Raw genomic sequence first — 72089 nt, 5'->3', positions numbered from 1 at the left:
CATCTTCTTAGCTTCTTCTAATCTCCCAGATTCAGACAGCGCCGCTATAAAAGCACTGTATGTGTAATTGTCAGGATTAAAGCCAGATTTTGACATTGAATCAAAAAGCTTTTTAGCTTTCTCAACCTTATTCATCCTGCAGAAAATTTGAATCAAAGCATTATAGGAGTAGATGTCAGGGCTTATTCCTTCCTCTTGCATTCTTCTTAAAAGCTTCACTGATCTTGTAGTTTCCCCGATGCTGCATAAAGACCGAATCAAGATATTGTAAATAATAGCATTTGGATTAACCCCCCATTCAACCATCTCATTAAAGCATTCAAAAGCTTCCTCGGTCCTCTTTAATCGACAGAGTCCATCAATTATACAACTAAAAGTGAATATATCAGGTTTAAGTCTATTTTCTAAAAGCATCTCTAGCAGTTCTCGTGCCTTAACTATTGCTCCATCTTTGCAATGTCCATTAATAAGTGTATTGAAAGTAACAAGATTGGGAGTGAAGCCTCTAAGCTGCATCTCACTGAAAACCTCAGATGCTTTGTCCATCAAGCTTACTTTGCAGAAGCAATCAATCAACATGTTATATGAAACGACATTCGAAATCAACCCATCACTAACCATTTGATCAGAAATTTGATCCCCTTCATCTCTTTGTTCATCCTTGTACAAAGCTTCAGCAAGTGTAAGATAAGTACCAATACCCGGCTTCACACCTCGCTTCGTGAAAATTTCAAATATCTCGCAAGCCTCTCTAAGCTCAGCTCTCTTAACCAAACAAGCCATTATAACATTGAAAACAGAACTGTCAGGAACATAACCTCTAGCTAAGGCTTTTCTTATAAACACAACCATCTCTTTCGCCAAAGAATTATTCGCAAGGCAATACAATACTGTATCACAAGCTAACTTACCAGAACAAAAATCCTCCTCCCTATCCAAAAACTCAGACAACAACACAAACGCCTTACTCGGATCAACGCAACGGAAAACCCCATGAACCAAAGTCCTAATAGTAGCCTCATTTGCAGAAACCTTACTCTCCTTCATCATATCCAAAACCCCAAAAGCCTCATCAACCCTCTTAGCATTACAAAACCCATCAATCAATATTGTATAAGTAAACACATTAGGAAAAGGTCCTTTATCCTTCATTTGTCGAATCAAACGAAGCGCCTCATCAACAACACCAATCTTACAAACACCATGAATAAGAACATTATAAGTTATCCTATCAGGAAAACAATGATCACCAACCATCTGTTGAAACTTAGAATAAGCCAAATCAATCGAATTCGATTTAACCAATGCATCAATAAGAGAATTATACAACCTAGTCGTCGGCGAAATCCCTAAAAACGATATTTGACCGAAAACATCAACACAATATCTAGCTAAACCAAGTCTACCCCAACTACTCATCAAAACACATAACAAATCTTCAGTAACCTTAAATCCTGACTTATGAACATCATTAAGAAACTCAGCAGATAAAACAACAGGACCGTTTCGGTATAACGTGTTACCTAAAATGCGGTGAATGGAAGAGTTGTTTACCAATGAAGAGTTGATGGAGGAAACCCATGTGTAGAATTTGATGGAGTGTAATGGGTTATGAATATTTTGGAAAATAGTTGAGAGTGAAGGGGGTGTGAGTAGTAATTTGTTGGTGTGGAGTTGGTGGTTGAGTAAAATGACCCAATCGGAGTTGGGTTTTGAGAGGAGTTGTGAAAGGTGTGAGTGGTCAATGGGTTGTGTGGGAATTGGTGGTTTCTTGTGGAAGGTGATGTTTTTGAATGGAGAAGAAGATGAAGAGGGTTTGAGTGGCATTTGGAAGTGTTAACGAAGAAGAAGAAGCTATGGCTATTGAAGGTTGGAAATGAAGCTATGGCTATGAAAAGTTAGAGATTCAATTGGAAAAGAAACAATGAATGAGTGAAAGAGGCATTTCATCGAACACATTGTAAGCAAGAAAAATTGAGTGGGGAATAAGAGGAAATGTTACCGAAACAAAGTTAAAGCTAGTAATGATAATGTAATAGTAATAAGATTAAGAATACGACCTGAACTTTTACTATTCCATGGTGATGTGAGTGTACATCGAAGTTGTTGATGACGTGGGCTTTAGGTTAAGATTGGACTTCTCAGCACAGATCATGGAGGTTTTAAGGTTAGATTTTTCTGAGAATTTAATGTTTGAAGTATGTTCTAAATTGGTGTGAGTGATTCACATGTATTTACTATTTAACTCGATGTGATCTAAGATACTGTGAGGTAAGAAAATTGCTGTTCACACATTAGAGAAGGCTGGGACACACATGTAAAATACGTTTTTGCCCCCTCGGCAGTTAACTGCCGAGGAATTAAAAATCCGGCTGCAGTTAACTGCCGAGGAATTCCTCGGTAGTTAACTGCCGAAGTTTTCTGAACATAAACAGATCGAAACAGAAGCAGTTCCAGTTTCAATATTTTGCTTCAAACACTAACAAATTCTCTCCAAAATCACATTTTCACGAATTGCAAGCAAATCATCACCACATTATCACAAGTAAGTACCCTTAATCATTGCAATGTTAATGTTAGTTTGTTAGGTTTATTTTTTTAAAAAATTAGAGTAGTTTGCATGTGGTTAGGTTAATGATGAGTTGATGATTAAAATAGACAATTTGATGATTGCATGTGTAGTTTTTGAATTGATAAATGAATGTAGATGTTGCCTATGCTGTTTAAATGGTAATGTGGCTTTGAATGGTGGCAAATGAACACAATTTGAATATGTTTTATACTTTGCACACAAAGTGTTTGATCAAATGCCTCAATGAAAATTATTTTGATTATTTAGTTAGTTTAGGTTATGGAAATGATAGAAGTGATGTTAATTATAGTTTGATTAAGTGTATATTGATTTTTTAGTGTATTTAGGTTATGATGTGAATGATTAAGTGTATAGAAATGATTAAGTTATGATGGAAATGATGGACATAATGATGATTGTATGAATGATTTTATTTTATTGTAAGTGTTTAATGTGTTTGATTATGTTATGGAACTTGATGTTAATTTATTAAAAATTTGTGTAGATATGGCCGATCAGGAGCCCATTGATCCATCTAAGATGATAGGTGGTAGGCGTGCTCAGACACAAAGCTACCGGAAGGAGAAGGAGAGGAGAAACGCACATATCCCAAAGAGGGGAAGAGGTCGGAGGGGGGGGGATGGTTCAGGGAGTTCTCAGCCTTCTGAGGCTTCTCAGGCACCGCCTGAAGAGTCGCAGGTGGTTGACCCGACCCAGGCGGTGGAGTACCTGAATTATCAGGATCACCATGATGTGACCGACGGTGGGTACGACGAGCAGTATATGCCAGAGCAGCCGCATATGCCAGAGGAGCCAGACGAGGATGACATTGCAGCAGCGGCTGCCCCGGAGGTGTTGCCTACGGACGCTCCCTTTCCTGGAGGACCGCAGGACATATCTTTGCTTCACTCTTATGCCAGTCATGTGGCATTGCCGCTTTGGTATAATAAGGATGACGTAAGTATTTTTTTTTTTTAAATGTTCTTTCTTTATGTTTAATTACGTGTTTTTTATATGTGTTTTTTTATATGTGTTTTTTTTATATGGATGACGTAAGTAAAAACAATTATGTGTTCTTTCTTTTAGTTAACTTTTATATATGTTTTTTTTAATTCCTTTCTTTATGTTTAATTATTTTCTTTATTTTTCCTTTCTTGATTTAAATTGTTTTATTTATATGTTTAGATTATATGTTTTATTTATATGTTTTATTGATATGTTTTATTTATATGTTTTATTTATATGTGATTTTCTTTAAATTGTTTTATTTATATGTTTTCTTTATATGTTTTATTTATATGTGACTTTCTTTAAATATGTTTTATTTATATGTTTTATTTATATGTGATTTTCTTTAAATTGTTTTATTTATATGTTTTCTTTATATGTTTTATTTATATGTTTTCTTTATATGTGATTTTCTTTATATGTTTTCTTTATTTTTATTTTAGCATTTATCAAGTTTAATATTTATTAGTTAAATGTTTACATTGTTTAAACTATGTTTATTTTTCTATTTTTGCAGTGCCGCAAGAAGCGTTTTGTAAAACCAATTAATCATGGCCCCAAGATTTTGAGTCTCGGACGTCCAAACCCCAATCAGAGATGGTTTTGGGATCCGCTTATGCAGAGTGGGTTACATGATTTGGTATACTTGGGCTACGCCACTGTGCCTCACGCTTTGCTGATGACTCTATGCGAGAGGTGGCATTCCGAGACCAGCACTTTTCACATGCTTATGGGGGAGATGACTGTGACTTTAGATGATGTCGCATGTCTTATGCATGTCCCGATTGAAGGGCGGATGTTGGGCCACCGGAAGAAGATGCTGAGACATGAGGGAGAGGCACTACTGATGACTCACTTGGGTGCGTCGAGGTCGCAGGCAGAGAAAATCTGCAATACTGAGTATGGTGGATACATTAGTTATCCTAAGCTGAGGGAGTTTTATACGACGCACCTTGGTAGAGCCAACCTTTTGGCGGATACACAGGATCCAGAGGAGCTGGAGGAGTTGGAGAGGGTTAGGACTTATTGTGTGAAGTCCTACCTTCTATACTTGGTTGGATGCCTGTTGTTTGGGGATAGAAGCAACAAGCGCATCCAGTTGATTTATTTGACGACTATGGCGGACGGCTACGCGGGGATGCGTGCTTATTCATGGGGAGGGATGGCACTTGCATACCTGTACGATGAGTTAGCTCAGGCTTGTTTGCCCGGAGACAGGCAGCTTGGGGGAAGCGTGACACTGCTCACTGTAAGTAAAAATTAAATTTAAATTTAATTTTTTTTGTTAACTATTATTATTTTGTTATATTTTGTTATATTTTTTCGTTAACTTTAATTTTTTTTTGTTAACTATTATTATTTTGTTATATTTTGTTATATTTTTTTTTGTTAATTGTAAATTTTATTTTTTTAGTTAACTTTAATTTATTTATATGTGATTTGTATGGTTTATGCAGGCATGGTTTTTGTCGCACTTCCCTAAGTTTTACACTGTTGATCCAAACCCGGACTACATTGAAAATTTACCGGTTGCGGCGAGGTGGACTCTTCAGAAGGGTCATGGAGAGGGGGCCACGTATCGGTCATTGCTTGATCGCATTACGTTTGATGACGTATGCTGGAGGCCGTACGAAGGGCACAGGGAGTTCCAGCCTTTCGAGGAGGTATTTTGGTATTCTGGCTGGATCATGTGCGGCGACCGTAGGGTGTACCGTCACCTGCCGGAGAGGGTATTGAGGCAGTACGGATACGTCCAGTCGGTACCTAGACCTCCGACGGATGTTCCAGCGCTGACACCGACTGAGATTGTGCAGGCCTTCTCGGACTTCCGCACTCACACACTTAAGGAGGCTGATTGGGGTGAGCAGGCAGGAGAGCAGCCATGGCGTATGGCAGAGGGCTATGTACGATGGTACACGCTTATGTCTCACCCTCAGATTTTGCCACTTCTTCCGGGAGATGTTCCGAGGCCTCCAAACGAGGAGCAGATCGTTGCAGAGCAGTGGGAGCGGTACGAGGCGAGAAGCTCCCCTGACACCTATGACATGGTTAGCGGCGCTGTTGCCCATGCTGATGAGTTTTTGGGTCAGGAGGTGATGAGCATGACCCCTCAGCAGTTGTATGCGGCCTTGCAGGATGTTAGGCAGCAGATCGCGCCGATCATTACCAGGAGGAGAGCCCAGAGACCGAGGAGGAGGCACCAGCAGGACCAGGACCAGCAGTAGGATTAGGACTTGTTGTTTACATTTCGGATTTTCATGACATTATGTATGTATTTTGATGACATTATGTTTGTATTTTGATGACATTATGTTCTTTTTTGTTTATGACATTTTGATGATTTGGTTCATTAGTTTGTTCGTTTAATTAGTGTTTGTTAAATTGAGCCAATTTTAGTTTGCCATTTAAACACAGTTGCGCCACTTAAATTGAGCCAAATTTATTTTCTTTGACTAGCTTTGGCATCCAAACAATGTGTTTACAATGTGTAAAAACACATGTAATTTTGCCTTCAACAGGTTCTGCCAATTTCTGGCTTCAGAACGACTCGGCAGTTAACTGCCGAGGAAATTATGAAACCGGCGGTAGTAAACTGCCGAGGTTTTCCTCGGTACTTAAATGCCGAGGTATTCCTCGGCACTTTACTGCCGAGTCTTTTTTTTTAAAATTTTTTTTTGTTTTATTTTGTTTAGAATATTATTAGGAATTCTTTAAAAATTATTTTATGTTATTTAAAATATTGCGATAGAGTGAATTCGAATAAATATTGCGATAGCGTGAATTCGAATAAATATTACAATAGCATGAATTCGTTCGAATAAATATTGCGATACAGGTTTCGTTACATTACATAAATGGGGCATTCCAACTACAACAACTGTCTTACCTCTGAAATGGGGTAAATTCAAACTTGCCAAACGGTGAGGACTCAAGCATTTCGCTCGCTATTCATGCTTTCCTTTGAAAAGAATAAATTTTTGTCAGGCTTGATTTAGATGAAGGTATTCAAGTGCCACCGAAATGAGGTCCATTCCTTGACACCTAATACCTTCATCTAAACCAGCCTAACAAGAATTTAATCTTTTCAAAGGAAAAACATGAATAGCGAGCGAAATGCTTGAGTCCTCGCTGTTTGGCAAGTTTGAATTACCCCATTTCAGAGGTGAGACAAATGTTGTAGTTTGAATGCACCTTACCCTAACTAATGACGATCTTCTGGCGGAATCAAGCTGTTGATGATATCTTTAGTTGATCTCAGCAACGTCACCCGCATATCGATCCACTGGAACTTGGTGTGCTCCCAAAACATGCTCGTCACGTTTTCGTCGTTCTTTAACTCCACCCAAGTGAATGATACGCTCCCCTCGTCGAGCTTTGGACGTTTATACAGAATATTTTGCACCCTCCTTGTGTCTCTGGGGTTGACTCCTTGGTAGAATTCATTCAGTTGATCCTTGAGACCTCTTAACGCTACATCAAGGCACCGAACCTTCAACCTATGAGTTTCTCCGCCGTTGAATGTTGCATGAACGTCGATCCATCCGGCCATTGTTTCAAATCTACACACATAGAAATTTAAAAGAATCAATGAAAAACTCGTTCAAACATTGCAAATTATACATAGACTCTAAAAATCATAAAAATAACCCTAAAATGTAATTGTCTAAAAAAAAAAAATTAACGTAAAATATAGCAAAATTATTCAAATTATATTTACTTTTAAAATAAATCATATAGTCTTACTAAAATAAAATTAAAAATATAAAACACCAAATTCAAAAATAACCCTAAATTTTTTAAATTATAACATAATCATCATGCAAACATTTTAACAAAATTAATCAACTAACATCTAATCTAAAAATTATTTATAACATGTAAATCTAATTAAAAACTAAAATAAAAAATTAATTTAAAACACCAAATTAAAATATAACCAATAAACTTTAAACTATAACATAAACATCATACAAACATTTTACTCTAAAAATGAATTATACTATGTAAATCTACTCAAAAACTAAAATAAAATAAATATACTCAAAAACTAAAAAATAAAAACATTTATAACAACTAAAATTTAAGTTAATAGCATTATAATTACTTACTTGTGATTTTGTTGAATAAATTTGGTTGGATTTGGTTGGGTTTTTTAGAGAGATTTGTGAGAGAGATTTGAGAAAAAAAATTTGAAGATGTGATGAATAATGGAGATGAGAAAGCTTCTGCCAGACTTGTAGCAGAAAACGTCGGCAGTTAACTACCGAGGAATTCCTCGGCAGTTAACTGCAGCCGGATTTTTAATTCCTCGGCAGTTAACTGCCGAGGGGGCAAAAGCGTATTTTACATGTGTGTCCCAGCCTTCTCTAATGTGTGAACAACAATTTTCGTGAGGTAATGGTGTGATTCTATTACGTGTTACCGGTAGTATTTGGGTGTTAATGTCTTGTGACATTGGCCAAAAATAGTGTTACAACTTAGACCATTTACAATGGTCACCAACATTAAACAACCTTCAACACCCACTTTTTTTAATTCTCAACACTCCACATCATTTTCTCTCTCTTAATTCAACACTCATTCAACTTTTACCTCTCCAATGGTTTTTTTCATTCAACACTCTACCCCACCACCTTTTATTTCTTATTCTTATTTAATTTTATATTTTTGTTTTTATAATTACATAAAATTACAATTATCGATTATAATTAAATTAAAATAAAGAAACACTAAAAAAATTGAAATTTTTTTATTTAAATAATTTATTTTTATTTTTCTTAACTTCAAATGCAATACAATATTCATAAAGGAAGAAGATAGTATGGTATAATAAGAAGAAGATAGTGAAAAACTTGATTTTTTTTTCAGTGTCCAAATCAAATGAACCAAGTCTCTATTTATAGAGAAAAAAAAATCATGAATTTTGGTATTTTTTTCTTTTTTTAAAATTAATTTACAATGAAATAATTGAGTTTCAATTATTAAAATTTTAAGATTCCGGGCAGCGAATCAAAAATCTACACGTGTCCCTATCTATTCATAATTCATTCTCTCTCACCTGCCTCTGCCATGCTCACGCTCCTTGTCCCCTCGTGTATCACAAGCGCAGATTTCAGCAAATAATAAAACGACGCGTGGCACACTGTACAACTTTCAATTGTGTTGAATCTTTTCATCATCTCTCTCATCCAACTCACCTTTCAACACACTTTCATCACACCATTGCAGCTTTTATTATTGTTGAAAGTCACATTAAACACACCATTGCATATGGTCTTAAACCATGTACAATGGTAACTTATATTCAACAACCTTCGACATCCACTTTTTCAATTCTCAACACTCCACGTCATTTTCTCTCTCTTAATTCAACATCCATTCAATTTTTACCTCTCCAATGGTTTTCATTCAACACCCTACCCCACCACTTTTTATTTCTTATTCTTATTTAATTTTTGTTTTTATAATTACATAAAATTATAATTATCGATTATAATTAAATTAAAATAATACAATTAATTTTTTTTAAAACAATATTTATTTAAATAATTTATTTTTATTTTCTTAACTTAAAATGCAATACAACAAACTAAGCACGCGACACACAAATAGCTTAAAATGCAAGACAACAAACAAGCACACAACACACACGTAATTTATTTAGTACGATACAAATGATATTCAATTACGAAATATTCCAAACTTTGTCCATATGTGCTTCACTAGATCTGCTTGCAATTCGTGATGAACATTTGGATCACGCAACTCGGATCTAGCACGCACATGATTTGCAAAAGTGGGTAACACCTCGGTCGAGTATGGTTGCGGTGTACTAGATCCACTTCCCTCAAATTGCTCAAAATCGGTCCAACGTTGAGCATATGTATCTCGTTCATCCTCAACAGTCATATTATGTAATATGATGCATGACCTCATGATGATACCTGTAACACCCCGTTTTCCCAACATGAAAATTTCATTTAAAATCAGAGTATTTTGATCACAACGGAATGTCACATACTTCAATTAAATCATAAAATGGATAATAATAATTATCCTTCAAATTCAACATCATGAAAAATCTTAACTATTGCAGCGGAAAATAGTTCAACATTTAAAAGTCTTGGCACGCAGGCCTTATTAAAAAAATCTCATAAATTAGTTCATAAAAGAGACACGTAAGGAATAGAAGTAAAAGCAAGCCCCCATCCCGTTACGTATCAGAGCACCTAGACACCAACTGAGAGTCCACTCATGAACGCCTCTAATCTTTATTACCTGCACATTACCCACGGTCGAGGCAACATATACGCAGAAGGGGTGAGATTTCATAATCGATACATTAAGCATATAATCCAATAAAATGCATTTAACAACTTAAACATTAATAACATATCAACAATTAACAATTAGTATAATTTTTCATTACATAACAAATACAATCATCAATACCATTACTAATTCTCATCACAAATCATAATCAACTTAACACTCAACTTGACGACACAACTCATCCTTGACCATGCAACTCTATCAACTCGACAACATCTTGACAACTTAAACATCATGAACCTCTTAATATGCAAATGCATTTGGTACCAATACAGAGCATCAAGCTCCCAACCAACTTATATGAGCGTAATTAGGCTCTTCAGGGCATCAAGCCCCCAACATAGTGAGCAAAAGCTCCAGGGCATCAAGCCCTCACCAATCATGTGAATGACTAAGCATTCCAGGGCATCAAGCCCTCAACCAACTTATATGAGTATGCAATGGACTCAACTTCCAACAACTTAGACAACGACGTGTACAACTCATACGACTCATAATCATGGACAACTTCTTAAATTCCAACAACATAGACCGACTCATGCAACCTCAAGACACTAACAGTCGACAACAGAAAACAGCAGCAACATACAACAATTAACAACGCTTGAATGTGTTAACATTCACATAAGGAATTAATTACATCAATATAAATATCATAAAACATCATTATAGCATTCATGCAGCAACACTTCTAATTTTCAGTCACCATAACAGACTTCTGGAGCTTATGGAAGCATCCTAAACAGCTCTCTAACTTACTTCTAAGGTCATCTCAAGACTACACGTGCGAAAGGATCGCATCGGGACAATTTTGGGCAACTAACAGCTTAACTCGCAGTGGCGAGTAACTTCACTCGCACTGGCGAGCAAAGTGTGCATTCTGGGTTCCTACGTATTTACTCGCAGTGGCGAGTTATTCTGCTCGCAGTTGCGAGCTCACAGGTCACTCGCAGTTGCGAGTTGCATTGCTCGCAGTTGCGAGTTCTGGGTTCTAGCTCGCAGATGCGAGTGTTCTTGCTCGCAGGTGCGAGCGATGAATGTCAGTACGGCCAGAAACCTAAAAATCACAACTTTTCACCTATATTCATGATTCCTTCATCCAAATAGCATCTAATTATCATCTTAAGTCATATCTAAGGTCTGTATACTAATTTTGCATCAATCTAACATCTGTTCTTGATTTATTCATCAAAATTGATCCTAAACCTAATTCTCAATTCTCACCAAAACCTAACCTAATCATGCTAAATTCATCCTATAGAATTATACCCTTAATAATATTGAAAATTAGTCTCACCCTTACCTGGTTATGATGAAATCGCAGCTCTCGCTCTGGTTCTCCTCTTTTCTGACTTTTCTCCCTTTTTCTCCAAAAACGTACGTATTATGTTTTCTAACTTTTGTTGTCTATTTATCTCTCCTAATTACTCTTATCACTACTAATTGCTCATCTCACAACACAGCCCAATTTTTAATATTTTTATTTTATTTATCAAATCTTATTTTATTTAATAATAAAATAAGTCATAACAACATAACAACTTCACCACAACAAAATATCCCTCATAATTCAGTTATAAATCATATAACCCATTCAACTTCATAAATCATAAAATTCACACATATCAGTCATGAAAATCACGTAAATCATATATATAAATATATTTTTAAATAATCGAATAATTAAGACGGGCGTTACAATACCCAAATCGGTTATGTCCCACAAGCGAGCTGGTTCACGGATGAGTTTAAATCGAGCTTGAAGCACTCCAAAAGCACGTTCGATGTCCTTCTGACATCCCTCTTGATGTTTTGCAAATAACTTATCGGGTTCACTTTGAGGAAGTCTAATTGATTTGACGAAAGTTGGATAAGAAGGGTAGATACCATCAGCTAGATAGTATGTCATATTATAGGGATATTGATTCACAAAGAAATTCACCCTTGGAGTCTTTCCCTGTTCCACATCATCAAACACTGGTGACCGGTCTAGAACGTTTATATCGTTCAACGTTCCCGGACATCCAAAAAAGGCATGCCAGATCCATAGATCATGAGATGCAACTGCTTCAAGAATAACTGTGGTGGTTCCCTTATCCCCCTGGTAAATTGATCTTCCCGTGCTTTAGGACAATTTTTTCACTCCCAGTTCATGCAGTCAATACTCCCGATCATCCCTGGGAACCCCCGCATTTCACTAACATGTAGTATTCTTTGCAAGTCATCTTGGGTTGGTGCTCTCAAGTACACTTGCTCATACAGTCGTATGATTCCTTTGCAGAATATAAGTAAGCACTCCAATGTTGTACTACTTCCTATTTTGATGTATTCATCGACCGCATCTGCTGCCACACCATATGCTAACATTCGCATTGATGTGGTACATTTTGCTAATGGTGATATACCTTCTTTGTTGGTGGCATCAACTCGCTGGGTGAAGTAGTTATCACTACTTGAAAGGTCTCCAACGATTCGAAGGAAAACATGTTTTTGCATCCGGTACCGATGACGAAACATTGCATCGTCATATGTAGGCTTATTGGCAAAGTAGTCGTCAATGAGTCTTTGGTTAGCTGTTGCATGATCTCTATTTAAATATTTTCTTCTACGAGATCCACTACCTTGCTCTATTTTTTTTTGACGCTGAATAAATCGGTTGATGATATAAGTGTCTTCAACATCACGTTTTTTGAAGTAGGCTTCCATATCAAAAGGATCCATTGATAGTTTTTGGTGATATTGAAAGTAGATATGAATGAGATTTGTGATATTAGAAGTAGATATGAATGAGATTTGTGATATTGGAAGTAGATATGAATGAGATTTGTGATATTAGAAGTAGATATGAGTCCCTATATATAAGACCTTCATTGTGTGGTGGTATAATTATTAAAGTCACGGATGGTATAATTATTAAAGTCATTGTGTGGTGGACAACGAATTATTAAAGTCATTGTGTGGTGGGCATAATTATTAAAGCAAATAGTATGTGAAATAATGGGCACACAGTGGGCCTAATTATTAAGGAAAATAGTATGTGAATTATTAAAGCAAATAAGTCACGGGGGACTAGACAACACTAGGGACTATGACTGAGGACTAGACAACACTGACAATTATTAAAGTAAACACTGGGGACTAGACAACACTGACAATTTTGACCGAATACAAACAAATATTACAGAGAAATTAATTTCCAAACAGCTCACGCACCAAGTTATCCAACAGATCTTTTTTCCTGTCATCGAGATGCTCTTCAATTTGTTTTTCTTCAATCTTTTTTCGGAACTTAACTTTAGGTACAATTTTATTTTCTTCAATCTGTTTTTCTCTTGTTGCACTGCGGTGTACTCTTTCATTTCTGCGGTGTACTCTTTCATTTGTTCAATCTCTTGCACCTTGATTTCTTTGAATTGAACCCACTCCTTTTCCACCTCCTCCAAGCCAGCGTCCTTGCTTTTCTTTTTTCCTTTGTTTTTAGTTGCCTCCCTACCCACTGGACAAGCATTAGATCCTACAGAGTTCTCGTGAGATCTCTTAGATCCACTACTTCCTGAGCCAACATTTCCTCCCACTTGACTGCCTCCCACTTGACTGTCATAACGTGGTTGATCACGGACAGTGCGCCATTCTTCCTTTAAAGTAAATTGAACATTCTTCCCACATGCATATATTTCCTGGGCTTTTGCCAAAACATCATCTTCCGACCAACCGCTTGCTTGCTGATGCTTAGCGGCATCATAAGCACCAACCCATTTATTTATTAATCTGCTCATATAATTAAAACGGTTTCGGCATGCAATGACATCGCGCGGAGAATCGAATGAGCAATGGTCATTACAATACTCAGCAATTTTACCCCAATATGCTTCACTTGTCTGGTTTCTCCCGACAACACTGCATGTTCCATATTTTATCCACCCACTAATTAACACCAAATTTTGTTGAGTGTTCCATGATGGTTGCTGGTTTTTCTTGCTCTTAGGAGTTGTATCATCTGGAGTGACTTCATTAGCTCTTGTCATTCCACCACGATTTATTTGTGATGAAAATTCAGGATATTCACCAAGACTCTGAAAATTTTCATTCATCATCGGCATATAACCATTAAATGGGGTGTTTGAGATGGATATCCCATCATAGATCTAGAATATGGATGAAAGTTGTTTGGAACAGAGGATGGGTGATTGAAATTTGAGGCAAAACCAAAATTAGGCATGTTTTGAGGATTTTGGTTGAGAAATTGATTTGGGTTTTGAGGATGTTGGTTGAGAAATTGATTTGGGTTTTGAGGATGTTGGTTGAGAAATTGATTTGGGTTTTGAGGGTGTTGGTTGGGAAATTGATTTGGGTGTTGATAATTGTTGGGATTTTGGTAACTAAATGGGTAATCAGAAGAATTTTGGGTGTTGAATTGATTGTTATTGGGATCCATTTCCCTAATCAAAGACTAAAACTTCAAAAGAAAGGCTAATAATAAGATTAAGAGAGTGAAAAACTTGATTTTTTTTCTGTGTCCAAATCAAATGATCCAAGTCTCTATTTATAGAGGAAAAAAAATCATGAATTTTGGTAAAAAAAAAAATTATTTGCAATGAAATAATTGAGTGCAAAATATTAAGATAATAAAAATCCAAGCAGCCTGTAATAACGCGTCACGTGTCCTGTTACCACCCACAACTTTTTCTCTCTCCGCGTCCACTGACGCTTCACGCGCCCTGTCGGCGCGTGTACCGCACGCGCTCGTTTTAACAAACAATAACGTGACGCGTGGCAAGGCGTGGCATGCTTAAACATGTTGAATTCATTCATCTGCTCACTCCTCCAGCTCATCTTCAACAAGCCATCCTCCAATGGTTTCAATAGCTTCAACATGTTTAAACTCCTCATTCAACAAGCCATTGGAGATGGTCTTACAAGTGTACAAAAAAGGGTAGTTGTTATGAATATTAGTGGATGTCCATGTCCTTCAATCTTCCACCTTCCTATAACCCCCATTAGTAAATGTATGGTTAGTGGTCCTTAATTGGTTTGATCATTCACTTGCTCATTTGTGTCCTATAAATAGGACCTATATTGTAATGTAAAGAATACACTTGAGAAGCAATACACTATATTCTCTTGTTCTCTCTTTGTTTCTTTCTCACTATTCTTATATACTCTACATTGAAGCATGAAGATATTTTATGATATAATTGAAGAACTATTTTTTTCCTTTTAATATTAACGTATCCCTGAAGGATTGCTCAAAGAGCGAATGTATATTTTTTCATTGATTTGAGATATAGTTCTAAAAGAACGATCAAGTTTTTGAATAATTCAACATCGAGTATCCCTGAAGGATTGCGCAAAAGAATAGTTCTTGATTATTATGAAGATCATGTGTAATATAATTCCTGAAGAACTAAATATATATGAAGATCAAAAGAATTGTCCCTAAAGGATTGCAACAATCAAAATTTTATCATTGTTTATGAATGTTTAAGATAGTTCTTGAAGAACTAAATATTTAACATCAAGCATCCTCAAAGGATGACAAAAATCATGATCTTCCTTGGTGTTGATAGATTTATGGTTGAAAATAAGATTTACTTACCTTTGAATATAAAAGCATCCTTGAAGGATTGCTCAAATAAGGATCACCCAAACTAGGAATTTTATCATTGTTTATGAAGATTTGAGATATAGTTCTAGAAGAACTAATGATTTAACATCAAACATTCATGAATGATAAAATATAATTATGATTTTTCTTTATCATTGTCGATAGAGGTTTGTGGTTGAGTTCTTGAAGAACTGTATCTTTATTCACAATTGAAATATGAGATCTATTTGATCCTAGTATAAGTTATACAAAAGAAATTAAAGAAAAATTATTTATGCCCCTTGAGATGTATATAGTTCTTGAAGAACTAAATATTAAATATCAAGCATCCTTGAAGGATAGCAAATCTATTTTATCTTTGTAAAATTTTTAAAATGAAAGTATTGAAGAGTTACATGTTGAGAATGTAATATAGTTCTCGAAGAGTTAATATAGTTCTCGCTCAAATAAAGAATTTTCTTGATTATTGTTATGAAGATTTGAAATATAGTTCCTGAAGAACTGAGATTTAATATTAAATCATCATTGAAGGATTGCAAAATTGTGATTTTACTTGCTTATTGTTCATAGATGGTTGTAGAGTTCTTGACCACAATTCAAATAGATAAGATCTATTTGATCTTAGTATAAATTCTAAGAAAAGAAAAATTGTTTATGCCTCTTGTTCCTGAAGTAGCAAAATCAAGAAAATAATATCAAGGAAATTTTGGCCGATAAATCACATTTGTGATTGAACGTAAGAGTACAATCAATGATGAAATGATCAAGACATAGAAATTAAAGGTAATGTCATATCTTTACATACTTGATACTTATAATTTGTGCTCCACGTATTTTTTGTTGTTGGTAGAATGCTCTATATAATTGCTTTTCCAATGAAATTTTAATGATTGTGGTTGTGAATGGATGTTATTATTTCTTTTGAAAATATTAAGTTTAAAAATATTATTATTATTATTATTATTATTATTATTATTATTATTATTATTATTATTATTATTATTATTATTATTTTTATTTTTAAGAATAATATTATTTTGAATTGGGAACCTTGTTAGTTGACAGGAGAACTATATATGAATTTTGTAGTACTAATTCCTTCTAAAAAGTATGTTTATGATATTTTGAGGTCTCAAGCAAGTATTGCTCCTAGAACTTGACTTCACTAAGGATCACAATAATTTTATGTATATTTTGTTGGATTTTGTTTGTGAACGAAAGATGTGTTTTGTGAAAGACTACAAATGATGCTATAATTACTGAAGGCTCCAGAAGAGCAAATATATTGTCTTTTGTGAAATTAATTTTAGTATTATATTTGACACTATAAAAATTATAGAAGGTTCCAAAAGAGCAAATATATTGTTATATGGAATAATAGAATTACGTACCGAGATGCATTATAAGATATCCAGTAGAGCATTATAACTAATTTCATAGAAATTTATTACGTTTCAAGGATATCATATTGAAGAAAAAAAAAAGTTAAATATCTTTATATTACGAGATTACTCTGGGGTAAATAAGTGTAATGAAAAAAAGAAGGTTGATTTATACTGCACTTATATTAGTGCAATGCAAGCACATATTATTGTAAACCAGAAGTTTACCTATTATATTTTTAGTGCAATGGAAGCACGTATTATTGTAAACCAGAAGTTTACAAATTGTATTAAATTTATTGTTGGCAAGACCGGTTGGGTTATCCCGGATCTATTATGATGCATGAATTAGTTGGAAAAAAAATTGGATATATGTTGAAGAGCCAGAAGATTCTTCAATCTAGTAACTATTGTGTTATTAGTTCCCATAGAAAGTTGACAATAAGAATGAGTCTCTCACTTATATAAGGTGATATTTAAATTAATACAATGATCATGTGAATCACTTGGATATTATAACTAAATGATCACATGTATATCCACAACCAGAAGTTTGTGAGATTATTATGTCAACAAATTTGACTAAGAGTTTATTTTAAGAACTTTTCAGAAAGCATTTGATAAGTATCACTTTACAACAACAATATCATCCGATCATTTAGAAATGTTAACACTACATCAGGAAAGTGGAGGATGCTCTTTTATTAAGGATTATGAGTTTACACGTACAAAAAACTTGGAGTTTTCTTATTCTACAAGGAGATTCTTTCAACAACTCCTCAAATTTGGAGAAGAGTATGAAGATAGATCATATCTTTCTAGAGTCATCGCCAAGTAAAGATTTTGAGTAACTAGTATAAAAGATTATTTAAACTTTTTTGTTGTCTTTATGAGGGGTAGACAAAAATGTGTTCTGCACTCTTTTTTCCTTAACCATGGTTTTATCCCACTGGGTTTTCCTGGTAAGGTTTTTAATGAGGAAGATTATAACACAAAAGGATGTTGTACTCTTTTTCCTTCACTAGAATTTTTTTTCCCATCGTTTCTCTTGTAAGGTTTTAATGAGGCATATCCTCGATGGACATCCAAGGGGGAGTGTTATGAATATTAGTGGATGTCCATGTCCTTCAATCTTCCACCTTCCTATAACCCCCATTAGTAAATGTATGGTTAGTGGTCCTTAATTGGTTTGATCATTCACTTGCTCATTTGTCTCCTATAAATATGACCTATATTGTAATGTAAAGAATACACTTGAGAAACAATACACTATATTCTCTTGTTCTCTCTTTGTTTCTTTCTCTCTATTCTTATATACTTTATAATATCTTGCAATGTTAAGGATCAATTTCATAACGATAGTAGTATTTTTCAACTATTATGTTTTTTTTTTGTCTAGTAGCTTAATGGCTAGAGTTTACACAATTAAATATGGGGAAGTGGGGTGTCCGAGTTCAAACTGGCCTTGCATAAATTATGTAATGTCCATACCAACTGAGTTAATATCACGGGAACAATTATTATGTTTTATTTAGCTAAAAATATAATAATTTATTCTGTTTTAATACATTTTTTTTAAACAAACAAAAATCTCTTCTACACAAGGTGCATCAAAGAGACTACGAATAATTTACTAAATCATTATCTAAAAAGTAAAAACATAGGAGTGAAGACTGAAGGAGTACATATTTCTTCATTCAACTTTACACTCCCACGTCTAACTTAAGTCTGTCAAACGAGTATATAAATGTCTAAAGTGTAGTAATTTTTCAATGTGGGACTCACGATATGTAAAATACGACCCTTCCGGTTCTAGTTTCAGTAACTCAATTTAATATTTATTAGTTACGCTATAGAGATTCATGGTGCCAACATGAGCAAATTTACTATTCAAGAGTGGCATCAAAGTATAGCAAAAAACAAACATTTACTATTATGCTCACACACTCAATTTGAATAAGACTAAAGACAACACCATACATGTAAACCAAAACTTAGCATGTAGCTGAGCTCTTTGGCAATTGGAGCAGTTACTTTCCAAATTAAAAGTATCTTAAATCTAATATGTTATAAGAATAAAATCTACATTTTTTTAATCAAATTGGTCAATTTGTTATTAGCAACATGGTTACAAAACAACATAAAGCCATCTTAGCAATCTGCAAGCAAATCTCAAAACCCTTCTGTTAACCAAATTGTGACTTAAACAATAAGTCAGATTCATTATTGGATAATGGACACAGCCACACAGGAGTCATGCATCAAGTCAGCCAAACTCTTGAACTTTTTTCTGGTTCAGTGCAATCAAAGTGAGGAATTGAGTGAGTCACAAGACATCATCGACTAAGTGAGTGATGTATTTTTTATAGATAGAATGAGATTCTATTTTGTAACTTTATTTCTCTTCACATCTATTTTGTAACTTTATAAAGATTAAATTGTTAAATTTAAGATAAATAGTTAATGTATTAAACAAATAATGTCTTGTATACATCTAAAGAAGGTTAAGGATGTAGGGATTACATATTTCGAAAGAACATGTGTTTACATATTTAGTTTCAAATTTGTGCATATTTATAAACTTGTATACATCTAAAGAATGATAAGGATGTAGGGATGTTTAAATACGGTGATAAGTACACAAGTGTACCTATGTTATCACTTTTTTATGTTCCAATATCATTACTCTAACACAAAATACATGAATTTATTATTATTATTATAGATTAAATTAAATTACATGAACTAAACCAATGAAAAATAGTCCCACATCTAATCAATGTGTCTTTTATTTGGGCATTTCAACCGTGAAATTGTAACACAAGAAAAGCCTTATCAAAGATAATGGTGGCAACGTGGATTATTTGATGCCTTGCGATCGGGCATAACTTCATGAAGATTATAATGAATTTTTCCTCTCTTACATCGTTGATCTGGGCTAAGTAGCTTTCTGTTCTGACCCATTATTTCTTCTGAAACTACAAAATAATAAATATTGGAAATACTTGTTTGGTTAAATAAATTAATAATATTCATATATAATTGTAAGATATAAATATAATAAATTAATGCAATGAGAGGTGTGATTGAAGTTCGATAACTTACTTTCATACATCTCAGAATCAACGACAATGTTCCTTGCTATAGCCTTGGCAGATAAACTCAGCATACACAAAACGAGAACCAACCAAATAAGGGAGCACTTCTTAGAAGCCATTTTTCTTACTACTGCATTTCACAATGTACAGCACATGCTGATTTATAATGCCAAGTCGATGATGGTTGCTTATTTTTCAAGGCATTGATTAGTTTTTGTAGTTTACTTTTCCCTTAGATTTTATTTGTTTATGCCATATGCTCCCTCTGTCGGTTGTTATAAGACTCATTTATAAAATGAACTCATATTATAAAATGTAGTTGTAGCATTAAATGTATAAAAAATTGTGTTAGTTTTTCATAATTACTCTTACAATTATTGGTATCAAATGAGAGAGAAAATTGTTCCTGACAATACAACAATTATCTCACTAAGTTGGGTCGACTACATGAATCAAATTACGTCATAATGTTCAATCATAAATTATTTTTGGATTCAACTCATTAATCTTTAATCTTTTCTAATAGTTTTTCTTATAGTTGTTCTAGGTTTTCCTCTACATATTCTGATCTGAACCCAACTATCTCTCTAATGGTGTCATTCCTAATCATATCTCGTTTAGTCTTACCACTCATCCAATACAACATCCTCATCTCCACTACGCTTATTTAATTCTCGTGTTAGTAACCACCAAACACTCTGTATGATACAACATTGTCAACCTAACACTGTCCGATATAATTTTCCTTTCAACTTAAGCGGGACTTTCTTATTAGATAACACACATGAGACTCTTCTCCATTTCAACCATCCAACTTGAATTAGACGATTTACATCTGCTTATATTTCTCCGTTATTTGTACTATGGACCCAAGATATATTTAAACCGTGTAACTAGGGGTATATGATATGATCTCTCACCTTCACCTCCATATGGTAGAACTACTTTTGCTGAAGTTACATTCCATATATTATGTCTTGCTTCTACTCAAGTGAAAGCAAAATGCTTTCTAAGGCTTGTTTACAAGTTTCTAACCTCCCATTCAATTCCTCCCTCGACTCTCCAAGCATGACTACATCATCTGTGAAAAAACATGCATCTTGGAGCTAACTCTTGGATGTGTTCCGTAATTACATCTGAAACTAAAGTAAAAAGGTAAGGGCTTAAGGTTAATCTTGATGCAATCTTAGGGTCAACACTAACAATAAATTAAATAAAGAGATTTCTTTTATCTAAATGATTGAGTTCAAATGGTTATTGAGTTTTAGTTAAGGATAAATCATTCAGAAAAATCCAAGAGTTTGAATCTTTTAAAACAATATTTGATCAAACTTTACTTATCGTCCAACCGAACACTAAATTACCTAGTTACCCTCCTCTTTGAGAACATGAGGATTAAGACCAAAATAATATAAAGATGTTTTTTTTTGAACTAATGTATGTGAAATTTTGAAAAGAACAAGAAATTATCAAATGTCCCATTCACAATTGTACTAAATCCCAAAAATTAGTTTTTTTACTAGTCTATAAAAGTAATTTAAATCCTTTTAAAATGGTATCTTACTAATACTGTCGTAGTCCTTAGAGATATGATTTCACCGACTAAATAACTAAAATTAAAAAGAAAGTTAGTAATATTAGTTATTAAATTTATTAAAAATTAATAAAAAAATTTAAGTTTATCTTTTGAAAAAATAGAGTTAGTTTATGTTTTAATCAAAATATGTATTGTTTTTGGCAAAAAAATATGTAATAATTATGACTATGTTAATAAAGAAATAATTAACATGGTTAAAATTTCAAACAAGCTTTATTAGAAAAGAATAAAATTTGAGTTTTATATTTCCGGACAAATGTAATATATGAAAATAGATTCTTTCAATCTTATTTCTCTCATGTGTTAACAATTTTACAATTGAATGGAAAATATGAGATTGGTTTTTAATATAAAAGACGAGGGTAAAAAAGTTTGATAGTGAGATTGATAACAATTAAGAGACATGAGAGAAAAACAATTGAGAGGATTCATTCTATTAATATATATAAAAGTTTCGGAATCCCCACTACGACGAGGGTAAAAAAGTTTGATAGTGAGATTGATAACAATTAAGAGACATGAGAGAAAAACAATTGAGAGGATTCATTCTATTAATATATATAAAAGTTTCGGAATCCCCACTACTATTTTTTTTTTTTTTTGGTTTTAACCAACCTATGTTTAAGGAAGATGAACTTTGATAATTTTAAGTCCGACTAAGAGAAAGTCAAACCATAAATTGGTAGTATTATAGTCATAGTTGGAGCTCAAATTTTCGCGAACAATTCAACCCTAACAAAAACTCATTAAGTAATCACTTGAACAGTTACTTGGTTTGAATATCTATCATATGCATGTATCATACGCCAGTGGCATTTTTAATTTGTTGGTAGCTCTTCTGGCATTTTTCTTTTATCGATGTATATAGCTAGTTGAGTAAGAAAAAAAATTGTATATAGTTAGTAGTGGCAAGGTAATTTAATAAAATTATTAGATGCTCCCCTCGTAAACTATGCGCTGGCATGAATGGGAATACGACAATGCTGACTTTGTTAACAGTCTTTTGTTACATTAACCGTCAGACGAGCACTATTTGCGTCCGCTATTTTTATCGCCTTAACATGGGTAAATAATAAGAAACATTTTCTTTTTGTATAATTTTAAATTTTATTTGAATGATTTATGTATTTATTTGAAATCATTATTTGTTTTAGATATAATTATAAATGCGTGTGAGATGTGATTTTCAAATTTTAAGAACGATGTTTGTATTTTTCAATGATAACAACAACATTGTTTTTAACTTAGTATTATCTTATGGTCAAGTAACTTGGTATTTTTTCGATCGCCTTCTCTGTTTGAAATTCTCTTCTCACCCTCTAGTCTATCCTTTTGTATTCTCTCCCTCTCGCTCTATTACTGGTCGCTTCTCTTTCTACAAACAAATGAAACAATACAAAAATGTCATCACATTTGCCAGGTGTACACTCATTAACATCAGTTTTAAAAATTGATAGGAATGACAACTTTGACAAACTGAGGTTAACTTGAGGGACCGAAACGAACATTTTGAGAGTTATGAGATTAAAATGAAACAAAAAAATTAGTTAGGGGACCAAATGATCAATTAATCCTACAATTATTAAGTGTAATCCTTTTTTACATTCTCATATACAAATGTTTTAAAAATTGATAGAAAAAGTTTAAGTGTATTGAACTTCAGATTTTCATCAGGGTTAAGGCACGTCTCAAAACTCAAAGAATCCTACGAATATACTCACATATCACTCACCAAAGAAGTTCTTACATCGAAGGTATTCTTCCATGGTCACAAGACCAAATCTATAATGTTTGGACACACACATAAAAAGATTATTCTCCTATTATTCAATCATCTTTTTTTATCAATTTCCTCATTATTAAAAAAATACTTATTTATGTGTGTGTGACCAAACACTATTTCTTTGGTCCTGTGACCGTATTAGAATTTCTCCTTAAATCGGCAGCAATCGTTGAACCAAGATCCTTACTGGTTAGTTAACTCATTATTAATTGAGTCAACTTTCATTGGCACAAATGTTTTAAAATTGAAAATTGAAATAACATTTTTTGTAAAAACAATTTTTTCTTTACTGCAACTAAAAAAAAATCCCTCAAAAAAAAAAACTAAAAAGTAAAAAGAAAAGAAATTCTCAAACATAAACATATCGTTTTAAAGAAAACGCTCTTTGCATTAAATTTGAACAGAGAAAACCAGTTTTCATTTATTAATTAAAAAAGAAATTTCCGCAGCCGGGAATCGAACCCGGAAACTCACTCAAAGAATTTATCCGTTGTGCTACTACGGATTTGTTGTCATGTTATACTAATGAACGTATATATACGACTATAATGATAATACGGTCCACTTTGGCCCTTATTTTTTGATCAACACTCGTGATCTAATTGCTAGGTTTTTTTTTTTTTTTTTTAAGAATCTAATTGCTAAGCTTATCCACCTTAAAATTAGTCCGAGGATATTATATTTATGGTGTATTTGTTTTAAAGTTTACCGCAAATATTTATGTGAATGTAAGATTATAAATTTTACATTCTCATATTTGGTATAGGTTTGCAAAAATTGCTTCTGATTATTATTTATTACTAGAACTAAAATTTACACACAACTTCTTCACTTGTTCCAATGTTAAGAGGATAAAAACTTTTTATTCTCAAGAATGAAAAATAAATACCAAAAACTATCTGCTTTCGTCTATTATTTTTTCATTTCTATTTTATATTTTAAAATTAAATAAATTTTAAAAATGTCCCTAGGAATATAAAAAAATTAAACTAAGACATTTGTGAGAATTATAATCCAAGGAATATGATTCATAGGGAAGCTAATCCTAGTAATAAATTTCGAAACCATTTAACAAACGCATCCTTATATCTAATATCTAACGGAGCAAATACTAGGTCCAGTAAAGAGTAAAGACCATTCAATAAGCCGTGGGAAAATTCATAAAGTAAAACATATTCTTTGCACTCAAGAATATTAATAATTTTTTTTATCTTATTTCTATGGATTACATATGATAATTTCGAATTTCGTCATAAAGTATGTAAAATCTAACCAATAATTATTTTATTTGAGACAACCCAATATTTAAATTTGATTTATTCTAAAATTTTCGTTAACTATATCTCGTTAACCACTTGAGTCGATAACTTCATTAAAGAAAATAAAGTGGAAAATGCTAGATATCAAGAATGGATTTTCTTGATGAATTCAAGAATGACATGACAGAATTATCACCCTTAGATTTCAATCCTATTTATTAAAGTTTCATAAAAGAAAATACATAACACCCACCACCCCATGATTTCCGGCCAGGCTGAAATTTTATTGGCTAACATTAATTTCGGGACAATTTCTTGATAAAATCTTTCTTGATATATAGCGTTGCTCAAATAAAGTAGTTAATTCAAATTAAATCATAATAGAAGTTGGACAAAATAACAATAATGATTATTATCTTATAAGTATCAAGCAAAGCAATACATCAAACCATGCAACAACACTCAGAAATACAAAATGCTACAGGCTGACACATGTCACTCTCCAAGTAGAAAATGCCATGTTACAGAATTTATTTAGCTCTCTAATATGTCAGATACTGCATATCACGTATATTATTTTCCTGCTTTGGTTTCAAGGAAGTGTGTACCCTGTAAATAAAATAAATAAAGGACAAGGTTAATTACATTACACAATTGTTCAAATGAAGAGTCAGACTACAAAAATCTATAATTACATAATGTTCATGACATTAGTATAAACCATAAACTTAGTAGATATTAATTATTCAAGTTCAACAAGCTATTAATGATTAGTAGTTACTTACTTCCACATTTCTTTCCAGCAGGACGGTTCCTAATGTTGCATCTCTTAGGAACAGTGATAGCAATAGCAGGATTAATCTTAGCTTGTTTAGCAATAGGTGACAAAAGAACAGTACAAAGACATCTTGGAGAAGTTCTAATCAAAGCACCAACTCTAGCACAACAAACTGGTGGAACTTTTGCCCTAACATTACGTACAGCACCCAAACATGGACTTAGACTAGCTGCTGCTGACCCAATTGGTGTCCTTCCACATTCACCAGCTGCCTCACTTTCCAAAATTAACACACTTGATGCCAACAGAAACATCACCACTGTTGCAAGGAAAGTTCTTACCTTGAACTCCATTAGTATTGTTTTGAGAATCTTATAGATGTGTTTGAATCACTGACTAGTTTGTATATGGCACATTGAATATTACAAGGAGCAAGAGTTCCATAGTTATATAGTAGTAGTAAAGTGAAAAAGGGGCATGACTCATGAATGAGTATGACATTAGCACTAGTGGGGTGGTTGTGGCATTATGATATTCAATCTACAATGATAATTATGTTCATAGTATAGTTTAGAAGGTTCACAAAGAGTATCCCTTGAGTAGCCTTTGATAGGCATGTTCCCTGGACAGAACAAAATGTGTATGTATACCTTAGTGTAAATCATGTGATAGTGTAAGTGTTCTTGTCTACAAAAATACTATCTTTTTTTTTTTTTTTCATATGGAAACAAAGGGGTGTGTCAGATTACAAATTCTCAGCACCTACTCATCTTTTATTAGATACAACACATCAATAATTTAATTAAAACAAGTTCTCATCGTCGGTATCTTATAAAATAAACTTAACTTCCTTAGAATAAAATATCAATGTTTAATGCTTCTTTCTTTTTTTCGACCAAAACTAATGCTTCTTTCTCTAAATAAGTCAATATTACCAAATAATTCTTTTAAAGGGCTTCTAGGTGCAGTTAGAAAACTGACTTTTTTGAAAAAATTATTTTGTTTAGTCAATAGTATAACTGTTGATGTCATGTCAGCTAGTGTCCTACTGGTGGACCACTTTAAAACAAAACTTTAGCTTATTACAAATCAATTCTCATACAAAATATTAAGGGAAATTTCAATCTTAGTGCACAAATGAAAATCTATGTTTAATTTTGATTTAATCAGTACACAATTGCAATAAGTAAAGATATAATGACAGACCTTATGAGCAAATGTGTAATACACCATATAATCTGACCTGACATGAATTAAATACACAAATACTCAATGATTGTCCGTTTAACTTCACCAGAAATGTCATTCTCATGACTTCACCATAGAATTTTCCTTCTTTTTTAAATACAATAAATTAAAGTTTCAATTTATAGTAAAGAGAATATGTGGAATTCACAAGACTTTACATCATGTATCATATTTATTCATACTAAAAGACTCTAATCTAGGTGTCCCATGACTTTACATCTTCATGTTCTTGAAGCGGTCGATGATGATGTTATTTTAACTCATTTTCAATAAATGAATGATAGATTATTTTCTTTATAAATTTAGTTATTATGACTAATAGATATATTATATTATTTGTTGTTACTTTTAATATAATTTACTTCACCGGCTCGTTGAAAATTTATTCACGAGTCCGTCCCTAAACTGCTTATGATTTCTTCTTCAGGTTGAATCATATCTTATTCCATCGACATAGCAAAGAAGTAGGTGAGCTGAAAAATATAGTGTGAACATAGGAAAAGTTGGGCAGACAAAATTTTGATGCACTTAGGCTACCTCATAATTTGTTCCACTAAGCATGCTTGAGCTATAAGACCAGTACACGTGTGGTTTTATATACCAGACATGCTTAACTGATTTCTGGTACATGATCAAATGAAATTCAACAAATTATACATATAACATTTTTTTTGATAGAAAATTATACATATAACATGATTGCTTCTGGTACATGATCAAATGAAATTCAACAAATTATACATATAACATTTTTTTTGATAGAAAATTATACATATAACATGATTGCACATGAAGTCTGTTTATACCTATAACCTTAGTAGTGTTGACGGTTTTTAGTATGATCCTTCTCATTATTCATGACATACAACTACTAAATTCTCCACTACACTCAAAGATTGGATAAAAAAATTTGTTTGAAGTATCAAAAGGCTAAAGTTGTTACCATGGAGAAAACTCAAATTAATTAACTCTATATATTTATGATGACATTCTACATCTTTTATTTTTTGCTACTAAGATAAAAGATTTGAATGAATACTCATTTTGACACAACACTTTTGAAGTTAAAAATTGTTTTTTGATTTGATAATTTTCTTAGAAATTAAATAGAATATATGCGCAGGACCAAATTTGTTTGATTGAAAAAATATAGAAACATTTTTTGAGAGCAATATTTGAAGCTATAAAGACAAAATAAATACAATTAAGTGTAATCTTTTGTTTAAATTCTCATATACATATGTTCAAAAAAATGTTCTAAAAATTAATAGATAAAAGTTTAGATGTATTGGTCCTAAAAAAAAGTTTAGATAAATTGAACTTCATGAGAGTTTTAAACTAATTATCAAGTAAACCAACGTTTGTTGACATAAATATTTTAAAATTGAAATAACATTTTTAATAAAAACTATTGAAATAAATGTTCTTGTAAACATGTTTTGAAAAAAAGTTCTTTGCATATATAATAAATTTGAAAAGACAGAAGTCCACGTTGAAATTTGTAAAGAAACTAATTTTATTTGATTATAATATGGGACGGAGGGAGTACATGTTATTATCGTTTTTTAGAATCACGGTCAACTATGGACCATCTAATCTAATTAACAAACTAAGTAGCATGTTCTATTATATATACTCTATTCGTTCTTTTCACTATATTAACACGTAGAGATTATGAACTATCTTTTTATTGAAATTTTGATTACAATTATAGGTATGGATGTTCTTAACTTCAAATTACAACAAATATATTAATAATATAATAAACATAACATAGACTCTCATCTTTTTTAATTACACCAACAATATAACATTATTGTAAACAAAATTATTTAACGGTATAATTGAAATAATAAAAAAATTCGACCCAAACTCTCATATTGCCTTCATGTATTCTTATATAATTTAAATTTAATGAGACATGTCCAACAAGGACCACCTAACAGATTGACTCACCTTAGAATTAATCTAGAATTAGCTCATAAAATTTCTAATAAATATATTTGTGAAAAGATTCTTAAAGTTGGAAATGTTAATGAATAGATCCATCAAATATGGTCTAACGCAAGACGCTTTAACTCAGAGAGCCAACTTATATTAAAGTTGTTCAATAGACACCTTAATTTCGCTCTTGATTGGGTTGTTCCTTCTGATCATTTGTTTTTGCGTGTAATTTTTGATCGAATCGTAACTTTTGATCGACTTTTTCAACCAAGTGAATAATTTTGAGATGTCTATTAAACAACCATCAACTCAGATTTGATCGATTTGCTTGTTATTGGGTTTAGTACTATTAAGTCTGACCCGACCAATATGGGCTTAATGGATCAATCAAACTTGATTTGTCCGATGAAGATAGAAGATGTTGAACGGTTGTTCAAGGTGCTTCGATGCGCGTGGAGGTTGAGTCTTCACGCTAGAGGAGAAAGGTGTCTGCAAACATGTTAGCACTCCAACACTCAATTCAGTATATAAGAGAGGTGGTTATGTCCGGAAAATGGTAAAAATGAAGTGTACTTTGAGAGTGACACTGAGTCACCCTTATATAGGAGTGGAGAACGCTAATTGCCTCAGTGAAACGCGACGTCATCTTAGGGAGCCGTTGAAGATGACATGGACGGTGGAGACGAAGTCAAGGAGAGAGTTATCAATATTCTAAATATTAATGGAGTCACGTTGTATAGATATCTATTTAATTTACCCTGATACTAATTTACTAACCCTAAATTTATGCATAACATGCACTATGTACGAGATAGTATCTTGGCTCTTAAGAATAATAATATTTTGTCTTATTTCCCTTGATAATTTAAAATTTTGTCAATCAAAAGATAAGTAAAGTCTGACCAATGACTGTTTGAGACAATATTCGAATTTGGTTTATTCAGAATTGTCTTCAACTAAGCCTCATTAACCACTTGAGTCAATCACTTCATTAAAGAAAATGAGTGTTCTTGTATGACACGATAGGTTCCACACACAAATCATGCGACATGTTCATCTCTAGGCTAACTTATAAATTTTTACAATACAAGACAGATAAACTTCTCGACAAGAATGATGGTGTTAACATCCTAGGCTTGTGATTTTTTTGGGAAAATTTGGTATGGCGTAACCTGGCTTGATTTCGTTAGGCGTCTTCTCAGAGTGTTCGATTCGCTCTCAATCTCATTTGACTCTCTTGCGTGTGGGTGATCTATACTCGTGTTTTTTAGCAAAAAGAGGCTTCATTACAACAATTGATAAAATTAATTGCAATTTTATTGGTGGCTAAAAGCAAATCGTTCAAATTTTTCTTTTCCTTATCATTTGCGGTGGCTTAATCCGTTGTAATGAGGTGGTTTTTCACATTTTTCTTAGTTTCTCATTTTTGTGATGTAAACTTATACTCTTTTTGCTGGTTTTCTTTGCCACTTCTTGTGCTGAAATTTCCAGATTTTCAGTAATATATATTCCATTTTAGCTTCTTAAAAAAAAATCATAAGCTTGTGTGCTGATCACTTACTAGAATAAATGGATATTCACCGTTTGATTTGTAAAGGCAACTCATAAGCTTAAGCAAGAGAGATTTGATAATGCACCGCCACAGAAGAAATGTATTTCTGATTTCTCATGATCGAACAAGTTTGTGAGACTATATTTGTCATTTGGAATCAAATCAAAATTAAAAGAGACTTGAAGAACACATTCGTGCAAAACCGTCACAAATTTTTTAGTCGTACACTTTAACTTTTTTCAAAGAAAATATAATTAGTAGTTAATTCAATTAAATTATAATAGAAGTTGGAGAAAATAACAGTAAGTATTATCTTATAAGCATCAAGCAATACAACAAACCATGCAACAATACACTGTGTAATACAAAATGCTACTGGCTGACACATGTCACTCTCCAAGTAGAAAATGTCATGTTACAGAATTTATTTAGCTCTCTAATCCGTTAAATACTGCATATCACATGTATTATTTTCCTGCTTAGGTTTCAAGGAAGTGTGTACCCTGTAAAGCAAAAAAAAGAAGGTTAATTACATTACACAATTTTTCAAATACAGAGTCAAACTACAAAAATCTATAATTACATAATGTTTATGACAAATGTTCAGTTTTATATCTTGACCAAGTTTTGCAAATTTCAAATACAGAGTCAAACTACAAAAATCTATAATTACATAATGTTTATGACAAATGTTCAGTTTTATATCTTGACCAAGTTTTGCAAAATGTGCACATATGTTCTGTTTGTGTCAAGTGGAGAATTATCAATAGAAAATGTCATTTATTTAATCACTATTTTTCATTTAAACTTTGTTTTTAGGCATAAATATGTTTCCTGTTTTAGTTTTACAAACTCTCAATTCTAGTCTACCAAAAATATGAATCAATGAAAGGTTAAGGTGTTTTCAAAACTAAGGTGGATTTTCAATGTCGACGCTACACCTATCGGCTTTAGTTTGACCTTACGTCTTACTATTTCAAACGCGTTTTCAAAAATGTACTAAGTGTCTGTTTGGAACTGCGATGAGTTTATCATTTCTCACATCCCAAGGCTACTTGCGACACAAGTTACAACTAGTAGCTTCATATTGTACGCACAATAAGGAATGTGCGGACGCAGAATCAAACACACGCTAAATCAAATATGATGAGTAGATAATTATTCAAGTTCAACTAGCTTTGAATGATTAGTAGTTACTTACTTCCACATTTCTTTCCAGCAGGTCGGTTCCTAATGTTGCATCTCTTAGGAACAGTGATAGCAATAGCAGGATTAATCTTAGCTTGTTTTGCCATAGGTGACAAAAGAACAGAACAAAGACATCTTGGAGAAGTTCTAATTAAAGCACCAACTCTAGCACAACAAACTGGTGGAACTTTTGTCCTAACATTACGTACAGCACCCAAACATGGACTTAGACTAGCAGCTGCTGACCCAATTGGTGTCCTTCCACATTCTCCAGCTGCCTCACTTTCCAAAATTAACACACTTGATGCCAACAGAAACATCACCACTGTGGCTAGGAAAGTTCTTACCTTGAATTCCATCACCATTGTTTTTGAAAATCTTATAATATATGTGTTTGAATCACTGACTAGTTTGTATATGGCACATTGAATTACAAGAAGCTAGAGTTCCATAGTTATATAGTAGTAGTAAAGTGAAAAAGGGGCATGACTCATGTCATGAATATGACATTAGCACTAGTGGGGTGGTTGTGGCAATTATGATATTCAATCTACAATGATAATGTTCATGGTAGAAGGTTCACAAAGAGTATCCCCTTGAGTAGCCTTTGATGGTTCACTAGATTAAACAAAATGTGTATACCTTAGTGTGGCAGTATCAAAAATATAGATACAACATTTCAATAACTTAAAAATAAGTACTTGCTGAATAAGTCTCTATTAGATAGGTAAGTGTTTTTGTTGTCTATGTAACATTTGATATTTCATATTAAAAATTGTTTATGAACATAGTAGTTATTTACCTTAGTGTGATAAATTCAAGTAGTTGAGTTGGGACTCCGGAACGAGTTAGAGACGGAGCTTCATATTTTCATGCGCCATCTGTATTAAAATATTTACATTGTCAAGATATCACAACCAATATTTATGACTTTAGAAGTGGTTATGATAAAAGTCAAATGTCTATAATGATTTAACGATTATAATTGATTGAGAATGTAATTTTTTTTTACAGTATATAAATAAATTTGATAAGAGAAGTTTATTAATAAACTCTTTCCTCACAGTTTTAGCAGAGAGACTTATGCTTTCTTCTTTAGGTTGAAGCATATCTTATTCTGTCGACATAGCAAAGTAGTAGGTGGGCTGAAAAATAGTGTGAACATAGTAAAAGTCGGGCAGACAAAATTTTGATGCACCAAGGCTACCTCATAATTTTTTCCACTAAGCATGCTTGAGCTATAAGACCAGTACACGTGTGGTTTTGCATTCCACAAAGTATACTTAATTTTTTTTCTTTTTTATTGGTTGCACATGAAGTATATAACAATACTTTTAAGTTTCTACGGTAAGGTTTATCGCAGCTGACAATGTTGATATAGTTAGATGGGTTGGTCGTCTCTATTAGATTTCAATATTTGTCCCTCTTTTTTGTTTTTGAATATTTGATGTGTAATGTGAAATACATGTTCTATTGAAATTCATTGGATCAAGACATAAGTGAAGTTTGTTAATTTAGAAGTGATGATTGATTCAATTTAGAAGTTCTAATCTAATTTTAAATTTGGAAAAAATCAGTTGGGTTAAATATGCTTTTAATCCTTTTAAAAATATCATAGTCTTTGCTTTCTTTTTTTACAAAATTTCAAGTTTCGTGTTACAAACAATTATTTTATTTTTTATAACATATCATTGATAAGACTATACAATATTATTTATTATATAGTTTATCTTAAATTTAACAATTTAAACTTTATAACGTTACAAAATAGATGTGAAGAGAAATAAAGTTACAAAATATAATCTCCTTCTATTTAATTTTTTTCCTTCTCACTATTTCTTCAGTGTAGAGTAAAATGAATATACCGAGTTGTTAGATAAAAAAAAATACATCACTCACTTTACCAATGATGCCTTGTGACTCACTCAATTCCTCACTTTGATTGCACTGAACCAGAAAAAAGTTCAAGAGTTTGGCTGACTTGATGCATGACTCCTGTGTGGCTGTGTCCATTATCCAATAATGAATCTGACTTATTGTTTAAGTCACAATTTTGTTAACAGAAGGATTTTGAGATTTGCTTGCAGATTGCTAAGATGGCTTTATGTTGTTTTGTAACCATGTTGCTAATAACAAATTGACCAATTTGATTAAAAAAATGTAGATTTTATTCTTATAACATATTAGATTTAAGATACTTTTAATTTGGAAAGTAACTGCTCCAATTGCCAAAGAGTTCAGCTACATGCTAAGTTTTGGTTTACATGTATGGTGTTGTCTTTAGTCTTATTCAAATTGAGTGTGTTAGTAGAATAGTAAATGTTTGTTTTTTGCTATACCTTGATGTCTTGAATAGTAAATTTGCTCATGTTGAGACCATGAAGATATTAAACTGATAAATATTAAACTGAGTTACTGAAACTAGAACCGGAAGGGTTGTATTCTACATAATAATGTGAGTTCCACATCGAAAAATTATTGCGTGCTTTAAACATTTATATATTCGTTTGACAGACTAGCATGCAGGTGTGAGTATGAGATTGAATGAGTAATCTTACTCTGTCAGCAGCTCTCACCTTTTTGTTTGGGTTAGCAAATTAAAATGTATTGTTTATTTTTATTTAGATATATATAACTTATTTTTATTTAGATATATATTATGGGGAATTAGTCACTTTAGTCCCTGAATGGGGAACGATTCGTCAATTTAGTCCCTGAATGAAGATAAATTGCAAAATAGTCCCTGAATGTAGACTTTGTTAGTCAATTTAGTCCCTGAATGCAGACTCCGTTAGTCAATTTAGTCCCTGAATGTAGACTTCGTTAGTCACTTTAGTCCCTGAAATTGACCATGCAGGGACTGTTTTGCATATTATCTGCATTCAGGGACTAAATTGACGAATCGTTCCCCATTCAGGGACTAAATTGACGAATCGTTCCCCATTCAGTAAAAAAATACTATAAACATAATAGTAAAAAAATAATAGTAAAAAAATACTATAAAATACTATAAAGTGACTAATTCCCCTATATATTATATTAAAACATAATAGTAAAAAAATACTATAAACACGTTTGCACTTTGTTTATTATAATTTTATTCATAGTATAGGACTAAGATAGAATAAAATTAGGAAAGACATCGTTATAGAGTGTTGAGGTAGCACAAGGATGGTAGAAAATCGACTTAGATGTTTTGAATATGTAGAGAAATAATTTTATTCATAGTATAGGACTAAGATAGAATAAAATTAAGGAATGACATGGTTATAGAGTGTTGAGGTAGCACAAGGATGGTAGAAAATCGACTTAGATGTTTTGAATATGTAGAGAAGACATGTAGATGTTGTAAGTCCGAATAATAGATCAAATAGAGATAAAAGAAGACCTAGAAAAACTATGAAAAAACTATTAAGAAATATTTAAAGGTTAACGAGTTGGATCCAAATAAGATTTATGATTGTTGAAGAAAATATGACTTATGATCGAACATTATGACGTGATTTGATTTATATTAGGACTGAGCAGATTCCAACCACCCGACCGAAACCCGAGAAACCCGTTGAAAATATGAGTGTTACGGGCGGGGCGGGGCGGTCCACGGGTAGAAAATGAGTAAAAAAACGGTTAGAGAGGGGTTTGGATGGTCGATGTCGGCTTAAAAAAATAAATTTATTGCTACCCGAGCCCGACCGCATTACAGCAAATAATATGAACACTCATATGTCACGTCACTAGCTAGCTCTAGGTGTGCAGTTTTCCTTTGGTTTGTAGCTGTACACAAGTACATATCTCATAAAATATAGTTTAAAATGAATACTCCAATGTACTAGCTAGCTACTACGTGTGCTGCTTTTGGTTTATAGCTGTATACAAGCACACAGCTCATAAAAGCTTTTAACCAAGTCATCTTCTACCTTGCATTCACGTCTCTCTCCACCATTGTTGTCGTAGATGAAAAGAAAATTTGGTACTGCCTTGTGAAATTACTAGCCGAAACTACCCGTCCGACACACCCGTGACTCCACCTTACCCGAAACCGACGCTAATCGTTACTCATACGGACGGAAATAGGTGTCTTTTTAAGCTCTTCGGTTTTCCATGGATGGACACTTTCCGGCCCGAACCCGGCCCGAACCCGACCGGTGCTCACTCCTAATTTATATAACCGACCTAACCGACCCCACTTAATGGGATAACACTTGATTGTTGTTGTCGTTGAATCATATAAGTTTAACTCTAATTTAATTTGTTGTTATATATATATATATATATATATATATATATATATATATATATATATATATATAATCCAAATTCAACTAAATTTTCTTTCAATGTTCATGTTGTATTTGCATATTTTTAATTTAAATTAGAAAGCAACTTTATTGTTATGGGCAAATTTATTTGAAAATAAAACTAAAAATTCAACCATGCTGCCAATAACCTTTTCAATATCTCTTTATATCATAGTATTGATATTGATTATTTTTTATTAAAATAAATAATGTGTGATCATACTCGCAATGATGCACAATATTCTATCAGAATTTCGCAGTTAAACATATGATTGAGCAAAAATTATACTAAAATGAATAACCCTTTAAAAGTCATTTTGTTGCACCTTTTCTACCTCTTTTTCCGTAAAAAAGAAAATAGAACTCTATAACTAGTAAAAAGAAAAATGTTAGGAACATGTAGATAATTATTGGGAAAAAGCCAAGTCCCACATCAGATAGATAAGACTCTTGAGAAGAGAATATAAAGAGGAGGCAATCCTCACCTTACAAGCCGGTTTTGTAAGGATGAGTTAGGCCCCGATTTTCAACATGGTATCAGAGCTTGTCGAATTCAAGGGCCGCCTAAACCTATTCACGCACCAAGGCCAAAGAGTGTTGGGCGTGAGGGGGGTGTATTGGGAAAAACCCAAGTCCCACATCGGATAGATAAGACTCTTGAGAAGAGAATATAAAGAGGAGGCAATCTTCACCTTACAAGCCGGTTTCGTAAGGATGAGTTAGGCCTCGATTTTCAACAATTCAACAATAATTGCTAACATCAAAATAAGTAAAAACAAAATAAATAAAAAAGTAGAGCTTTTTTTTTTTTTTACAAAACAATAGAAAAAAGTAGAGCTTTTTTTTTTTTTTACAAAACAATAGAGTCATGGCCTTGTCAGCCTGTCAAAACTTAAATAAATAAAAGATAAAAAATGAAAAATCAATTGATTATGCTGCAAATAAAGGTACTTTAGCATATTTATTTGTAGTTCTAATGGAATTTAAAAAAAAAATCGAAAATTGTTCTTTAGGCATCTAATAATTAATCACAAACACCTCAAACTTTCAAAAATACTCTCATTGATAGTTAACTACCGTTCTCCTGTGATTTGTAGTTAGGAAGCGTTCACTATTTTTTAAATCAATTAATCGAGTAACCGGTCAAAAAGTATCCTTGTTTCTGGGCAAACCTTAGACTGTGAGATATCATGAGGTTCAAATAAGTTCTACTTTTTAGAATTGTTAAATGTATAACCGATGTAACAAATTGTTGTTTCAAATACCTCCCTGGGTCCTTTAAGTTTCACGTTTGTTTAGATAGGTCCTTTAAGTTTCAGATAGGTCCTTTAAGTTTCTAAGGTGTCAGATAGGTCCTTTAAGTTTCTAAGGTTTCAGATAGATCCTTTAAGTTTCGAGTTTGTTTCAGATAGGTCCTTCTATCAACCTTCCAACACATTAGTCTACTTTACACTCCGGACGTCAGATTGGATGGGTGTTGGATTCCATTCAATTCAACAATTCTAGATGTTCTACCCTCCATACAAGGTCTATTCTTGGAAAAATATCAGTTTTCACCTATTAAACCTGGAAGACAACCTGCAGCGTGCGCCAAAGCTAGGACTCAGATTCACAATAAGACTGCGTTTATTAAATCACTGTAGTTAATGCCGCAGATGATAAGAAGGCCTCCAAAGGTTTAATTCTAGTCTTGGTTAAATTCCTTTATATCTCTAGCAAGTTTGTTTTGCCATGTTCGCTTGTAATGTTTGGGTGTTTTTCTTTATGAAAATGACAAAAAACCGTTTGTTAATGCAGGAAACAAATGTAAAATTTTAGGATTATAGGCTGAGCATATTACATATATGAAAATGCTAAATGATTTCATTTTAGTCCTTTCTGAAGCATAATAGGAGGATATTTGTAGTTAACATCTTAACATCGACTATTCTCCATATAATTCAGCTGGACTAAACAAGACATTTTAAAGTTTTAATTCAGCATTACTTCTTGAAAATGTGAATATGGCAAGTGCTGCAATACTTGAAGACAATATTATTGCCTTAAACTTGTGTTTATTTATCCTTTTTTTAGGTTTAAAATTTAACTGTTTTGAGCGTTATTTTTAGTTTCAAAATTTTGAGGACTTTGTTGTGGGGCATTTCATCAGCCGTGCTCATGATATTATGGCTGCATGCGATAATGCATACATGGAAAGTGTTCAGGATGTCGATGAGTTTGACGAAAGCGGCATAGACCCAAGAATGCCTAACAAAGGTTGCTTTGAGCTACTTAAGATTTCTTTAGCTGGACATATGGAAGTGCTTGTCAAAGAGTTCATAAGGATTGGAGCTAAGAACTCTGAGAAATTTCTTGATGAATCAATCAAGTAAAGCAGACAAAGGAATCTTCGCTAAGATCAATTATGCTCCGATGCTTTCCGCTTACTTTAATTATGTTCATGACTGGCCCAAAACCATGTCAACCTGAAGCTACTTCCTCTTAAAAAACTAAAGCTACTTCCCAGTTTTCATAAATGGGGTGCTTAGTAGAAAGCTTTTATTTTATAACGATTATTATGTGATGTTTATTGTTTACAACATTTTGCTTGGGATAGGCTCACTAAACCAGACTACCCAATCGTGAACAATCTACTGTTAGGGGCTCACTAAATGGTGGAGCTCATTAACCATTTGAAAATAAATATGTTGAGGCGAAGTTTAAAAGATACGTGTCAAAAAGAGAAAGTAAGAGATGTGGCGCATATTAGAGTAATTTTACGATGACAAGATTATAGTTATGAGAAATGTTATAAACACTCTATTTCTAATACACTCTCTAACATTCCTTCATTGAGTGAAATTCATGTTTTATATGTGATCCATTTTAAAGTGCGGGATCAAATAAATTTTAACCGATAAAAGAGTGATAAAATGTTGAAAATAAAGTGTTTCTCATATTTCTTGTAGGGTTATTCTAGTCTTGCGATTAAAAGTTTGAGATTATTGGTGATAGAAAGACAACCGTACATTTTCCTTTTTTTTTTTTCTTCTTCTTTTCTTCTTTTCAATTACTGCTTTTGCTTATTTCATATATATGAAGTTTTGGGGTAGCAATTTGGTGACATTTGACATTGGGTGCCAATGTCACATGTCACATGACACGGACACCCCCAATGTCACCAAAGTGCTACTCGAAGTTTTAAAGGGATAGTAAGAAACGAAATAAACAACAATTATTCATTAATTTTTTGATAGAAATTTGTTTTCTATCAAGAAATTAATGAATAATTGTTGTTTATTTCAAAGAAATTAATGAAAACAGAAACGAAATAAGTTTTTCTATCAAGAAATTAATGAATAATTTCTGAAAAACAATTATTCATTAACATTATTTCAAAGTTGAACAGAATGAATTCAAGATGCAGATTAGTGTTTATTTATAAGATAGTAAGCAAGGTTATTGTTGGGAGGCTTAAAGATCATATTCCCCACATTGTGTCACCGTATCAAACAGGTTTTGTTCCGGGGCGTAGTATTCATGAAAATATTGTCATGGCTCAGGAGTTGGCTCATAGCATGAACCGTATGAATGGAAGGACAGGCTACTTTGTTATCAAAGTAGATTTAGCTAAAGCTTATGATATGCTTAAGTGGGATTTTATTTGGCACACCTTAAAGGAGGTTAGTCTTCCGGATGTTTTGATAGATATCATCATGCAAGGTGTTACAAGTGTTGAAACGAATGTGAAATGGAATGGTGCAAGAACAGAGTACTTTAAACCACAAAGTGGTATTAGACAAGGGGATCCCATCTCTCCTTACTTATTTGTCTTATGTATGGATAAATTGTCTCATATTATCACTCAGGAGGTTTCTCAAGGTCGATGGAAAGCGCTTCGAGCAGGTAGAGGGGGACCGATGGTCTCTCACCTATTGTTCGCGGATGATCTTTTGTTGTATGGAGAAGCAACTGCATTGCAGATGACATGTGTAATCAACTCTTTGAAGACTTTTTGTGATTTATCGGGACAACAAGTGAGCCAAGATAAGACAAGCATGTTTTTTTCTAAAAATGTTCCCCGAGGAGTCCAATATCAGTTATTGAATTTAGCTGGTTTCAGGGAAGCTACCTCTTTAGGAAAATATCTAGGAGTGCCATTGTTAGGAAGAGCACCAAAAAGAGCCGATTTTCAAAATATTATTGATCAAGTACATGTCAAGCTTGCGACATGGAAAGCCAATCATCTCTCGTTAGCCGGAAGAGCAACACTAGCTAAGATTGTTATTGAGGCAGTTCCTTTATATCCCATGATGACCACTATTATTCCCAAGGCGTGTATTGAAGAGATTCATAAACTTCAGCGAAAGTTTGTTTGGGGAGACACAAATATAAGTCGAAGATATCATGCTGTTGGTTGGGAAACTATGTCCAAACCAAAGAGCCTCGGTGGTTTAGGATTAAGGAGGCTGGATATTATGAACAAGGTGTGCATCTTGAAGCTGGGTTGGAGTATATACTCTGGATCAAACTCTCTCTGTACTGAGGTTATGAGAGGTAAATATCAGCGAAGCGAAAGTTTGGAGGAGATTTTTCTAGCGAAACCGACAGATTCAAGTCTCTGGAAGGCGTTGGTTAAATTGTGGCCAGAAATTGAGCGCAACATTTTATGGTCGATAGGTGACGGAAAAAGAGTTGCAGCGTGGAAGCAACCTTGGATTGATGTGGGGCTGCGTGTTGTAGACATGGGTACTGATATACATATACCTCAAGAGTGTGTTGGCATGAAGGTAGCAGACTTGGTGGATTCTAATGGCAATTGGAATTGGGATATGCTAAAGCAATGGTTGTCTTTTGATGTGTTGCAACGTATCATGGCTATTGCAACACCTTATGAGAATTTAGGAAGTGATAAATTAATATGTCCGACTACCATAAGTGGGAATTTCAAAGTAGCTTCAGCATATTATCATTTATCAAAATTCAATTATGATGATCAAGATGTGATTTGGATGAAGTTATGGAAACTTAATGTTCCTGAACGTGTTAAGTATTTTATGTGGATTATATATCATGGAAGATTGCTAACAAATTTGAGGAGGAGTAAGATGGGGATTGGAAGTCCAATGTGTAGTTGTTGTCATGATGTGATTGAGTCTGAGATTCATGTTTTAAGAGATTGTCCAAAAGCTTTGGCTCTCTGGATGAGGGTAGTGGATACTGCTGGAAGGGCAGCTTTCTTTGAAGGTGATCTATCACATTGGATTAATTTTAATATGTAATGTGAAGTAGCTTGGAGACATAATGTTGTTTGGAGAGATTTTTGGGCTATTGCTTGTCATACTCTTTGGAAGTGGAGGAACATGGAAGTACATGATGGTAATTTTCAAAGACCATTACATGTTAAAGATATTATCATGAAATATATAGAGGACTATCGCAATGCAAAGCGAAATTCTGATATTATTGTCACGCAGCCGAGGAGTTTGGTGATGGTGGGATGGAAGTGCCCGCCAGTAGGTTGGGTCAAAATTAATACTGACGGTGCTAGTAAGGATGATTGTCTTGCGGGGTGTGGAGGTATTATTAGGGGAGCAGAAGGTGAGTGGTTGGGGGGATTTTCCAAATTCTTGGGAAAATGTAATTCTTTTATAGCGGAGTTGTGGGGAGTTTTGGAAGGTCTCTGGTGTGCGAAAAGAATGGGGTTTACATCGGTGGAATACATGTGGATTCTTTGGTTGTGATAAACATAATTACGAAGGGGCAAGATATCAATTCGATTGGAAGGAGTCTTGTTCAAAGGATTAGGCAACTCTTACAGATGGAATGGGAAGTTAAGGTTCAACACTCGTACCGTGAAGTAAATAATTGTGCTGATGCTTTAGCTAATATGGGGTGTAGAATGGGTCATGGAATGATGTTTTATGAGTCTTGTCCGACTCAAATTAGTCATTTGTTAGCTGCTGATCAAGCATGAACTTCTTTTTCGCGTTTGATCAAGATGTAATTTTTTTTTCCTTCTGGGCTTCGGCCCTCCTGTCAATAAAAAAAAAAAAAAATACAGATTAGTGTTACACTCTTACAGAAGAATTGGGACATTTCTTCCCAACCTCTGTTGTGCTACATAGAACCCTAATTTTGTAATTCACATATAGATCGATAGCTAGCCTCTGTTGTTGAGAAATGGCGCAGGTTAGCAGCGATGGAGAAGAAGACCCAAACGACATCGTCCTTACTTCTCTGTCACTCACGGCGGACTTCTCCGCCGCCGCCGCTTCCGACTCTTCCGTTCGATGTCCTGCCTGAGATTCTCTGTAGACTTCCAGTCAAATTACTCATGCAGCTTCGATGCCTCTGTAAGTTCTTTCATTCTCTAATCTCCGATCCAAAATTCGCAAAGAAGCACCTTCAATTATCAACAAAGCGCCACCACCTCTTGGTAACATCTAAGAACAACTTGGGTGAGTACGTTCATTGTGATTCCCCAATATCTTCGCTTTTTTCCACTTCTATCATTACAATGACACAACTTTACCCTCCTAATACTATCACATCTAGAGATAACATTGCGCACGTGTTGCGCTCTTGTGATGGCATCTTTTGCGGCATGCTCAATGCTGGTTCTTATTTTTTATGGAACCCTTCCATTAGAAAATTGAAGTTATTGCCTCCTTTGGACATTCCACTTGTAAGTGATCTTTTTAGGGTAAGCTTTGGGTATGATTGTTTCATTGATAATTATAAGGTTATTGTTGTTTTTTCCAAAAACAAAGTATGTGTTAATAGTTTGGGGAATGATTATTGGAGAAAAATAGAGGACTTCCCATTTTCTTATCGCATTTGTGGACCGGGAGTTTTTGTGAGTGGTACTGTTAATTGGTTGGCAAGGGATTCTTTGGATTCTAAACGTGTTATTGTTTCTCTTGATTTGGAAAAGGAGTCGTATCAAAATCTTTCACAGCCTGATTTGGTGAACAATAATTGGACATTGGAGGTGTTGAATGATTGTTTGTGTATATTTGCACGTAGTGATATGTTTTTTGATCTTTGGGTTATGAAAGAATATGGAGACAAAGAGTCCTGGACTAAAATGTACAGTGTTCCTTACATGGAAGACCCGGGTTCGTCTCCCTACCCCAATGCATTATATATTTCCGAGGATGACCAAATGTTGATGGAAGTTTATGATCGAGAAAGTAACAAATTGGAAGTTTATGATCGAGAAAGTAACAAATTGAAAGTTTATGATCGAGAAAGTAACAAATTGAAGCTAGTTGTTTACGATCCCAAAAATGGTACTTTCAATATTCCTAAGATTCAAGTCTTCAATCATGTGATACGCCCAAAAGTCTACATTGAGAGTTTGATATCACCTTAAGCATGAGATTCAACTACAAAATCAATATGGTTAGTTTCTATTTGTGTTGTTTATTTTACGCTTGTTTTGATTATTGGTGATGTTGGACCATTGTTAATTACTGTTTAGTTAGTTTGAATAGTTGATTCTTGCACATCGTGCATTATATTTCAAATAGGTCACAATCATGAATTGCATTAAATGGTTTCTCATTTGATGATAATATTTGATTATGAAGATATTATAATATCTGCTCACTACTCAAACTTCTTAATGTTTGCTTTAAATCATGCACAATGCATTATGGACTAAACTGAATATGCTATATAATACCATTGTGATGTAATTTTTAAATAAGAATATTCAGTATTCAATTTCAGCAATTAGGCGCATTTTCAATATATTAGATGTTTTATAGTGAATCTACCTCTGTTGCTTGTTGCTTTCAAATTCGACAATGTCATTCACTTTTGTTCATGTTTTTGTTTAATGCCACCCTATAGTTCTCTTGTTGAGTTTGGGTTTTTGCCTATAAGTAAATCACAGATTAGTTTGTGCCTTGTGTTTGGATGTTTGTTATGCAGTGGAAGAACATGAAGGACAAAGCATAGAAAAAACTTGTGATGTAAAGAAAGTAAAATGACCATTGATGATATTCATTGCTCAAAATACAATGTTTCAAACAAAACTAGTGGTGAAAATCTAACTAAGTCGTTAATTCGTTTTTGTTGTAAGAAGTCATCAGAATGTTGGCACAGGCTTTTGAAATGGGATTACGACTGAATCAATTTGTTTTGCATTGACGGATATCTGTTGCAGTTCTCTATTTATATGTAAATGGGGCTTCTCTACCAATTAGCCTTTTCTTTTTCTTGGTGGTGATGATAGTTGTGAAATTATAGAGTTCATAATATATAGGTTCTTTGTTTTCTCATTTTGGAAGATATAAAATCAACTAAATATCTAGAAATTGAGAGAGAACAGAGTCATATCTTGAAAATTTCAATTTTCCGATGACAGGATGGGATTAACATAGTCTTTCATGCTCTATGTTTGTTATTAGGTTTAATTGACAAAAATTGCTTTATATACTAGTCTAGTATGATAGTGTTGATTAATGCAAATGAGCACTTAAATAATTAATGTATATGTAGCTCATGGTACAAGTGAGTTGCATCTCAACTTGGGATAATATGTGTTTGGTTGGGTTAATTGTCGAAGGAGACCCATAAGATAGGAATACATTTTCTTAGATTTTATAGTAGTTTTTTTCTCATTGTTTTTTTACAATATTTTCTTTCAATATTAATTAACCTTCTGGCAATGCTAGTTTCTAGTATTGCTACATTATTTGATTTTCTTGCAACTATTGGTTAACTTGAACTTGTTTCATATTATGCTAGTTTTTGGCTCAATCTTGTAAAAAAATTCTTAGAAACACCTTTACTTACTATGGAATTGTCTTACTCTTCTTCTCTTTAGTATATAGTTCTCACTTCTCACCTCTGCGATTCCCATTAATGCGTGCGTGTCTATGAATGTTGAAACTCATAAGGTGCTATATCATCTTCTAAAACCTATTATAGAAATTCATTTCTCAAGACCCTTGAGTTTAAAGTCACCGCACTTGTTTTTTGTGAGTCATATTCTTACACCACTTGCTCTTTTGATTATGATACACTTCACATTTTTGGGAAGAATTCTTCTTTAGCTTTATAAACTTATAGTGAAATTGTAAGTTATTCAATTGTAATCAATTTCAATTGCATTGTTCTTAATTGTTGTTGGTTTGGGACTAGCTAGAAATTGTCCGAGTAATATTCGCCTAATAGTATGGATATTGTTTTAGGAATGTGGATATTGGTGTTAGCGTGGACTGAACGGTATCAAATAGAGTAGGAGATTGGTGCTGGTTTTTTCTGATTTAATAATCTTAAACTGCATATTCTGCGTTAATTATGGAACGAGTTGATTGTGTGGCAGTTTCACTTAGTTGTTGGCTGCATGTATACCCTTGTTTTCTGTTACCTATATGATTAAATTTCTTGATTTGTTTGCCTGTTTGCAAAGAATGTACCGAAAAATAGATGAAACTTGCATTTAATAGATTCATTCATGTTTTCCGATTTATGTTTACCACTTTTCAGGGTATTCATGGAACGAGACCCACAAGTTAGGAAAAGAAGAATCATTCTCTGTGATTTTAGAATCCTTTTTTTCCCTCATTATTTGTACTAGGTTTTCTTTCAATATTAATTAGCCTTCTAGCAATGCTACTTGGGATGATTTGACTCTTGCATCTGTTGGTCAACTTAAACTTGTTTCATTTCATATCATGCTAGTTTTTGGTTCACTCTTAGAACCATTCTCTGTAAAATTTTAGGAATATAGGCGGAGCATATTACATATATGAAAATGCTAAATGATTTCATTTTAGTCCTTTCTGAAGCATATTAGGAGGATATCTGTAGTTAACATCTTAACATCGACTATCCTCCACATAATTCAGCTGGATTAAAAAGTTTTAATTCAGCATTACTTCTTGAAAATGTGAATATGGCAAGTGCTGCAATACTTGAAGACAATATTATTGCCTTAAACTTGTGTTTATTTATCCTTTTTTAGGTTTAAAATTTAACTGTTTTAAGCGTTATTTTTGGTTTCGAAATTGAGATCTTTGTTGTGGGGCATTTCATCAGCCGTGCTCATGATATTATGGCTGCATGTGATAATGCATACATGGAAAATTGTTCAGGATGTTGATGAGTTCGACAAAAGCTGCACAGACCGAAGAATGCCTAACAAACGTTGCTTTAAGCTACTTAAGATTTCTTTAGCTGGACATATGGAAGTGCTTGTCAAAGAGTTTATAAGGATTGGAGCTAATAACTGTGAGAAATTTCTTGATGAATCAACAAGTAAAGCAAACAAAGGAATCTTCGCTAAGATGTATTGGACTTTATGCACATGTATTGGACTTTATGCACATGCCTTTCCAACTCTATCAAAATACTCTTTTGCCTTCCTTGGACGTAAAAGTCAAACACCTTCATTAGTGAAAAAGGTTAAATGAGAATTACTTGATTCTTCTGTCAAAAAAGAAAAAGAGAATTACTAGATTCTTCATTATTATTTGGTAAGGAGCTCTATAGCAACTTAGATCTTGTACCTTCCTTTTAAATTATGGTATTGATTAGAAACTGAGGAAAATAATATAATTCTAGTATTGTTTAAAACCTCCGTGAGTCAACTCACATAGAGATTAACACTAGCGTGAGTTAACTCACGCAATGTTTTACACTTGCATGACTTAAGTCACGCTGCGTGAGTTAACTAACGCATAATTTTACACATGCGTTAGTTAACTATTAACTAACGCAATGATATTTTGGTCAGTTTGGTTTGGTTGGGTGGGAGCAAAACTTTGTTGATAAAAAAACAATTTAAAGATACATTGTAGTTACTAGTCTTTAAATGATCCAGATATATATATATATATATATATATATATATATATATATATATATATATATATATATATACATCTTTCTCAACAAAAAAAAATAAAAATGGAAATAAAACATGGTATTTTAAGAAAATACTACAAGTCATAATAAGAGCAGCAACATCCATTGGCGCTTTGGCAGTGCACTTGCGCGGTAGATATTCAAGTCTTAGCATCAACATACAATATCTAGCAATACAAATCTAGGGCTGGACATCGGTCGGTTTCGGTCGGAAATCGGTTTCAAAACCCCAAACTGCACAAACCAATGGTTGGAGTTCCTATACCCAATTCCGACCATGTTTTGTCTCAGTTTAGTCTGTTACAGTTTAATCGGTTAAGCCGGTTACACGGATGGGTTTGGTCGGTTAGCCACATCATAGCCCAATTTGAATTTGGCCCATAAACTTTTTTTGAAAATATGTCTCAATTGAAAAAAAATATCGTTATTTTTCCATAATATTGTAATTCTTAACTTACTATGCGAATATAATTAATATGATTTTTCTTAGGGTCATGTTAACTTATGCCCTAAGGGCACAGGTTAAGAATCTAAAAAAGGAATTAAAATATAAAGTTTGTATTGAAAAAATAAGTTTTTAAACTTTCAAGACATTGAATGCACGATTTTCAAAATTAAATTTCTACATTTAACTTTTAAACTTGTGCCTTGAGGGCACAAGTTAACATTTCCCTTTTTCTTAAATTAGGCCATTCAACAGCCCATCTTACGACTAATCAATTAACTCAACAAATTAAATTACAATTTTATACCAATTTAAAGAGCCATATTAAGACATTTAAGTACAGTTATCCAGTTATAACCCAATGGTAGGCATTTTAGTAATTTATTTGTGTTGTTAAGAACTTGTGAATGTGAAAAAAGCAATAGTCATGGTACTATCAGAGCACTACTATCAGTATCACTATCAGAGCAACAACAAGTGACTGTCCATTTTTTTCCAGAAAATTCGATGTTTTCATAGCTGATCTTCTTCACTTGTTTACAATGGCGGCTGCTGCTTTTCGTATTGCCATTACTTCACCTGCTCAAACTCGATTTAAACAATTGCCTTCAGGTCACTGTGGTTTCGATTTAAACAATTCCCTACGGTTTTATTCTTCTAGGTCACGTTTCAGTTTACACATAGCTTCAAATTCAAAGACAAAGTTAACGACTCCTTTGTTGAGTTCGAAATCTCAAATCCATTCATTGAGTTGTTTCGGTTGGGGTGGAGGAGGTAAGGAAGATGAAACAGGTGCCGTGTCCTGTCAGAGTTACGTCAACAACAACGGTGGTCAAAATTCCGATGATGATGTTCCTCTCCTAGGATGGTTTCAACGGATGTTGTTGAAACTGAACATCATGATCAACGGCGATGAGCAGTATCCTTATGAAATCCCCATCCGTTGCTTATTTCTCGCTTGGGTAGTCTCACAACTTTCTTTGTTAGTAGCTCCTGTGTCAGTAGCTCCAAAAATCTCCAAAAATTTTCCACCCACTTGGAGGTACGCGAGTGCGAGCATTCTTGCGTTTGTATGGTTTTTAACCATATTTAAAACTAATGGTGATAGATGGATTGTGTTAGACAAAATGATTTCTATCGGGATAATTGCGATTGTGTTGATTGCTTTGGCTCAAGGTTATAGCTACTATTTGTTAACTTTCATAGGAGTTGGAAGCTTAGGAGTAGGTAAGTTGATCTCCTTCTTTTTGCATTCATTATTAATTTATTATACAACTGAGTTATTATCTCTATCTTGTACAGGTTTTGTTGCTGCATCTTTTGCCACCGACATACTCAAGAATGTTTTCTTCCGAGTATGGATTCATTTCTATAATATCTTCAGAATTGGAGATATAGTAAAGGTATGACTCACAATCTGTTTAGTGTATATAAGAATTTGGTTTTACAGTTTCGGCAACATAAAGAACCGTTATGTCGCCACCCAGATTGCATCTTTATATAAAACCCTTGTTGTAACTGATATACAATTCAAATTATGACACCTTAGAGTATGACGATAGAAAATTGATAATTATGACACTTTAGATGGGTAAACCTGTTTAGATGCACAATAGTGTTATGGCATACTAGAATGTTCTTCAGTGAGAGGTTTGGAACACGGTTGCTTCTGTTAGAATAATACTAGTGAATTTCATCTAAAAAGAATGTCTTTTTTTACTCTTTATGAAAATAGCTTACCAAAATTAGAACAACGTTAGGTGAGGTTTTTTTAAGTGAGCTCTATTCTTATTTTTCTTATGTTGTGCAGGCCGGATCCATAGAGGGTAAAGTTGTGGAGATAGGACTGACGAGAACAACGTTGCAGAGTATTGATAATTTCTTACTAACGGTTCCTAATTCATGTTTTTTGGAAGAGGTAGGCCTTCCTTCTCCCCTCCTTTCTTCCATCATGTAATCTTTTTTCGATAGAGGGTCAAATTCTCTAGTTCCACCTTTGTTGTTGTTGAAATTAAGTACCTTATTGGCTGTTGTGCTTTATGTCTTACGAATATTGTTAGCCTTGTTTCTTGTGTGATAGTGGACAAGCTAGTATGTTTGTATTTTTTCAGCTGTGGGAAGTGTGTTTTTTGCACCACAAACAGTATTGTATTATACCATCAAACCATTTAATGCTAATTGTTATGATTTAGGGGTTATAACAAACACTGTATAACTAATTTGATTTAGAAATAACCTGTTATTTAACTTTCTCGCTTACACACCTTTCATGATTTGGGTAACTTATTCATGCAGTAACTCTCTTACACATACACCGACGCGCACATTTATATATGCGGCTTTTATGAATTTTATAGAATCTTAAGATCAGTGTCATATTCTCACATTTTACGATCTCGACTCCCCTTACCAATCCTAAGGAAAATCTCTGTTTTGACTTGCAGCAGTGTAGCACATAACTGAGCATCTTTAGTATTCACTTGCATTGGCTAGTATGTTTGAATCTTTGATTAAAATGCATCTTTTATAGATTTCGGTTTTCAACAATTCTTACAAACATTTTTACGACTCAAAACTTTCTTTTCTATGCTAACTTTGTAGGCATCTTACGACTTATATACTTTCCGTTCCTACTTTTTCCTGGTCATAATATGTAGGGACCCAAATGTGAGTGCGCGTTCAAGCGGGCTTAGCACATCTGCTGCCATTATGCTCATGCAGTTGATAGAGATGATGTGTATAAGGGTATTCGGTTGTAGTGGTATGGGGAGTGAGGATAGAGAGATATGTTGAATTTGGGTTTGCATCATAAATTAATATGTGGAGTATATTATACCATGCCAACATCTTTGAAGAAAATAAGTAATTGTGTTATGGCTAAATATTGTTTCTTTTCTACTTTGATTTAAGTGTTTAATTAACTCTATTTGGTCATCGGGGAGCATCTTAAACGTTGCTTGAAAGCACATATGATTATCTGTTGTCTTATGGCTTTTTATAATGCAGCATGAAAGTTAGTGGTGGTGCTTCTGGCCGGTTGGTTTTTGCGTCACTGTAGATATATTAGTGTTAGGAATAGCTTTAGTGTAGGTTGTATTCTATATGGAGCCCTAAGGTATCGGTTTTTGAGAACTCTTGTCCTTGTATTTGGTTTGAGAGTTTTGGTGTCTAGCACATGATAGTGTAGTCCCTTTGCAATTGTGATGTTGGGATTTTTTTATGAGTATGTTGTATTAGAGAAGAGGGATACATGAACAATGCATTTTAAGGATCAACGAGTCCAAATTTCTGAACAAAGGTTGCCAACTAGTCTTTGTGTCCCTATCCATAATGGGTACCACATCTTGTAATTCTTTGTGGCCATACAGATGCATTAAAGATTAACCATTTTGAGTTGTAGCAGTGTAGCACATAACTCAGCATCTTTAGTATTCACTTGCTTTGGCTATTTGAATCTTTGATTAAAATGCATCTGTTATAGATTTCAGTTTTCAGCAATTCTTACAAACCTTTTGACGACTTACAACTTTCTTTTCTATGCTAACTTTGTAGGTAGTTGTGAATGAGTCATGTGTTGCTTATAAAGCAATTCTTACAAAAATCCCTCTGCAAAGTGAGGATTTAAGTAAGATTTCCCTTATATTAAAAGATATAGCAGGCATGTTGACATCCAGTGCAACAGTTTTATTGAAATATGATCCTCCGTACTGTTATGTGTCCTGCATAGGAAGCTCCTTTGTTGAATTGACTATGGGATACAACTTGAGGAACACGGTACGCCTCCTCTCATAACAACATCATATGTTGAGTCTTACACTAGATGACTTAACTCATTATTCTTACTATTTTAACACCATCATATGTTGAGCCTTACACTAAATGAATTAACTCATTATTCTTACTATTTTCTTTCAGACCATGGCTGAGATCTGCACTGCAGAACAAGATATCCTTCTGCAAGTAGTAGAGATAATCAAGAAGCATGGTGTTGCTCTTGGCAAGAAATTGACACTAGGCTAAAAAACCACCAATCAGTAATGTTACAACCCAATATCAACTGGGGTTAATTGAGATAAATTAGTTTAATGTCACAATTTATCTGAGGTTTATATTTCATATCTTTTGGTTTTTGAAGAGTTGTGGATGCAACTATTGTCCTTAAGATTTTGAGGTCAAACGGGGAATATGCTGCACATTTTAATTACAAGAATTTAAGTTCCTTTACATAGCCTTGTTCATGGCAGTCATTCCAGTTCTGGACATGAATCATAATGTTTGATTTAATATTTAATTTTTAAGGTTCTTAGAATAATTCAGTTTATAGTTGTTCCTAGAATTATGAAAAATATTTATGCTTAGATATAGATATGAGGTGTGAAATAGCCTGAGGAGCTTGGCTTCTTCATATTAAAATAGTTTTAATTGGGTTTTTAAGGGACCAGATATTGATTTTTGTGAATAATATTTTTAAGAAGCTTTTGTCAATGAAATGGTAAGAAACATTGAATTTGAAAAGACAGAGTAATGAAAAATATTTATTTGTTGACAAGATATAATTTACTTTTTAATAAGTATTTTTTATTCAAATTTGTTATTAATTTTTTTTGATAATGTGAAATATAAATATATATTTTTTTATATATATTTTCCTTAACATTTTCCTTATAAAAATCATACATTTATCTATTACCTATCGAACCCCGACTGAACCCCAATTAAACGTTTGAACCTTGAACTCGTAACTACGCGGGTTCAATGACCAATCAGATTTTAATTACCTTGCTCTTTATAGAGCAATTTTCCCCAAATTAATTTATAATTTTATCGGTTCAATGTCGGTCATATTTTAATTACCTTGAACCCGTCGCTTTTTTTATTTATAAATTTATCATTATTTAACTAATTAAATACTTGAATTTAATCTTAATTTCAAATTTGATCTAACCCTTCCTTCAAAAAAAAAAATTGATCTAACCCTAATTCAAATTTTAAATCAATTTTTTTTTTTACAAATTTTAAATCAAATCTAATCAATCTTAACAAATCAAATCTAAACAACTTCAAATATTTTGAATTTAAATATAATAATTAAAATAAAAAATACAAAATCAGAGTTTCATCAGAAACGTCAAGCTAAGCTTTTGACATAAATGGATTGGTCACATATTCCCACAACTCTTTACTAGATTATGTGGAATCAAATATCACCATAACATAATTGATCAACAAAATAAAAAATCACCATTATGTTGGGACATTTTTAACAAATGGAAGCAAGGTTGAACAGAATGAAATCAAAATACAGATGATAAGTGTTACAGTCTTACAGAAGAATCCTAAACCTAAGTTGTTACAACTTTTCATTCACTATACCTAACCACTATGTTCCTATTGGTGTTTCCAGAAATAACAGTAGTGTGAAATGTTGAATCCTCAAATACTAATGGAGAGTCTTCTAAACCTACCAAGTTGATAAGTAATCTAGCAAGCCACAATAATGGTTATGTACAAAACAAAAATGAATAAAATCAATTATGTTTGTTGGCTAGAAAGGACTGACTGTATGAGCCAATTTTAACATGAATTCCGGTACAAGCCGTTTCCTTGGAGGAGCTGTTGCATCTCTAGAAAGGGCCTCGGCATCGCCAGCATGAATATATGCTACTAAATCATCAAACATGTCATCATCTCCACCCCTCATAGGATCCTGAAAGGCAGAGGCATTTGAAATAAATGGTTAGTTAAACAACGTTGATCATCCATGAGAAGTTTTTTCCCAGAAAAATTAGCAAACACCGCCCCTAAAGAGAAACATTATCTGTAAACTATATTAACTAACAAATTTTTTACAACAGTGAAAATGCGAAAAAAATAAGTTAGTTCAAAGAGGTAAAGTGAGTGATACGGTTAGATAATGCATTTTATCTTCATATACTGATCGAGTAAACCGATCAAGACTTTGATTTTAAGTGATATAGATCAAGCTCATGTGACTTCAGATGGGAAATGCAAAGTGGTGAATTACCTGTAGAAACACATCTGTATGAGTCTTCCCTTCATATAAAATTGATTCAGCTTTAACTCCAATTCTTTTAAGAGTGTCAGCAAATGATACACTGCAGAAAACAAAATATTAATCATAGTCCAAAATCTGAAGAAAAATATATAATTTTTTTTAAATAAAATGATTCAATTTAGAAAAAGAAGCAAAATAATTGTACTTCAAATCACAGTTCAAATTCGCCACACAAATTGAATACCCTGTCTTAAAGTTGTATGTATACTTACTGAGGGTTAAGTAGTCTTAAAGTGTGCACACATGTAAAAGAAAAATTTGCAAAGAACTAATTTCAACATATCTCAAAAAACACAGGTTCAACAGTTTGTTCACATAATTAGCACACAAGTTGAATTTGTACTTGAATCCTTCTTGTATACAATTAGGTTGGTAACTTCTAGCTAAATATTTCAATGATAACATAAAGCTTTGCATTGCTTAATACACGTCGACACTACTAATGTCAAAAACATAGGACACTGGCACTCAACAACAGCAACAACAACCAAGCCTTATTCCACTAAGTGGAGTCAGCTACATGGATCAAATTACGCCAAAATGTTCTATCATAAACAAAATTTTGGTCCGACTCATTAACCTTCAAGTCTTTCCTATTAGTTTCTCTTTTAGTTTTTCTAGGACTTCCTTTACTTCTAGTGATATGACTATCCTCCATCTAATCTACTCTCCTTACTACAGAATCCAAAGGTCTTTTCTCTACATGCCCAAACCACCTAAGCCAATTTTCCTCCATCTTTTCTACTATAGGTGCTACTCCGACTCTCTCTCTCTCTCTCTCCAATATTTTCATTTGTAATCCTATCCCATCTAGTCTGAGATAAGTCTAAGGAGTGTCCAAGGTGTATCGTAGCAAAGAAAAAAAGTTTGTTTTAGACACTTGGCTGAGTTGTCAAACATGTTACAGGTGTTGGACACAAATGCACATAATCTCAAAGGTGTCCGTGCTTCATCAAAATTTAAAACCATGACACATTAATTGAACAATCTATAAAAATTGATGTTTTCTACTGTCAATACATAATTTGAAAACCTCATGAAAGAGGCTCGAACCTTTGATCTGACGGAATAGAATAATCTCCGGTGCCATGAAAAAGAACCATAGGAGGTAGTAGAGAAACAGCATTTCCAAAGTTTGGATCTTGAACCATTACTTCAGGAGAAAACCGTCGCAGTGATTCCTCCCCTTCCATTATGCTGTAATAGATAGAATCTGTCATTTTAAAGTTTAACACAGCAAAAGAAGCAGAAAATCTAAACACTAACTCACTTTAAGATAGATTTTGAGTGTACCTTAAAAAGAGGGAACGATAGAGGCCTCTACTATGGAAGTGGTCTACTAGGTTAAACAAATTATACCTGATTTGAAGTAAGCAGAAATGAAAACAAGTAAATACTTCAATTTAAGTGCATAATCAATAATCATTATTAAACAAAAACCGGAAGAATCTGTAGTTATTGCATATTTTTTTATACATTCAAGATTAAGACCATCATGCAATGATGGACTTAAGGCATGCAAAGATGGACTTAGAGCCTGTTCGGATTGACTTATTTGAGCTTCTCTTCTGGCATAAACAGTTGTGAGGCTGTTTGGGAGAACTTATAGAAACAACTTATGGCATGTCCATAAGCTGATTTGAGCTTATTTATTTAAGTTGTTTTCAGCTTACCTTCATAAGCTCTATACGATAACTTATGAAAACAGCTTATAATTTACATGACAACATTTTGACTTTATTTTATCTTTTTTCATAGAAATAACTTGTACATAAGCATTTATATGACAAATATTTATGCTATAAGCACTTAATTAAGTCGTTTATCCAAATAAAACCACGAGCATATACTATCGTTGGTTTCATACTCTGTATAAGGACCCCCAATGTGTCACTAAATCAAATGCTTTATCGCATAACACAGTCAAAATTTGCATTTAACACAAAAAATGACAAGGTTGCATACCCTCCAGATAAACCAAAATAAGCCTTAATCTGGGAAAGACTCCAAGAAGTACTCTCTCCTTCACCAGCCTCTTTGATTGCCTGTTCCACCATTGTACACGCTGCAATATGTGCCCCAGCTGACTGCCCCATTAGGTAAATTCTGTGGACGTGAAAATACATAATAAAGTGATCAAGAGAATCCATTACCTTCAGAGAACGAGAAAAAAGAGCACCTAGTAATGAGAGGATGATTATATATACCTGTTAGGGTCACCTCCATATTCTGCAATGTTGTTGCATATAAATGAGATACCTTGCGAAGCATCATCTATCATATCACTGATGGTTGCTTGAGGAAAATTTCTGCACACAAAGATATGTCCGATGAGACTGTGATATGAAGAAGATATATGCAAGCAACATACTCTTTTCACTCTGCTAACAAGCGTGTTTTTGTCTCTATTATTTTCGAGAGGGTTGAGTTAGGCCTCGATAGTCAACGCAAAACTTTGTCGAATCTCTATCGGACAATTGGAAGGGAAAATTCTATCGAACAGCTGTAAGACCGGCGATGTTGTATCAATTTCAAATATATTTATGCACAAAATTATTTGTTTGATTAATTGAATAATTGTACTCAAGTAACTCGGTTTTCCTTGATAATAGACAAGTTAGAAGTGTACTAGCTGCTTGTTCAATTCTATCATACGGTTCATACATAATTTAGCAAATCTGTTGAACGTATTTTTTTGAATGGTCGGGAGTATGTCAACCAAACCTTCTCTTTATCACTATAAAGCAATATGGTATTGCACATGAACTCACATGTGCTAATTCTATTATAGGAGCTCTACAAATCCAGTGTCCATTCCTAGTTCGTGATAAGGGAAAGCTGTTAAAACTTAAAAGTAATGCCTATTTAATAAAGGTTACACTCTCGTGTCTTGGTAATGAAAAGCATGTTCAACTTATGACATTTTCCTTTTCTTCTATTATTTAGTGCCTGTAATCTCTTTGGTTGTGTAGCCTTTGCTCGTGTTCATCACATTGTAATGAGCTTGATCCCGGTGAGATATCAAATATGTTTCCTAGGTTATGCTCTTGACAACAAGAGAAATAAATAACAACTACCATTCAAATCATTGTTTCTTTTTTCCATAGAAGTCAGTTTTCATGGAAATAAGTCTTATTCATCCTCAATTTCAAGGGGAGTGTACTGGAGTTCTCCTTTGAAGCTTATTCATCCCTTCTTTTTCCCTAATTTCTTTCACTTGAATATAAGCCTTCATAATTACACTTTTTCTTCCCAGTACTGTTGCTTAGAACAATTAAACCCAAATTGACTCTTTTGTTTCTGACTTTAATTATCTCCGTATATTCCTATATTTTTCTCTACATAAATTTAGGGATGTCACAAACTGCAGCCATTGAAGCCACAATCGCAATCACGATGCAGTTGTGACTGATGATCTCTCAAACTACAATATTGTAGTCAGTGGTCACAAATGGTACGACAGTAAATCGGAACCATACGTAAAACAGAATACCTTATTTATGAATTAGGAACCATATCAGGCAAAAGATAAGGGTAGAAATTTCATCACATTGAGCAAACACCAATTATTTCCTTTGTAACAAATGGCCCTCAAATACACTACTATTTAATGTTCAGGTTTAAGAAAAGTACTATAGCTTGTCATATCAATATCATGCAACAATTACCTGAACAAAAGTATATTAACCCCTAAGACTATCCTAATCATATAACAATATTTGATATTTCTAAACAAAAAGAGCTATCAATGAGTTTTCCTTTTTCTGTGCAACCTAAAAACAGGTGGATCGGGACTAAAGCAGAAATAAAAACAACAGAGAAGAGAGAGCGCAATGATAATGTGGTTAAAATAGAACTTGTGAACAGAAGAATACTAAGCATTTGTGTCCATATCAACTTTAATACTACCAAATTGAATCTATTACTACTAGTCTACTACTGCTGCTGCAAAAATGGGATAACAAATTAAAAGATCACCTGTAATCTATGCATGCTACAATGATATCTCTCTCCGAAAGTTGTTGACCTAAAAGAGAACCCCATGCTTTGTAACTGCACAAATACAAATACTTCAAAACTTGTTTGGACTGAAGTGACTTTACATGTTGTCAAGGTGAATGTGTGTGCGTGTGTGTCTAGACACACACAAATACATGAATCCTTTCAAAAATGAAACTAGGCATATGGTAAATATCAAATTCGACAGGGAAAAAAATATGGACATCACATACCCAATAATCCAGGCTCCACCAGTAATGAAAGCAACAACTGGTTTTGGCCCGTCACTATTTTTAGGCAAAAACAAGTCAAGCCTGCAAAGAAAATATATTATTAATCAAAATTACAGAAGTTATAACTATGAATGTAGAGGGAAAATATAAATAAAGCATACCTATTTCGTGGTTTATCTCCATAAACTATACTTCTTCGTATCTGACTAGAGAAGAAATAATGATATCCAACTACAAAATAGAGGGAAAATACTTATTTCTCCAACAGATTTTTGATGTGAGATGCTAATCTTTTCAAATCAAAATTTGTAAACATATGATTATTATGCATGATAATTATCCCATAGATCACTAAATTCAAACCTTGAATAAAGCCTGGTAAAAGCAGCAGAGCATAACATCCAAGAGCAAGGAATTGTGTAATCCATTTATAGCCTACCCTGAATAGAAATAAGTGATTAGAAAGCATCCATAATTGGGATATGGAATGATATTCATGGAAAATAAACAAACAAACATCACAAATTTTTTTAACATAACATCAAAATGCAAGAATCCACAACCACTATGAGTCTTAATTGCTGTTCCTCTTGATTGAGAGCAATTTGAAGAAACAACTTATCCATAAGCTCTCATGTGATAAGTGTTAATTGAAGAACTTAATTAAGCGCCTATCATATAAGTTCTTTTCATTAGCTATTGTGGAGAGCTTATACAAACAAGTTGAAACCAAATGATTAACTCAAATAAGTCAATCCAATTAGATATATACTTCCGATGCCAGAAAGGCATCCTGGTGGTACATGTTTGAGACCTTGGAGTGTGCTCCTCTCAAGGTCTAACGCTTGAATCCTCCATATGCCAATTTTCATGAACTAGTCACTCTGTTTTAATCGGGCCCCAATTAGTGAACGGTGAGATTGGTCCCTCGGATCAGTCAGTCATTGGATCAAATACCGAGTTTTTTTTTTTTTAAAGAAAGACATAACAAATTGAGATGACATAGATAGATAACAGAATATATTTCATACATACCCAAGATATGTGAACATCTTCAATGCAAGACGAGTGACAAGAAAAGTTTCAGAAGCAACATGCCTAACATCACGACCAAAAGAAGATCTCTCAGAACTTCCATTAGAAACACAAGACAATGAATCATCACTAGCAGCACGCCTCCGTCTTTTCTGATAGAAACAAGAAACACCACCCCCACCCCCACCACCCCCACCACCACCAATTGAGTTGTTGAAGCTTGAAGCCTTTGATAGAAGAGGCTTAACAGACATGATCGCGTTGTTATTGTCTTTGAATGAAGAAGAGATCAAAAGACTCGTGAAAGGGTCATCAATATCTTTAAGCAACATTGTTGAAGCTGAAGAAGAAGAAGAAGAAAGAGGCTTCTTTGGTGGTTGAAAATTGGTTATGGGAAGGATCTGAGATGGCATTTTTATGTATTAGTTTTGTGACAATTGGCAGTGTGACAGCGAATGTTGAGATGAGATGGGTTGGTCACAAGTTTGTGTTTTTTTTTTTTACGAGGATGTCGGATTCGGAAGAGAAGATGATGAGTTGCAGAGGAGAGAGAAAATGGCAAAGATGAAATTATATAATAAAGGTTTTCATTGGTGGAATGTGGGGCCAGTTGGGTATTGATTGAAGTTATCAAATGACGAGGTATGTGCTGTGTTATGTTGTGTGGATCATAATTGATTCCAAGCTCCTAATCGATTATCGAGACCAGAATTGATTCTGCGATTTTTGTTGTTGTCGAGTAAACTGATTCAACCTATAGATTATAGAATGAGTTTTACTTAGTTTAAATTTATAGTTTTTGATTTTAGAATTATTTTTTATTTACAAATTTTAAGTTTAAATTATCCAACACAAATTACATTTAATTAAAATCATTTTCAACCAAAATCAATTCTATACACCGCAAAATCAAACATATGCTTAGATTGAATTTAAAGTGTTTGATAATTCATAAAAAGTTGATATTGAGGGGAAAACTAGAGAGAGAAGCTCTGACTTCTCTCTACCTTCTCCTCCCGAGATGCTTAGGTTTTTCCTAGGCAGCTAAGTGGTGGTTTCCCCCCAGTACCTCCTGGTCTCCTCCCAGCACCTCCTGGTTTTCGTTTTTTCTTCCTTTCTTTTACTGTTGTTTTTTGTATCTAGATCCAGATCTGGCCATTGATGGATGTTTGGAAAAAGTCTGAGCTGTTAAAGGAGAAGGCTGTGAGTTTCACTCTTGGTGTTATGATGTTGAAGCCTTCAAGATCCATCCCTGCGATCTCCTCTACTTTGGCGGAGCGGCCACCACCAGAGCCACCCCCTCCAGTTGTCGTGAACATATGGACAAGACCGCTACTGTTGCGACTCCCCTCCACCTTGCAGAAAACTGAGTTTGGTTTCTCTTCTCTGGAGCTTGGCACCGAAAGGCCTCCACGGAAACCTCCATGGGTGATCTTCGGTTGGGTTTGTTTAGCTTTGTTTGAATTCAGCTCTGCCATTTGTGTGTTTGTTGTGGGTCTTGTTTGTTTTTTATTGTTGGTTTGGGTATTGTGTGTTTGTTTGAAGTCTGCCTTTCCATTTGTGTTTGTTTGCTTTGAGTCTCTATCTAAACTGAATTTGAATTGCTGGTATCACACAAGCTTTATTGGCCTCTATGGGAATGAATCCAGTTTCATTACCTTTGCCCTTCATCAATTGATTTTTGTCCAGAATGACAAAGTGAAAAAATCCGAGACCAAGTGTAGTCGAAATGGGCGTGATGTGGTTGAAGAAATGATCCGTAACTGGATAGAAAAAAAGACTCTGGATTCTCACATCTCCTTTGTCAGACATAGAAGATGGAAGCTGTTGATGGATGGATTGTTAGGTTATGTAATTTGGCTCAAATTCTCATACCTGTCTCCAAAGTTTATGTGTATTTCAAATCACAATTTAGTAGGTTTTTTCTCTTGTATTGGCTCTTCAAAATTGTTGGGAAATACCCCTTCAATGTTAACACTAGCTATTTGTAATATTCTCTACTTTATGAAATGTTAAAGCTATTGTTTACCGTCAAAAAAAAAAAATTTAAAGTGTTTGATTAAATTAACGATTAAAATAGTTAATAAATATGAAATGATATAAAAAATATATTAAATAAATATTTATAGTTTTCAATTAAGATTGTATGAGTAAAATCGAGATAAAATGTGATGAGTTATAAACTAGTTGAAATAAATTAGCTTGTGAAAAAAAGTTATAAACTTATAAAAAGAAAATTATAAACTTGTGAGAAAAATCTGTCATGGTGTGTTTTTATGCTTAGATATATTTACGTGCGAGCGAATTAGATAATAATTTTAAGTGGAAAGTTAAACGTCACTAATGTTACATTAGTTAATAAAACTAGTATAGACATAGTACTGTATTTTTTTGGTAAAGATAGACATAGTACTGTATGTTGAGAAGTGGTATGTGTAACTTTTTGAAAGTCAATAAATTATCTTTTTTTTTTTAAATTTTTTTTTTGTTGTTTTTAATGAAAAACTTTGGCTTTTTACTTTTTTTTTTAACTAATACCCTAAAAATTAAGCAACCCGCTAATCGTGAAACTTTTGGCTTTTTACTTTTCAAACTTACAAATTTTATTTTATATTTGTGTGTGTGTGTGTGTGAGAGAGAGAGAGAGAGAGAGAGAGAGAGAGAGAGAGAGAGAGAGAGAGAGAGAGAGAGAGAGAGAGAGAGAGAGAGAGAGAGAGAGAGAGAGAGAGAGAGAGAGAGAGAGAGAGAGAGAGAGTAGGTTTGTTACGCATTTAAAACAAAAAAACACAATTTTATTTAACAATAATTTAGAGGTTAATTTCTTAGAGGTTTTAAAAAAAATCATAAGTTAATTTTGTGAGGGTATAATAGGACAATTAACACTTTGAAAAAAAAAACTTGTTTTAAAAAAATATAGTCACAAAAAATGATTTTAAAAGAAACTATTTTAAACAACTATTTTTCTAAGAATATCTAACAAACGGACGAAATATGGATTAAAGATGAAGAGATGATTTGTGGCACAAATCCGCAATGACTCTTGTCTTATTTATAAAAGGTCTTAAGTTGTCTTAAACAGCTTTTTGGAGCCAAAATTTGAGGTTAATTTTGTCATTTTAATATTGACACATCATTATTCTTATTATTATTTAATATATATTTAAGCAATTGAACAAACTTTTGCTAAATTTAATATTGACAACTCATTATTGTTATTATTATTTAATATATATTTAAGCAATTGAACAAACTTTTGCTAAATTTGTGCCATAAACTACTAAATATGTTTTTTTTTTCTTCCATAATCTTAGTTTTTTTTTTTCGTTTTTTTTCTTTCATAATTTTATTTTGTTTTTCTTTCACATTATTATTTAATAATATATATTTAAGCAATTGAACAAACTTTTGTTAAATTTGTGCCATAAACTACTAAATACGTTTTTTTTTTTTCATAATCTTAGTTTTTTTTTTCCTTTCATAATCTTATTTTGTTTTTTGTTTGATGAACATCATAGTTTGTTTTCTATTTTCTCTATTTTTTTGGTAGTGCTATTTTCTCTATTTATTTGGCAATATAAACACCGATCCCCATATGTTTTTTTTTGTTTTTTTTTAACTATGTTTTTCTAAAATTTCTCATTAAATTTGTGCCACCAAAGAAAAAAAATCCTCATCTAACGTTTGTCTTTGGTAACTAACTCTGTCTACATCTGTGCCACTTTATGCCAAAATATAAGTAACATCAAATAGGATTTATAAGTCATACTTCATCCTTCTTCCTTCGATTAAATCATCTTGCTTCAAATTAATCGTACGTCATATTTTTTTGCTTTGAATCTCTTTTTTTATTTCTAACTTCTTTTTTATATCAACGATTAAAGTATCTCTCTATTAATATTTTTAACTTTGTCTACCTTTCCATGATTTATTTCTTTTCAATTCTATGTAGATTGAATAATGGCTTCTCATATTACTGATATTGATGACATTGTTGCTGGAAAAATCGATTAGAAGATACGTGTTCGTATAGTTAATCTTTGGAAAATTCCTGATTTCAACAAACCAAAAGAGGCATCCAGTATTGAATTACTATAACATGTTTGTGTTATGTGTGATGAAACAGCATGCCTCTATATACTTTTATATGGTTCTATTATACATATCCATTTTTGTTATTAAAGATCTTTGATTTATTCATGTATTTCACAAGTTGTATCTTCTGTTTTTCATCACAGTTAAATTAGCCTATTAAATTAAAAGAACCATATATGAACATGTTAGTAAAACAATTAGCCTATTAAATTTAAACGATTAGCCTGTTAAATTTAGAGGTGGGGATTTATTTGTTTTGGTTGGTGCTGTGCAGTTTTTGGGTGCGCGGGGTTCCTGTTCCTCCACTATAATCTTCTTTGTTATTTTGAATTCACTACACTTTCTTTTTGGGTGACTCTGTTAAAAAAAAAATTAAACAGCCAAACTGCACAGCCGCATCTAACAGGACTGCCCAAAACACACCCGAAAAACAACCTAAACTATTATAAATTGATAATAAAAGAAGTTTTTTAATTTGATTCATGATTGTCCATACTATGGACGTGTTGATAAGATTATATCATTGTTTTTTTATGTTTCACCTTTATTTTTTTTAAAAGAATTTGTTTCAGTTTTATAATTCTCATTATCTTTTTATTCACATAAATTCACATAATATTTTATTTATTTCAGTTGTCAAAGATACAAGCTTCTATTAAAAGCAAGGATTTCAAACAACTTGGAGATTCTATTGAAGATGGTGCTTCATATACTATAGAAAAGTTCTTGGTCCAATTTAATAAAGGAAATTTTAAGCCAACAAATCACAAATACAAGCTAACTTTGATAGGAAGCACTATTATAACCAAAACATCTTGTGATAAAATTCCTGCAAATTTGTTCAACTTCACAAAATTTCAGGACATTATTGGTGGTACTGATAACGATGTTTTAATGGGTTAGTACTTTATACTAAAATTACAAATTAAATATTAACTTATTTTTAGATTTTTATGATTTCTTCTTTATGATTTTGCAACCATGTTTATTTTTAGATGTCATTGGCCATGTGGTTGGAACGACTGACATTAAGGATGTTCAAGTAAAAGGAAAAATGACTAAAATCTTGGACTTGATGCTTGAAGACCTTGAGTTAGTGGAGTTTTTTTTTATCTTTGTTTTAACTACATATATAGATGTTTTTTTAATTATTATTATTAGTCTAATAAAAATTATTTTGTAAATTTCAGGAGCAATCATTTGTACTTTATGGGGTCATTTTGCTGAACAAATGAATAGCTATATGAGCACAAATGGAAATACTTTTCCTATTGTAGTTGTTATGCATCTATGTCGACTTAAAGTTTTTGGTGGTAATTAGATTATCTTTTTAAAGGTAATTATTTTTAATTTCTTTGTATTGTTAATGATATATATTACTTAATACCTTTTGGTGTATCATTTTAATAGGTATGTATGAGATTGCCAATGCATTCAATGAAACCAAGTTGCTTATAAATCCCAACATTGAAGAATGTTGCACCTACAAGAAAGGGTATGCACTAACCTATCGTTATTACACATATATTATATATTGATAATTATTGAAAGTTTTTTTGTTTTTGTTAAGTATGATTTTCTTATATTTTACGATAGAATGGAAACTGGCAATGCATCTTTGACCCAAGGGGTCACCCAGATGATAGCACAATCTTCACTTACTTTGTCTAATGATCTACTCCAAACAAAAAACATGACAATTTCAGATATTACACAAGCTAAACAGGTCTACAACTTTATGTTGATTTGCTTTGACTTATACTATTATACTATGTTGTTAAATAATTCTTAATCCATATCTTTGTGTTTTAATTTTCTAATTATTATTCTTAAAATAAATTTAATAACTATGCAGGTGGGTGCATGTGTTGTCTTGGCTAAAATTATTGACATAGACACCAATAAGAAGTGGTGCTACGTTTCATGTGATAAGTGTTTCAAGAAGGTTGAACCTGTTTGTACAAAACACTTTTGTGAAAAATGTGATACATTAGTCGATGCTACAAAAAGGTAACGTTTTCGATATTAATTTTTCTTATGATTCACTCATGTTTTTTAAGCTAAACTCAATTATTCTTTCTATTCGGTTACTTATATAATTAGCAAATCTAATTTCAATTTTTTTTTCTTTCTAATAACTTACTATGTACATGATTATATAAACGACAAGTTGCATCATCACCACTTTTATTCTTTTGGTCACTGATTTTTTTGGTTAGTGGTTCCTTATAAGGTTATTGAATCTTTCATGTATATTCACTTTTCATTTTAGGTTTATGGTGCACATTCATGTTATGGATGATAGTGGGTCAACTACCTTTGTGTTGTTTGATGGAGTTATTTCACAGCACTTTGGAAAGACTGCAAAAGAACAAATGGTATTGATAATGAACTTAAGTATATTGTCTTTTGTATTTTTTATGTTATATTATTAAAACAATAAACATTGGTTTTAATTGTTTACTAATCCCTTTCAAAAAAAATTGTTTACTAATCCAAATCAAAAACAGGAAAAGACCACAAATGATTATCCAACTGAGTTTGACACCTTACGTGATAAGGAAATGCTTTTCAAACTGGAGATCAATCAAAAAAATGTTGAACAAAGGTTTTATACCTATGCAGTCAAAAAGATGTCCGATGACAATGAAATCATTGATGAGTTTAAGAAAAAGTATTATATTGAGTGTCATGCTGCTCCTCCGAATGGTAAGGAAGATGATGATGTTGATATCATAGGTCCTATTACTCCCCAAACTGATGATAACATTAAGGTAGTTAAATATTCTTTATATCTACTTTAAAAGTATTCATAAAACTTATTAAATTAACTATTTCTATGAATGTTTATTATTCATGTAGCTTCTTGGTGATGAAGCTAATTCTATTCCTAAAGATACTCATCCATCCAAGTCTTTGAGAAAGAGAAACGCCGACTCAGATGCAACATATATTGACGTTGATTGTCAAACTCGGTCGTCCACCACTAAATTGCGGAAAGTTGTCAAAATTAAGCAAGGACCTCAAGATTGTTTGACACCTTATTTTTATTTGTCTATTCGATGTGATAACGAGAATTCTAAATTACTTCAAGTTTTTATTGGTTTTATTTTGGACACGTTAATTCATGCTCACTTACAACTATTATTGTTTCATTTACGATTACTTTATTTATTAATCAATGTCATATCTAACTTCCCGTGCATCGCACGGGTCTTAATACTAGTACAAAAATTAACATTTTTTCGCAAAAATTAACTAAAATAACCAACTTGACCCATGAAAACTTTAAATGCTATGAAAATTAAAGTTGGATTAAAATGTATAATATTGTCATGGGTGAGGGTAATAAGTTGTGAGTTGATATGTGTATTTGTATGGAAGAATTCACACTTGGGTAATAAGTTGTGAGTTGATATGTGTATTTGTATGGAAGAATTCACACTTTTGGGCATTGTGGTCTCAATGTATTGGTACATGTGTTAAGAATACATTAGGTCGCCACGTACTACAGTACTTCCTTCACACTGAAGTTATTTATTTTGGACACACCACAAAAAGGTTGAGTTGTTTTGGTGAGGATCATGAATGAACGAGTTCCATGTTTTGCTGAGAGTGACACACATGCATATGCATGGAATCAGACATTGCTGGCAATCTCGATTGAGCAGTTTTGTCAAGGCCTCATCATTATTTGTGTAATACCAGTGTGACACCCGTGCGATGCACGGGTTAATGTATATGCTATCAAACAATGTAATTTGACTCAAAGCAGAATTACTAATGAGACCAAAATTTAAGATGATTTATCGATAGAAACAACAAAGCAAACTAAACATACAAAATACAATAGATGGTAAAACACATGACATACAACTTACAAAGTAAGGATGACAAATTCTTGTTCAAAAAAATAAGGATTGCATATTACAATGCACCCCTAAATAAAAAATTTACGCTACACCATCGATATGAAATCAAGACAGTTGAAGTATTTTGACATGAAGATTCAAAGGTTGCCGATCAATATTGGAAGATCATTTATAAGAAACAATGACATAGAAGTGATGCATTAAGTGTAAACATGAAATAGTATAATTAAATTCCGACGGACAATGAATCAAATATAGTAAGTTTGAGTTGAAATTCAAAAACAAATTGAAGTTCAACTATAAGAGTTAAGATTAACCTTTTTTATTTTTATTTTGAATTACAAATATTTTTAATAAATTCATGGAGATATATCTGAGAGTGTATTTTGAAAATTAAATGGTATAAGACCTAGTTTGAAATTGTTTTATTAAACTAAATGATATAGCAATTTTTGGATCTATTTCTATTCACACCACCATCTTAGGTGTAGACTCCCTGAATTAGCCATAATTGGGCTAAGCCCAATCTCCCTCATCAAACCTGGCCCCTCTCCTCTCACCTTCATTTTTTCATTCTTTTTTTCATTCTTCTGTAACCTTACAGAAACGCTCTCTCTACCTCTACCTCTCCCTCCCTCAACTGTCGCCGCAGCTACCTCCCCAACCACCGTGAGATCGTCCTCGATTGACCAAAAGGACCATGTATTCTTTATCTCCTCAACCTTCTCTATATTTATATTCAAACAAAATCATGAGCAGATCAAAAAATGGGTATCTACTTCTCTACAAAACACATGGAAGGAACATACTAAATTGAGCAAAATAAAGGTAATCTAAACTATTTTCACCTTTCTTTCTCTAGATCCTTTTGCATGTCTTACTCCAATTCTTACTATTGTCAAACTGAATTCATTATCCTTTTAGTGTTAATTTTGTTGGTTTATAATATTGTATGTTTCAAAAGTCAATCAAATACTTTGACTACATGGCATGAAATTTGTTTGTTGTATTAAAATGTTGAATTTTGTAATACTATAGTTATCTTGAAATTATTGATTTTGCAGAGTTGAAAATGGACAAATTGAAATTTGATTGGCACTATAAGAATTGTGTAAAATAGTCTTTTATGTCCTTATCATTGAAAAGCAACACATACACTATAACACACCGTTTCAAGTCAATTTTGGACATTTTCATGTAGATTCAATTATATTATGTTTGTTCCACTCACTATTTTGAGGTTAAAATTGAATTAAACTTTACACTAATGTTTGTTGAATTCTTTGTGATGCTTAATCAATTGAAACTGGCACAGGAACAACTTTTCTGACTTATGTCCCAAAAGGCTCATATGACGCTGACTACTTTTTTTTCTTCTTCAAAACTAACACATGCTTTGAATGTTTTTTCTTCACTAATAATAATAATAATAATAATAACAATAATAATAATAATAATATACAGTGGCCAAGAGGCGGCTTCACTAATATATGATTGGTGTTTTAACCAAGTATAATATATGATTCAGTGTATCCATGAGCTTTTTGAAACTCAATTCTTTGAATTGGTTTAAGTCATTGGATATTGAACAACTCCTAATCAAAAGCTGCCAAATATTCAAAGGCTCCAATGACTATTCAAGCACTAATGTCCCAACATATCCAAGACAATGAACATGTTCTTAGAATATCCCAGTTAGGATTATTATGTAAGTATAATCAACTAATTAGTATTTGTTTTGATTGAGTGAGTGAGGTGATTGATTTCTTGCTCTGTTCTATCGAAGGTCCATATGTGGATTTCAGAAATCCAATTAACCCAATTGGTCCATAAAATTATGGCATATCAAAGTTACCCTTAAAGTTTTTCAACTCATAGGTAATTAAGGACTAATTAAGCATATACTCTATCTTAATGCAAAATTTGACACCATGGGTTCTCTGTTTCAAGTTCATTCTTATTCATTTTGCTCGCCATCTTTTGCTAAAAGGACTGAAACTTAAGAGCACTCCAAAAGGGACTTGATGTATCTATTGCTGCAGGAAAGGACCACATAGATAGATTATGATAATAATATAATTAATAACATTTCAGCATGTCTCTTTTCATAAACATTCCCTACTGGTGAATGTTTTGTTAATTCAATTAAATTTATTATGATTTGTTTGAAGATTTAATCCTGTTTAGAGTTAATTTGCAAGCTAATAAAAATGAATGTAAAACTTAATTACATTCCCTACATGTAAATTATTTTGAATGGGATGCACACAAGGCTTTTGATGAGAAGGTGAAGATTGATCATGTTCACAAAGCTTTGAAACTTTTGAAGCCAACTTGTGTAGTTTGGCTTTATTGCTTCCGAAGTATTTTTAGCTATATTGCTTCTGAAGTATTTTTAGCAAGATCATTTGAAGATTGGTCCTTTTAGGTCTAATCTCCTTAGAACTTTTATTTTATTGTAGATATTAGGTCTTGTAAGTTTATGCCTTTTTAATTAACAAAAAGATCTAACAAACTTTAAGATGATTACTCAATCTTTTTTAAAAACAAAACCAAAAACCCAAAAAGAAACATATTTTACTTAATTTTGCATTACAAAAAAAAAGTGTAGCCTTTTTTCTTTTTAAAAATTTATTGACATTATCATGGTGTTATGCCCACCCAACATGAGATAGATTGACAGAAACTATTGATGATGATGTCACATTCTCTAGATAAGTTTTATAGTTCTCACCTTGAGAACATATGGTAAAGTTGGATGTCTTCTTCACTTTGGATTTTTGTTGTACTATAATATGGCTGTTTTCGTTTGGGTGTTGAAGAGGCTTATGATCTGAACCATATACTACTCTTATTTTCAAACTCATTTTTGTATAAATCACAAATTTCCATTTTTTATCTTGATATCCGATTCCCAAATTTCATTTTTGGTGATAAATTGGATTGTTTTTTGTTTCAAAATTTCATTTAACTTTCTAGTATGACGCAGGCAAGTATGCATCTGTTATGACTGTTTTCTTTTTAACACGGTCTTTTGACAACCATTTCAGGTGTGGGGAAGAGTTGGTTACCTTTAGAATTTTCTGATGGTTCCTTCCCTACCAGTTGTCTACTACCTAAAAATTTGCCAGGTACTTTAAGGTTGAGCTAAAAAGGGAAACTCACAAGATTACTATGTGATGGATCCATTGTAAGCTGCCGAAATGGTAGATGAGGACATCATTTGTGTTGCAGCAACCATTTTGGATTCAAGGCTGACCGGAGAGTTTGAGGATGTGAAGCTTCCCAACGAACTTCTTATGAATAAGGAGATAGAATGGGATACGCCGGTTCATGTAGATGCTGCAAGTGTCAGGTCTGTTGCTATGTTTCTCTAAAGGTAATAATTTATTTAAATTGACTGATTCCTTTGACCTTTATGCATTCAATCAATATCTTTGTTTAACACTTTGAGCTCACTATCAAAATATTATGCCCATAATGCAATTATACGGTTTAGAATCCAAAAATTTGTTTTTAAGAAGCAACAACTCTTTTATGTGAGCTTAGAGTGAATAATTCTCTCCTGCCAATTGTCATTCTAAGAATTTTAGTATAAGTTTGCACTATATAATTTTGAATCTACTCAAATGCTGCTTGAAATTTTGGTGCAAAAATGAAGAGCATGATTGAAATTTAATGAATACCAAAAGATGTTTCTCTTTTGTAATTAGCTTTTCTATTATTTCCATTTGATATTTTGCAGGGAAAGGGAAAAAGAAAACATATGTGAAGTGTAAGGAAATGGGAAAAATGATGAATCTTGAGCAGAACTGATGTATACAAATGAAGTGGAGGGAAATGGGAAAAATGATGAATCCTACCATGAACAGTGTAATAAATAGTTTTTTTACTGTGTCTATAGGTCCTCTCATAGGTTTTATTGTGGGACACCCCCTATAAAAAACTTTGTGTTGAATTTTATATTCAACTTTAATTCTTGACCATTCCTTTGTATAATTTAATATTGCCCTTTAATTCTTGTCCATATAAATGCAATTGTTAAGATAAAAAATTTAATAATCAATGACATGGAATTTTCCTAGAGGCTTATTTTTTACTGGTATATAAGGGTTTTTGATTTTACTATAAATTGATTTAAAAAGTTTTAGATTATATTTTAATTATGTTATGAAGATTTTTTTTGTTATTTATTGTGTTATTGTTGTGAAAGTGTGGGCAAATGAACATGGATACACAGACTTAAGTGTCCAAAAGGTTCGGATACGAACACCATACTTATTTTTCACGAGGATATGAACGCAGATACAAACATATTTTATAAATGTGAGTATGGAGATGAAATATCCTATTCCTACTTAAAGGATACTCAATGTCATCCCTAATTTCAATAATAAGAGGTAGATGATTAATAATACTCCTTTTGATGCTTCCTTGCTTCTCACCTAAGCAAACAAACAAATGAACACAGAGTCTTAGAGATCGTAGTATAGTATAGAGGGTAAAACAAAATATAAAGGCTTAATTGCATGTTTGGTCCCTTATGTTTATTTTAGTTTTCAAGTTGGTCCCTTATGTTTTGAAAGTTTCAAGTTGGTCTCATACGTTTATTTTAGTTTTCAAGTTGGTCCCTTACGTTTTGAAAGTTTCAAGTTAGTCCCTTATGTTTATTTTAGTTTTCAAGTTGGTGCCTTATGTTTATTTCAATATTAGTCCTTACTCAATCCAAATTTGTTTAATTTATGCTTAAACTCTTAAGTTTTTCAACAATTTTTTTACAGGCGTGTTAAGAACGTTATTAAAAGGTCCTCCGAAAAAAATATCGCAAAAATTTGATTTCTACGTCCATATTTTTGTTACTTATATCTTAAACTTTTGTCGTTTTAAAAAATTCATATTTAATTTATTTCATGTTAAAAAATTATAGATTTTAGTAAATGAACCGTTCATAGTGTTCTAAACTTGTATAAAAAGAATCGTTAAAAAATTTAAGAGTTTAAGGATAATTAAACAAAATTTATTTTAGCAGGGACTAAAATTATAAGTAAATTTTTTTTGTAGGGATTAAAAATGCTATTAAAATTAAGTAAGGACTAAACTTACAAGGTTGCAATTTGCTAGGGACCAAAAACATAATTAACCCTTTAAATTAAACGTTGATGAGAATTCAAGCGTGAAGAAATTAAGGCATTAATTAAAATCAATATTTTGATTTGTAAAGTTGTAAATTGTTTTATATTTATTCATCATACATATTCACATATCTTATAGTCTTATATTTTATTCACAATATGTTTAGAACCAGCACGTTGCTATTATGGATTATCTGCACAATATCAAGAGCAATATGAATATCTTCGAAGCATGAACTACACTCTAGAGGTGCAGCGCCCCAAGCTCATGCCCACTGATAGGTTAAATTTTCATATCGATGTTCTCTTGCATTCAGTTGATTCTAACTCAGTCACACGTCTTAACACCTTACTCCACAATTATCAAGAAGTTAGCAGCAAAAGGTTCTTTCGAGAGGGTAAAGATTGGTTTCAGTCTATCTTGTTCCACCAAGACTTTCCCTCTGATTCACTTGAGCAATTAGCACCGAAGCTCGTGTCAGAAGTTCATGAATTGTTCGATTTTGATGAGAGATTATTTGGTTCTGATCTTGCTAATGGAGTTGGACCTTCCGATGCTCGCCGGTTCACTTTGCATCTTAGAATTGTCGTGGAAATATAATTAGTTAGATATCTGATATATAATAGCCATTTTTTTGCAAATCAAAAGCTATTATGTTCCTTGTTTTGTTGACACTGTTGAATGCTTAAAAGCTAT

At 32.9% G+C, this 72089-nt stretch overlaps 7 protein-coding genes, 1 long non-coding RNA gene and 1 pseudogene across 15 annotated transcripts in view; 3 read left to right on the top strand and 6 right to left on the bottom strand.

Annotated features, from left to right (window-relative positions):
- The window catches only part of PPR40 (pentatricopeptide (PPR) domain protein 40), a 5171-nt gene extending 2896 nt beyond the window's left edge, over window positions 1-2275 (bottom strand). For both annotated transcript variants that reach the window (XM_085731330.1, XM_085731329.1), the window contains exon 1: window positions 1-2275. This exon is cut by the window's left edge and continues 237 nt beyond it. In XM_085731330.1, the coding sequence (XP_085587456.1) occupies window positions 1-1827 (1827 nt within the window). In that variant the 5' untranslated portion in view covers window positions 1828-2275.
- A 6959-nt stretch (window positions 2276-9234) lies between these two features.
- LOC146900365 (uncharacterized) lies at window positions 9235-14492 on the bottom strand (annotated as a pseudogene).
- A 4935-nt stretch (window positions 14493-19427) lies between these two features.
- Window positions 19428-20132, bottom strand: LOC146900364 (uncharacterized). The gene is made up of 2 exons (XR_015021766.1): window positions 20006-20132; window positions 19428-19878 (listed from the first exon to the last, which is right to left on the bottom strand). It is a non-coding gene; the product is annotated as an uncharacterized LOC146900364 (long non-coding RNA).
- Window positions 20133-25024: 4892 nt separating this feature from the next.
- On the bottom strand, window positions 25025-25832 carry LOC146900363 (non-specific lipid transfer protein GPI-anchored 15-like). The gene is made up of 2 exons (XM_085732385.1): window positions 25423-25832; window positions 25025-25246 (listed from the first exon to the last, which is right to left on the bottom strand). The coding sequence occupies exons 1-2, from the start codon at window positions 25766-25768 to the stop codon at window positions 25230-25232; spliced, it is 363 nt and encodes a 120-aa protein (XP_085588511.1). The 5' UTR covers window positions 25769-25832; the 3' UTR covers window positions 25025-25229.
- Window positions 25833-30446: 4614 nt separating this feature from the next.
- LOC146900362 (non-specific lipid transfer protein GPI-anchored 15-like) lies at window positions 30447-31774 on the bottom strand. Its single transcript, XM_085732384.1, has 2 exons — window positions 31361-31774; window positions 30447-30662 (listed from the first exon to the last, which is right to left on the bottom strand). The coding sequence occupies exons 1-2, from the start codon at window positions 31710-31712 to the stop codon at window positions 30646-30648; spliced, it is 369 nt and encodes a 122-aa protein (XP_085588510.1). The 5' UTR covers window positions 31713-31774; the 3' UTR covers window positions 30447-30645.
- A 9917-nt stretch (window positions 31775-41691) lies between these two features.
- LOC146900361 (F-box/kelch-repeat protein At3g23880-like) lies at window positions 41692-48122 on the top strand. 6 transcript variants are annotated; one of them, XM_085738899.1, is made up of 3 exons: window positions 41692-42864; window positions 42895-43031; window positions 45129-46087. In XM_085738899.1, the coding sequence occupies exons 1-2, from the start codon at window positions 41827-41829 to the stop codon at window positions 43000-43002; spliced, it is 1146 nt and encodes a 381-aa protein (XP_085595025.1). In that variant the 5' UTR covers window positions 41692-41826; the 3' UTR covers window positions 43003-43031; window positions 45129-46087. The 6 variants fall into 6 exon arrangements, with proteins under 6 accessions (XP_085595025.1, XP_085595023.1, XP_085595022.1 ...); XM_085738897.1 differs by adding an exon at window positions 48001-48122 and having other exon boundaries at window positions 41693-43031; window positions 45129-45143; XM_085738896.1 differs by having other exon boundaries at window positions 41693-43031; window positions 45129-46217.
- LOC146900360 (mechanosensitive ion channel protein 1, mitochondrial-like) lies at window positions 47397-51273 on the top strand. 2 transcript variants are annotated; one of them, XM_085738892.1, is made up of 6 exons: window positions 47861-47995; window positions 48076-48180; window positions 48256-48356; window positions 48764-48871; window positions 50506-50727; window positions 50869-51273. In XM_085738892.1, the coding sequence occupies exons 2-6, from the start codon at window positions 48081-48083 to the stop codon at window positions 50971-50973; spliced, it is 636 nt and encodes a 211-aa protein (XP_085595018.1). In that variant the 5' UTR covers window positions 47861-47995; window positions 48076-48080; the 3' UTR covers window positions 50974-51273. The 2 variants fall into 2 exon arrangements, with proteins under 2 accessions (XP_085595017.1, XP_085595018.1); XM_085738891.1 differs by having other exon boundaries at window positions 47397-48180.
- A 937-nt stretch (window positions 51274-52210) lies between these two features.
- Window positions 52211-58837, bottom strand: ICME-LIKE1 (alpha/beta-Hydrolases superfamily protein). Its single transcript, XM_085738890.1, has 11 exons — window positions 58297-58837; window positions 57625-57701; window positions 57423-57492; window positions 57262-57342; window positions 57008-57082; window positions 55237-55338; window positions 54995-55135; window positions 54323-54388; window positions 54083-54226; window positions 52979-53069; window positions 52211-52660 (listed from the first exon to the last, which is right to left on the bottom strand). The coding sequence occupies exons 1-11, from the start codon at window positions 58707-58709 to the stop codon at window positions 52499-52501; spliced, it is 1422 nt and encodes a 473-aa protein (XP_085595016.1). The 5' UTR covers window positions 58710-58837; the 3' UTR covers window positions 52211-52498.
- Window positions 58838-63574: 4737 nt separating this feature from the next.
- Window positions 63575-66933, top strand: LOC146900358 (uncharacterized; the record flags this gene model as incomplete). Its single annotated transcript, XM_085736940.1, has 8 exons — window positions 63575-63701; window positions 63799-63883; window positions 63985-64114; window positions 64244-64398; window positions 64661-64766; window positions 64899-65162; window positions 65251-65601; window positions 66865-66933. Coding segments are annotated over 8 exons (1287 nt in total), but the record flags the coding sequence as incomplete, so codon positions are not given.
- Window positions 66934-72089: the final 5156 nt, after the last annotated feature.

The sequence above is a fragment of the Medicago sativa genome, chromosome 8 (genome assembly GCF_051527215.1).
Source record: "Medicago sativa cultivar Bolivia chromosome 8, Bolivia_mono, whole genome shotgun sequence".
NCBI lineage: Eukaryota > Viridiplantae > Streptophyta > Magnoliopsida > Fabales > Fabaceae > Medicago > Medicago sativa.
The sequence above is the reverse complement of the archived record's forward strand: the minus strand, read 5'-3'. Positions and strand labels throughout refer to the sequence as shown.

Bases quoted from the DNA above. Each gene is read 5' to 3' on its own strand.
- LOC146900363 (XM_085732385.1), bottom strand. From the start codon at position 25,768: ATGGAGTTCAAGGTAAGAACTTTCCTTGCAACAGTGGTGATGTTTCTG.
- LOC146900362 (XM_085732384.1), bottom strand. From the start codon at position 31,712: ATGGTGATGGAATTCAAGGTAAGAACTTTCCTAGCCACAGTGGTGATG.
- LOC146900361 (XM_085738897.1), top strand. From the start codon at position 41,827: ATGGAGAAGAAGACCCAAACGACATCGTCCTTACTTCTCTGTCACTCA.
- LOC146900360 (XM_085738891.1), top strand. From the start codon at position 47,496: ATGGCGGCTGCTGCTTTTCGTATTGCCATTACTTCACCTGCTCAAACT. The intron at 48,357-48,763 runs GTATGACTCACA...TATGTTGTGCAG, and splicing joins GAATTGGAGATATAGTAAAG to GCCGGATCCATAGAGGGTAA. The intron at 50,728-50,868 runs GTACGCCTCCTC...ATTTTCTTTCAG, and splicing joins GATACAACTTGAGGAACACG to ACCATGGCTGAGATCTGCAC.
- ICME-LIKE1 (XM_085738890.1), bottom strand. From the start codon at position 58,709: ATGCCATCTCAGATCCTTCCCATAACCAATTTTCAACCACCAAAGAAG. The intron at 55,136-55,236 runs GTATATATAATC...TCACGTCCACAG, and splicing joins TATGGAGGTGACCCTAACAG to AATTTACCTAATGGGGCAGT. The intron at 52,661-52,978 runs GTAATTCACCAC...TCTGCCTTTCAG, and splicing joins ATACAGATGTGTTTCTACAG to GATCCTATGAGGGGTGGAGA.